The sequence below is a fragment of the Pristiophorus japonicus genome, chromosome 30 (assembly GCF_044704955.1).
Source record: "Pristiophorus japonicus isolate sPriJap1 chromosome 30, sPriJap1.hap1, whole genome shotgun sequence".
Classification (NCBI taxonomy): domain Eukaryota; kingdom Metazoa; phylum Chordata; class Chondrichthyes; family Pristiophoridae; genus Pristiophorus; species Pristiophorus japonicus.
The window spans coordinates 6292228-6362895 of NC_092006.1; the positions used below are offsets into that span (position 1 = coordinate 6292228).

The 70668-nt window shown below is 51.8% G+C and overlaps 2 protein-coding genes, 1 long non-coding RNA gene and 1 other non-coding gene across 4 annotated transcripts; 1 reads left to right on the forward strand and 3 right to left on the reverse strand.

The window, feature by feature from the left end:
• Window positions 1-8578: 8578 nt before the first annotated feature.
• On the reverse strand, window positions 8579-27718 carry cct3 (chaperonin containing TCP1, subunit 3 (gamma)). Its single transcript, XM_070868575.1, has 14 exons — window positions 27613-27718; window positions 27451-27512; window positions 26005-26055; window positions 24396-24458; window positions 22427-22523; window positions 20762-20879; window positions 19224-19410; window positions 17452-17601; window positions 14986-15118; window positions 13653-13734; window positions 12343-12523; window positions 11086-11331; window positions 10111-10242; window positions 8579-8909 (listed from the first exon to the last, which is right to left on the reverse strand). The coding sequence occupies exons 1-14, from the start codon at window positions 27638-27640 to the stop codon at window positions 8811-8813; spliced, it is 1629 nt and encodes a 542-aa protein (XP_070724676.1). The 5' UTR covers window positions 27641-27718; the 3' UTR covers window positions 8579-8810.
• A 12133-nt stretch (window positions 27719-39851) lies between these two features.
• On the reverse strand, window positions 39852-46640 carry LOC139240250 (uncharacterized). The gene is made up of 3 exons (XR_011588699.1): window positions 46574-46640; window positions 45384-45462; window positions 39852-40198 (listed from the first exon to the last, which is right to left on the reverse strand). It is a non-coding gene; the product is annotated as an uncharacterized lncRNA (long non-coding RNA).
• Window positions 46641-46959: 319 nt separating this feature from the next.
• Window positions 46960-59558, forward strand: ssr2 (signal sequence receptor, beta). Its single transcript, XM_070868576.1, has 6 exons — window positions 46960-47020; window positions 49869-50026; window positions 52034-52132; window positions 53286-53394; window positions 55844-55921; window positions 57735-59558. Exons 1-6 carry the CDS (start codon window positions 46973-46975, stop codon window positions 57843-57845), a joined length of 603 nt encoding a protein of 200 aa, XP_070724677.1. The 5' UTR covers window positions 46960-46972; the 3' UTR covers window positions 57846-59558.
• A 5808-nt stretch (window positions 59559-65366) lies between these two features.
• trnag-ucc (transfer RNA glycine (anticodon UCC)) lies at window positions 65367-65438 on the reverse strand. The gene has a single exon. It is a non-coding gene; the product is annotated as a tRNA-Gly (tRNA).
• Between the last annotated feature and the right edge of the window lie 5230 nt (window positions 65439-70668).

Consider the following 70668-nt stretch of genomic DNA (forward strand, 5'->3'; position numbering starts at 1 on the left):
GTGGAGGCCACGTCACTGAATATATTTAAGAGGCAGATAGATAGATTTCTAGACACAAAAGGCATCAAGGGGTATGGGGAGAGAGCGGGAATATGGTGTTGAGAGAGAGGATCAGCCATGATCATATTGAATGGCGGAGCAGGCTCGAGGGGCCGAATGGCCGACGACTCCTCCTCCTATATTCTATGTTTCTATGTTGCAGGGTAAAAATCCTGGAACCTCCTCCCTAACAGCACCACACGGACTGCAGCGGTTCAAGAAGGCGGCTCACCACCACCTTCTCAAGGGGCGATTACAGGATGGGCAATAAATGCCGGCCTTGCCAGTGTTGGCCCACATCTGCTGAAATAATGTTTTTTTTAAATAGCTCCTTGTCAAAGACGCACTCACATCACCGTTATGCATGTATGACCTGGGTTAGGTGATCTCAGTCATAGGAAGGGCTTACAATTGGCCGCACTGCTCCTGGAAAGTGTGCATACGTGTTGGTGTGAGGAGAGGATCAGGTTTAGCTGTGATGCCCCCCCACCCCCCACAGTCGAATAGCCCAGCGCCACTCACTTTCATGAGTCACGCGGGAAGAATGGCCGCTCGGCCACGATACCAGAGAGCAGGCACTGCCGGTGCAACTGTATCAGAGAACCAGCGAGGCCAGGGACAAACTGGTGAGAGGCAAGATTCTGGAGTGCAGAGCTGTCACTGGGCTCATCACAGAGCACCTCCGGCTCAGAAACAGGCCGTTTGGCCCCAACTGGCCCACGCTGGTGTTTATGGTCCACCCGAGCCTCCTCCCACTCCTACATCATCTCACCCAACAACATATCCTTCTATTCACTTCTCCCTCATGTGTTTATCCAGCTTCCCCTTAAATGCATCGAAACTATTCGCCTCAACCCCTCCCTGTGGCAGCGAGTTCCACATTCTCACCGCTCTCTGGGTAAACAAGTTTCTCCTGACTTCCCCATTGGGTTTATCAGTGACTGTCGTATACTGACCACCCTAAACCTCTCTACGTCTACCCTGTCATAATCTTTGAAGACCTGAGGTCACCCCTCAGTCTTTACTCAGCTAGAGAAAAGAGCCCCGGCTTGTTCAACCTTTCCTGATAGTTATAACCTCTCAGTTCTGGTATCAACTTTGTCCCTAACTCGCACCGAGTCCCGCTCACCCATCGCCCCCTGTGCTCGCTGCCCCCGTGTCCTAACTCGCACCGAGTCCCGCTCACCCATCGCCCCCTGTGCTCGCTGCCCCCGTGTCCTAACTCGCACCGAGTCCCGCTCACCCATCACCCTCTGTGCTCGCTGCCCCCGGGTCCTAACTCGCACCGAGTCCCGCTCACCCATCACCCCCTGTGCTCGCTGACCTACATTGGCTCCCGGTCAGGCAACGCCTCGATTTCAAAATTCTCATCTCGTTTACAAATCCCTCCATGGCCCTCGCCCCCTCCCTATCCCTGTAATCTCCTCCAGCTCCTGCACCCCTCCCTATCTCTGTAACCTCCTCCAGCCCCTACACCCCTCCCTATCTCTGTAACCTCCTCCAGCTGCTGCACCCCTCCCTATCTCTGTAACCTCCTCCAGCCCCTACACCCCTCCCTATCTCTGTAACCTCCTCCAACTCCTACACCACTCCCACTCTCTAACCTCCTCCAGCCCTACATCCCTCCCTATCTCTGTTACCTCCTCCAGCCCCTACACCCCTCCCTATCTCTGTAACCTCCTCCAGCTCCTACACCCCTCCCCCTCTCTAACCTCCTCCAGCCCTACATCCCTCCCTATCTCTGTAACCTCCTCCAGCCCCTACACCCCTCCCTATCTCTGTAACCTCCTCCAGCCCCTATATCCCTCCCTATCTCTGTAACCCCCTCCAGCCCCGACCTATCTCTGTAACCCCCTCCAGCCCCTCCCTATCTCTGTAACCTCCTCCAGCTCCTACACCCCTCCCTCTCTCTAACCTCCTCCAGCCCCTACATCCCTCCCTATCTCTGTAACCCTCTCCAGCCCCGACCTATCTCTGTAACCTCCTCCAGCCCCTACACCACCCACCCCGAAAGATCTCTGCGCTCCTCTAATTCTGCCCTCCTGAGCATCCCTGATTATAATCGCTCCATCATCTGTGGCCGTGCCTTCTGTTGCCTGGGCCCCAAGCTCTGGAACTCCCTCCCTAAACCTCTCCACCTCTCTCTCCTCCTTCAGGACGCTCCTTAAAACCTACCTCTTTGACCAAGCCTTCGGTCACCTGCCCCAATTTCTCCTCGCGTGGCTCGGTGTCAAATCTTTGCCTCACAATACTCATGTGAAATGTGTTGGGACATCCATATTAAAGGGGAATTGGACACACACTTTAAATAAAAACAGGGTCATTAAAGGGCATGGGGGAGTGACCAAGGAAGAGTGGGATTAGACAAGTTGGCCCGTGGCCGAAAATCAGAGGTGCAGATTGGTAGATAGGCTGAATGGTTCAGCATTTCTGATTGTGCCAAAATAGGCCAGAAAATGCAGTATTGTACAGCGCGTGATCGGTCGTATATCACAACCTTTGTGACAACAGCAAATGAATGCAATTAGCAGCAGGACCTCACGATTTGCACTGAAGTACCAGCAGTTCCAACACATTAAGTTGGGGGACTCCCAATTCTCCTCCTCTGCCAACTGGCACAGATGCACCCAGTCTCAAGTGCCTTCTGGCCTGCACACAAAGGGGGGGGGCGACTGAAGCGGCCATTCTGCACCGAGTCAGTCTCCTCCTGCTGCTGCCCCGTCGAGCCTCACCTTATCTGACACCTCCAACCCAGGAGGAACCCTTCCGGAGAGGATGGGGGGGGGGAAATGGGCGAGAGTTTGTTGTTTTTATTCATTCGCGGGATGTGGGCGTCGCTGGCAAGGCCCAGCATTGATTGCCCGTCCCTTGAGAAGGTGGTGGTGAGCCGCCTTCTTGAACCGCTGCAGTCCGTGTGGTGAAGGTGCTCCCACAGTGCTGTTAGGGTCGCGGGTTTGGGAGGTGCTGCCGAAGAAGCCTTGGCGAGTTGCCGCAGTGCATCTTGTAGACGGTGCACACTGCAGCCACGGTGCGCCGGTGGTGGAGGGAGTGAGTGTTGAAGGTGATGGGTAGCGTGCCGATCAAGCGGGGCTGCTTTGTCCTAGAAACATAGAAAATAGGTGCAGGAGTAGGCCATTCGACCCTTCGAGCCTGCACCGCCATTCAATGAGTTCATGGCTGAACATGCAACTTCAGTACCCCCTTCCTGCTTTCTCGCCATACCCCTTGATCCCCCTAGTAGTAAGGACTTCATCTAACTCCCTTTTGAATATATTTAGTGAATTGGCCTCAACAACTTCCTGTGGTAGAGAATTCCACAGGTTCACCACTCTCTGGGTGAAGAAGTTTCTCCTCATCTCGGTCCTAAATGGCTTACCTCTTATCCTTAGACTGTGACCCCTGGTTCTGGACTTCCCCAACATTGGGAACATTCTTCCTGCATCTAACCTGTCTAAACCCGTCAGAATTTTAAACGTTTCTATGAGATCCCCTCTCATTCTTCTGAACTCCAGTGAATACAAGCCCAGTTGATCCAGTCTTTCTTGATATGTCAGTCCCGCCATCCCGGGAATCTTTGCTGCACTCCCTCAATAGCAAAAACATCCTTCCTCAAGTTAGGAGACCAAAACTGGACACAATACTCCAGGTGTGGCCTCACCAAGGCCCTGTACAATTGCAGTAAGACCACCATGCCCCTGTACTCAAATCCCCTAGCTATGAAGGCCAACATGCCATTTGCTTTCTTAACCGCCTGCTGTACCTGCATGCCAACCTTCAATGACTGATGTACCATGACACCCAGAATGTAGAATTTACCAATATCTCGCAAAGATTCCAGGTACCTTTCCCCTGCAGAGGAGAAGAATCCCTTTCTGGACTTTTAAAATGGAAGGAAAACTTTGGGACACAAATGAATTTTAAAGGGGCAGACGAGGCCTGCAGGGGATAAAAGGGGATGCATTCATGGAGACCCCCCCCCCCAGTGTTTGGACTCATAGGAAAGGGAATTTAATTTGGAACTATCTACCAGAAAGTTTGAAATCCTAAAGTGCACATGGAAGAAACTCCAAACTTTAATCGAATTTGGGATTTTTTAAAAAGGTGTATGTTGGGTCTGCAAGAAAAGGGGTGGGGTCAATATCTAAAGGGCCAGTTAGGACATTGCAACTAATCAAATTGTCTGGGAACTGTATACCCTCGAAACTTGCCCCTTGAACACATTAGCATTTAAACAATTAACGATGGAAGAAACATTTATCACCCGGAGGACCCAAATGTCACATACATATTCCAACACCTTTTCAACAGGCATAGAAATATCTGGCTCAGGCCAGACTAGCACAATGGAGAGCTCACCAACTTCGAAAAGCCTATTAACGCCAGATTAAAACCACTTAATCAAGTTTCAGTTAGCTGGCTGAAAAATCGAAACAAAGAACTGAGCTAGATTTGATGGAAGATAAGGAAGCCTGTTTTAGTATAATTGAAGTCTGTTCTGGCAGTTAGGTGTGCTTCAAGAGACACTATTAAGTCAGCAGTCTCGTTGCATAAGTTCTACACCAGCCTCGAAAAGTGGGACCCCGAAACATCGACGAAAGGAATCTCTAAAACCCAGAAGGACAGCACCACAACAGCAAACAGGCTGTCAAAACCACTATTGGAAAGTTGTGGGCCATCGCGACCAACCCAACAGTCAACCGGAACCAACCCGACAAAACCGAAGAAAAACCGAAGATTTTTCCACTCTACAAGCTGGTCCTACGCTACCAAGGGGTACAGACTACAGAACGTGGACAACTAAGGCGAACCCTGGAGTTGGAACTGTCAAAAAGGGGATTGGTGAGCATAGCCCCTGAACCCCCCCAGAGCTATAACTTCGTTAGTTAGGGGAATTGGGAGGAGGGAGGCTGGGATAACTTGTGTAAATGTATCTGCATTCTCCTTTTTACCCCATTTAGAGTTTAAGCCGTATTATTTTCCCCACAGGCTGTAATTTGACGATTTATTCAATGTATTGTAGCCCTCAGTGTGTATTGGTCTGTGTGTGTTATTAAAGGTGTGCCTTTTACTTCTTTTTAAACACAATAAAGCCATACCTGCTTCCTACCTTGAAACCGATTGTCTGTCCAAGTCTGTCACAGTCCCTTCATAATTCCAGTGTCTAGAACCAAGGGTGTGAGAGCGATTCGGAACCGCTCATATAAGGTCAGAAGGGAAAGCTGACCCCCTGCAAACCACCCCTTACAGGTCTCGTTGCACCTTCCCTTTTCCTAATCTGTCACCATTCAGATAATAGTCTGTCTCTCTGTTTTTACCACCAAAGTGGATAACCTCACATTTATCCACATTATACTTCATCTGCCATGCATTTGCCCACTCACCTAACCTATCCAAGTCACTCTGCAGCCTCATAGCATCCTCCTCGCAGCTCACACTGCCATCCAACTTAGTGTCATCTGCAAATTTGGAGATACATTTAATCCCCTCGTCTAAATCATTAATGTACAGTGTAAACAGCTGGGGCCCCAGCACAGAACCTTGTGGTACTCCACTTGTCACTGCCTGCCATTCTGAAAAGTACCCATTTACTCCTACTCTTTGCTTCCTGTCTGACAACCAGTTCTCAATCCACATCAGCACACTACCCCCAATCCCATGTACTTTAACTTTGCACATTAATCTCTTGTGTGGGACCTTGTCGAAAGCCTTCTGAAAGTCCAAATACACATCAACTGGTTCTCCCTTGTCCACTCTACTGGAAACATCCTCAAAAAATTCCAGATTTGTCAAGCATGATTTTCCTTTCACAAATCCATGCTAACTTGGACCTATTATGTCACCTCTTTCCAAATGCGCTATGATATCCTTAATAATTGATTCCATCAATTTCCCCACTACTGATGTCAGGCTGACCGGTCTATAATTCAGTTTTCTCTCTCCCTCCTTTTTTAAAAAGTGGGGTTACATTGGCTACCCTCCACTCCATAGGAACTGATCCAGAGTCTATGGAATGTTGGAAAATGCATCCGCTATTTCCAAGACTACCTCCTTAAGTATTCTGGGATGCAGACCATCAGGCCCTGGGGATTTATCAGCCTTCAATCCCATCAATTTCCCCAACACAATTTCCAGACTAATAAAGATTTCCCTCAGTTCCTCCTTCTTACTAGACCCTGTGACCCCTTTTATATCCGGAAGGTTGTTTGTGTCCTCCTTAGTGAATACCGAACCAAAGTACTTGTTCAATTGGTCTGCCATTTCTTTGTTCCCAGTTATGACTTCCCCTGATTCTGACTGCAGGGGATCTACGTTTGTCTTTACTAACCTTTTTCTCTTTACATATCTATAGAAGCTTTTGCAGTCCATTTTAATGTTCCCTGCAAGCTTCCTCTCGTATTTTCCCTGCCCTAATCAAACCCTTTGTCCTCCTTTGCTGAGTTCTAAATTCATCCCAGTCCCCAGGTTCGCTGCTATTTCTGGCCAATTTATATGCCACTTCCTTGGCTTTAATACTATCCCTGATTTCCCTTGATCAGGGACGGTTGAGCCACCTTCCCTTTTTTATTTTTACGCCAGACAGGAATGTACAATTGTTGTAGTTCATCCATGTGATCTCTAAATGTCTGCCATTGTCCATCCACTGTCAACCTCTTAAGTATCATTCGTCAATCTATCCTAGCCAATTCACGCCTCATACCTTCAAAGTTACCCTTCTTTAAGTTCTGGACCATGGTCTCTGAATTAACCGTTTCATCCTAATGTAGAATTCCACCATATTATGGTCACTCTTCCCCAAGGGGCCTCGCACAACGAGATTGCTAATTAATCCTCTCTCATTACACAACACCCAGTCTAAGATGGCCACCCCCCCTAGTTGGTTCCTCGACATATTGGTCTAGAAAACCATCCCTTATGCACTCCAGAAAATCCTCCTCCACCGTATTTCCAGTTTGTTTAGCCCAATCTATATGCATATTAAAAAGTCACCCATGATAACTGCTGCACCCCTAATTTCTTGTTCGATGCCCTCCCTAACATCACTACTACTGTTTGGAGGTCTGTACACAACTCCCACGAGCGTTTTCTGCCCCTTGGTATCCCGTAGCTCCACCCATACTGATTCCACATCATCCAAGCTAATGTCTTTCCTTACAATTGCATTAATTTCCTCTTTAACCAGCAATGCCACCCCACCTCCTTTTCCTTTCTGTCTATCCTGCCTAAATGTTGAGTTCCCAGCCTTGGTCACCCTGGAGCCATGTCTCCGTGATGCCAACCACATCGTATCTGTTAACTGCTATCTGCGCCGTTAATTCGTCCACCTTATTCCCAATGCTCCTCGCATTGAGGCAGAGCCTTCAGGCTTGCCTTTTTAACACACTTTGCCTCTTTAGAATTTTGCTGCGAAGTAGCCCTTTTTGTTTTTTGCCTTGGGTTTCTCTGCCCTCCACTTTTACTCATCTCCTTTCTGTCTTTTGCTTCTGTCTCCATTTTGTTTCCCTGTGTCTCCCTACATTGGTTCCCATCCCCCTGCCATATTAGTTTAACTCCTCCCCAACAGCACCAGCAAACACTCGCCCTAGGACATTGGTTCCGGTCCTGCCCAGGTGCAGACCGTCGGGTTTGTACTGGTCCCACCTCCCCCAGAACCAGTTGTAATGCCCCAGGAATTTGAATCCCTCCCTGCTGCACCACTGCTCAAGCCATGTATTCATCTGAGCTATCCTGCGATTCCTACTCTGACTAGCACATGGCACTGGTAGCAATCCCAAGATTACTACTTTTGAGGTCCTACTTTTTAAATTTAGCTCCTAGCTCCTTAGTCTTGTAGGACCTTATCCCGTTTTTTTTTAAACCTGTATCGTTAGTACCAATGTGCACCCCACGACAACTGCCTGTTCGTCCTCCCTTTTCATAATGTCCTGCACCCGCTCAGAGACATCCTTGACCCTTGCACCAGGGAGGCAACATACCATCCTGGAGTCTCGGTTGCGGCCGCAGAAACGCCTATCTATTCCCCTTACAATTGAATCCCCTATCACTATAGCTCTCCCAATCTTTTTCCTGCCCTCCTGTGCAGCAGAGCCAGCCACGGTGCCATGAACTTGGCTGCTGCTGCTCCCCCCTGATGAGTTATCCCCTCAACAGTACTCAAAGCAGTGTATCTGTTTTGCAGGGGGATGACCGCAGGGGACCCCTGCACTACCTTCCTTGCACTGTTCTTCCTGTTGGTCTTCCATTCCCTATCTGGCTGTGGACTCTCTACCTGCGGTAAGACCAACTCACTAAACGTGCTATTCACGTCACTCTCAGCATCATGGATGCTCCAGAGTGAATCCACCCTCAGCTCCAATTCCGCAATGCGGTCCGTCAGGAGCTGGAGGCGGATACACTTCCCGCACACGTAGATTTCCCACATAGTACAGGAGGAGCATAACATGTGTCCGAGCTCTCCAGCCATGATGGTGTCTAGCTTCTTGAGTGTTGTTGGAGCTGCAACTCATCCAGGCAGGCGTTAAAAAGAAACAGAAAGCAAGGCTAATTGGAGTAATCTTTATTGAATGCCGACACTCAAAACTAAAAGAATGGAAGTTGCAGTCGGTGGTAGTTGAGCCATGGAAATATCCGAATAGGTAACTAATCTTATCTGCACCCCCTCACCACCTTCTACAGACCCAGTCAAACTTTTGCGGCCGTTCCCCATCTTTAAACAATAAATACTGGGGGGGGGGTCCTGTCGCGAGCGGCGGTGCTGTGCTCGGTGTCACGGGTTAGTTGTACGACGCGTCACCTTCGCCTCCGTGGCTGTCATCCTTCTTGCTTTTGTGGCCGGACACGATATCATCAATGCGCAGCAGCAAGATGGCGGTCTGCAGGGGGAAGAGGGAAAACAAGGCACGGGGGTGAGGGAAACGATCTTTGTCCGCGGCTCTCGGGACTCCCCGCGCCTCCTGTCCCGGGATCATTCGATAGCGGTGGGATACAACCCCCACAGCCCGTTTAAGAACAGGTTGGTCTCGGCCCAATCCTGCCCTCACCAGGCACTCTCACCGCTCGGGTGGAGTTACCCGCGAGCGGCCAGTTGTACTGACCTGCCCCCCCCCCCCACCCCAGGACACTGAGACCAAGCGTGGCACCCTCTAATGCGGCCTTGACCCGAGACCAGATGAGGAGCTGCACAGTTTGGAGGACAGAGTCTCGGAGCCTCGCCATCCAAGCGGCTCACGCTGCATCAGGTTAACCAACAGCTGCAGAAGGACACACAGGGGCCTCCGCAAGGCTGCATGCTCAGAGCGGAGGCCCCTCCGTTTTAAACGGGCACGGGGCAGAGGGGGAGACGCGGGTTTTACTCGGAATGAAAACTGGGTGCACGTGAACAGCAATCTCCACCGCCCACCCCCCAGATAATGCTGGTCGTGATCCAGGCATGTCACTTATTCCTCACCTGCACCCACTATCCCGGATTTTACTGAACAGTAATCTCTCCTCAGTTGAAAGCATTTGGCTTCAAGGTTTGCAGGAGGTAAGACACTAAGAGAGCAGGACCTGCAGCACAGCAGACAAACTGCCAGAGGACCATTTGGGGCACGGTGTGGAGCTGTGGACTCCGTTTAATCCCGTTAATTATACCGCTAACTGCCGATACAAACAGATCGCAGTGTTCCAATTTACCCAACCAGCAACGAGGTGACAGCACGAAGAAAAGCCTGTTGCAAACCTCCAGGTCCATGAAATTCGAACAGGACAAAGCAGAGGGAGAAATAAACAAATGGGACGGGGCTGTCTGCATTTCACGGGCACTAGTCGGGACATCCTTGCAACCAAAATCTACAGTCCCACCGGGGATACAAGTGCTGTTCGCAATAACACATTCTTCCTGGGGTGTACGGATATATTCACATGCACAGCTAGAACAATATAAATGCTAAAACTGGCTCTTAGTTTATGGAGCGCGATAAAACGCAGTCAATAAGCTGCAGTAACTGGATAACAAACCTGCACCGTTTCACTCCAGGTATCACACCCTCTCCCGCCCAGCCACCCCCAGCTCAGCTCTCTGGCGACACTCACCTCCACTGCCGTTTTAAACGTCTGCGACTTTACAGCCAGGGGCTCCCAGACCCCGAGTTCCTTCATGTCGGCCAAGGCTCCGGTCTCCCCATTCACTCCCCAGGTCTGGCAGCCTTCCTGCGTGTGCTTTGCCTGTGAAGACGACACGTTTGCCAGTTTAGATGGTACAACAGGCTCGGAACAATAGGTAGACATTCTGGCGCCATCGGTCAAATGAGAAGGGTACAGCTCCTGTACAGTGCGGGCAGCAGGAAGGGATGGGAAAGTTGGGAAATATCTTCGTGTCGATAATTGTGCCAGTATTTCCAAAACTGCAGGGAGGCCGTTAACAGCAGTCACTGTTACCCGTTTACAATTATGAATGTTTTGGAAAGCGGGGCAGAGAATTATTTTCCAGCACACACACACACCGAGGGAAGCGTCTTTAGGGTAGAACTGGCACCAAGAGGGCGTTTCTGTTGATAGAAAACTGGAATTGACAGCAAACTCTAACCCGGAAGCCGAGCCAGGCATGTCTGCGGTACAGGTCACTGGTAGATTAACACCACTAGTCACCGGGGCCAGGATTCTTCCCATTTGGCTCCCAATAACCCCGTGGGGCAGGAGGGAACAAAAGCAGCGATAGGGGGGTTCCAGCAGCAGATGGGCTGTGCAGGGGCGGAGATGGCCTTTGACAAAGGGGAGGACGGGGATCGAGAGCTCAACTTAAGGGTCAAACAAGACGCGGAGTTTGCCAACAGTCTGGTTCAGCATGGGACACTGGCCAGGGAGAGCGACAAATTTCCATGGGTAGTAACCAGCAGTGGGCACCCTCACTGATGTTGCCTCCATGCCTCGGGGTCCCAAGGCCCACAGCACTGCCTGCGGGCGGCAGTGGCGGAGATCAGCTCACGCAGCCGACACCCGTAACCGAACCTTCCGAGACGCAAAGGCTGGTGCCACACAGCCTCCCACGGTCAAAAGCGAAGGTCTTACCCTGAGGGAGGTGAGCAAACGGATGGTGCTGGCCCCGCAGTTCTGGATTAGCGTCCTGGGGATCACCTCCAGGGCGTGCGCCACCGCACGGTAGGGCCACTGCTCCACTCCGGTCATGGTCTTGGATTTCTCGGTCAGGGCGTGGGCGATGGCCATCTCAATCGCCCCACCGCCAGGCACCAGGCGTGGGTCCAGGAGCACGTTGCGAGTCACCTGCATGGCGTCCTGCAGGTTCCGCTCCACCTCCTGAAACACACAACCAAACGCTGGAACTACAAACAGCACCAAACTACAGGATCGGCTGATCCACACCGACTCCCGGGCCGGCAACATCTCATTATAAATACCCCTCCCTATCTCTGTAACCACCTCCAGCCCCTACACCCCTCCCTATCTCTGTAACCTCCAGCCCCTACACCCCTCCCTATCTCTGTAACCTCCAGCCCCTACACCCCTCCCTATCTCTAACCTCCAGCCCCTACACCCCTCCCTATCTCTAATCTCCTCCAGCCCCTACACCCCTCCCTATCTCTAACCTCCTCCAGCCCCTACACCCCTCCCTATCTCTGTAACCCCCTCCCTATCTCTTATCTCCTCCAGCCCGCTGAGATCTCTGAATCCCCTCCAACTCCAGCCCCTTCTGCATTCCCCTCCCCCAACTGGCCTGGTTTCCAGGACTGATCAGCGCAAGGAGTACAGACGTAGATTTCTGATGAACCACCGGACTCTTGGATATTTGGACTTGCACATGGTGAAAAAACTGGGGCAATTGGGAGTGTTTAACACGAACCAGACAGTCCCAAAATCTGACAGCTCAGCAAGTATTACATGGAAACAAGCCTTTCGGCCCAGCCCGAACCTCATGTCGGGAGTAAGGGGAGCGGGAAGGGAAGTGGATCAGAGTCCATGATCGTATTAAATGGCGGAGCAGGCTCGAGGGGCCTTATGTCCACACCGCTAATGCTCCATCAGTTTTTTTTTGGGGGGGGGGGGGGGGGGGGTGTGGCCCATTCAATATCTGTGCAGCTTAAAGGGAACATGGTCCTCCACCTACCTTAAACTATTTGAAAAAAAAGGACATGATCTCTGCTTCAATCACTAACTGTTGTCAGTCCACAACCTCACAACTCTCCCCGCTGTCCTAAATCGCTTGTACCTGCCCAATCACTGAAACCAGCCTGTTTCGATCCTGCCGGTCTCAGCCCGTGAATCTACAACACCCCTGGGAGGTGAGCCTCGTGTCGCGGTCCTGCTTACCGCCAGTATCTCTTTGCTCGCCCCGCGGAGGAGAATGGTGCAGGCTTTGGGCTCCTTGCATTCGGTGACAAAAGTAAAATATTCGTCGCCGATCTTCTTGATCTCGAACATGCCTGCACCGGTGCCGATATCTTCCTCGCGCAGCTCGTCTGTCCGGCTGGCAATGCGAGCACCACAGGCCCTGCCGAAACACACAGTAGGTGGACATGTCGTGACCAGAACCAGGGGCCATCAATATCAGACAGTCACTAATAAACCCAACGGGGAATTCAGGAGAAACTTCTTTACCCAGAGAGCAGTGAGAACGTGGAACTCGCTGCCACAGGGAGGGGTTGAGGCGAATAGTATCGATGTATTTAAGGGAAGGCTGGGTAAACAACTTGTATTTATATCGTGTCTTTAATATTGTAAAACATTCCAAGGTGCTGCACAGGAGCGTTACAAGTCAAAAATAAATGTGACACCGAGCCACATAAGCAGAAATTAGTGCGTGACCAAAATCTGGGTCAAAGGTCGGTTTTAAGGAGCGTCTTGAAGGAGGAGGGGCGGAGAGGTTTAGGGAGGGAGTTCCAGAGCTTGGGGCCCAGGCAGCTGAAGGCACGGCCACCGATGGTGGAGCGATGGAAATCGGGGGATGCTCAGGAGGGCAGAATTAGAGGAGCGCAGAGATCTCGGGGGAATAGTGGGGCTGGAGGAGGTTACAGAGATAAGGAGGGGGTGAGGGCCATGGAGGGATTTATAAACAAGGATGAGAATTTTTTTTTTTTAATAAATCGAGGTGTTACTTAACTGGGAGCCAATGTAGGTCAGCGAGCACAGGGGGTGATGGGTGAGCGGGACTCGGTGCGCGTTAGGACACGGGGGCAACGAGCACAGGGGGTGATGGGTGAGCAGGACTCGAGAGAGAGAGAGAGTTAGGACACGGGGCAGTCGAGTTTTGGATCACCTCTACTTTACGTCGGGTAGAATGTGGGAGGTCAGCCAGGAGCGCGTTGGAATAGTCAAGTCTGGAGGTAACTAAGGCACACACGAGGGCTTCAGCAGCGGATGAGCTGAGGCAAGGGTGGAGACAGGCGATGTTACAGAGGTGGAAACCCCAAACTATGTACATTTGAGGCAGACATGGCTACACCCGATATACTCGGTGCCGGAGGTTACCGAGCCAAGTGGTGTGCAAAACATTAATATTCTCACATTTTGCCAGACAGGACTGGCAAGCTCCAGAATCTCTAGACCTCACGATTTACTGTAAAATCTCTCTAGAGAGAGCATGCCACCCCCTTCTCCCAGTCGAAGCACGCTCACTGTACCTGGCAATTCGGTTGCTGTCACTCTTGCGGATGCGTCGGATGGCGGAAATATTCGCCTTCATGAGGTAGTGAAGGGCCAGGTCTGTGGGGGAAGAGGACGACAAATATCAAGTTGTGTTGGCGTGCCTGGAAATAATTCCATTCTGCAAATACACGCCAGCGAGCCTGCCCCGGAGCCCAGAAGGAGTTTTCTTATCGAAAGACTGAGCTGGTGATTAATAATTTCAAACAGTGAGCCCGTAAGTCGTCAGATTCCTATCCTCCAGCATTAGCGAGCAGACACTGGCCCTGGTTACGATGGCAGCTCAGAAATGGTCGATTACAGGTCGATTCTTTTACATTTAGGTGGGCAAGACTCGGGACACTGGCAATTGCAGGCGCTCCAGTCGGTGTAAAATTGTCTCACGAGCTGGGCTATCTGGGAGCATTTTCATTTGAATTCGTGCTGCAATCGAGAGCTCTGCATCGAAACGGGAGCCGTGCTTAAAAACCGGGTGAAAGATCTTGACGTTGCTTGCTGCCCTCTGCAACGAGACCAACTCAACCTCACCAAAACCCTTCACTCACCGGTGACGAGACAGGTAGGTGGGCCAGTTTGAAGTGACTGATGCAGCCGCCCACCCCGAAACTGGGCCCCAAAACACCGACACAGCCCAGAGACGCACGAGACGGACAGAAAGGATGGCAGGGAAGGGTGGAAATGGCTCTGGGCTTTAATGTTCAATGCTTAGGAGATACACAGAGGGAACTCTCGTGGGAGGAGCTTCAGCTTGGCTCAGTTAGTCGCACTCGTGTCTCGGGGCCAGTTGGGGTTGGTCCTCACACCAGGGCTGCAGGTTACATTCCAATGCAGCACCGAGGGAGTGCCACATTACATCTTCCTTCAGATCAGACATTAGGGCCAGCCAGCCCATTAAAGATATTAAGGGGAAGCGATAGGGTAGAGAGATAAGCTATTTCTGCTGGTTGGAGAGTCTGGGACTAGGGGGTACAGTCTAAAAATTAGAGCCAGGCCTTTCAGGAGTGAAATTAGGAAACACTTCTACACACAAAGGGTGGTAGAGGTTTAGAACTCTCTTCCACAAATGCTGGATCAATTGTTAATTTTAAATCGGAGATCGATAGATTTGTTAACTGAAAGGTATCGAGGGATATGGGACACAGATCAGCCATAATCTCACTGATGGCGGAACAGGCTCGAGGGGCTGAATAGGAACCGAACAGGAGCCAAAGCTGTTCGGCGAAGATGCTGGGGACTGGTACTCTGCAGAGCGCCTCCACCTCGCGATCTATTTAACCCGACAGGTTGCACTCTCGGGAGCGTGCGCAGTACCGGAGATGCCCTTCTCGGTGAACAGGACGTCCGGCTTGAGGCGAATGACGTCCTCGCAGATTTGCTGAATGTAATCCTCCTCCATCTGCAGGATGCGGGTGAAGTCCTCCTCACGAGTGATCTCGATGTCAGTCTGTAACACAACGCAGGCTCATTACCCAGCGCGCCGGCAACAGTAACCAACCAACAATCGCAAACAACTTGCGCTTTCGGATATCGAGAATACGAGACACACGGAGTCACTGGCAGATATGCGTTTTATAACAGGTGAGGGTTTCCCCAATAGTTTTGAGAGTCAACACACCGAGCTACACATCAGATGACACCATCATCCACTCATCTCCAAGTTACCCGACTGCAGCAGGTTTAGGGGATAAAATGTTAGACAGAGCTCCCCGATTACTATTCAGGGACACCCAGTTTTATTCATGCACAGAATCAGGACTGGCTGCGATGTCTCAGGTGAATGAACAGCCAACGCCCACTGTCTAGGTTCACGCACAAAGGAATCGCACTTGGGTAAGGTACTAGAGAGAGCGCTCGTGGGGGGCGGGTGATAACACGGGACAGGAAGTACACATCATCGAAACAAGTGATCACTAAAGTTAAACAGGGATATACTTGCCATAGAGGGAGTGCAGCGAAGGTTCACCAGACTGATTCCTGGGATGGCAGGACTGTCGTATGAGGAGAGATTGGGTCGACTGGGCCTGTATTCACTGGAGTTTAGAAGAATGACAGGGGATCTCATTGAAACGTATAAAATTCTGACAGGGTTGGACAGACTGGATGCGGGGAGGAGGTTTCCGGGAAGTTTAGAACAAGGGATCACAGTCTCAGGATATGGGGTAGGCAGTGACTAGTGGGGTGCCGCAGGGTTCAGTGCTGGGACCCCAGCTCTTTACAATATACATTAATGATTTGGATGATGGAATGGAGTGTAATATCTCTAAGTTTGCAGATGACACTAAGCTGGGTGGCGGTGTGAGCCGTGAGGAGGACGCCAAGAGGCTGCAGGGTGACTTGGACAGGTTAGGTGAGTGGGCAAATGCATGGCAGATGCAGTATAATGTGGATAAATGTGAGGTTATGCACTTTGGGGGCAAAAACACGAAGGCAGATTATCTGAATCGTGACAGATTAGGAAAAGGGGATGTGCAACGAGACCTGGGTGTCATGGTTCATCAGTCACTGAAAGTTGGCATGCAGATACAACAGGCGGTGAAGGCGGTAAATGGTATGTTGGCCTTCATAGCGAGAGGATTTGAGTATAGGAGCAGGGAGGTCTTACTGCAGTTGTACAGGGCCTTGGTGAGGCCTCACCTGGAATATTCAGTTTTGGTCTCCTAATCTGAGGAAGGATGTTCTTGCTATTGAGGGAGTGCAGCGAAGGTTCACCAGACTGATTCCCGGGATGGCAGGACTGACATATGAAGAGACTGGATCGACTAGGCCTGCATTCACTGGCGTTTAGAAGAATGAGAGGGGATCTCATAGAAACATATAAAATTCTGACGGGACTGGACAGGTTAGATGCAGGAAGAATGTTCCCGATGTTGGGGAAGTCTAGAACCAGGGGACATAGTCTTAGGATAAGGGGTAAGCCACTTAGGACCGAGATGAGGAGAAACTTCTTCACCCAGAGAATTGTGAACCTGTGGAATTCCCTACTGCAGAGAGTTGTTGAGGCCAGTTCATTGGATATATTCAAGAGGGAGTTAGATGTGGCCCTTACGGCTAAAGGGATCAAGGGGTATGGAGAGAAAGCAGGAAAGGGGTACTGAGAGAATGATCAGCCATGATCATATTGAATGGCGGTGCAGGCTCAAAGGGTCGAATGGCCTACTCCTGCACCTATTTTCTATGTTTCGATTTAGGACCGAGATGAGGAGAAATGTTTTCACTCCGAGGGAGGTGAACCTGTGGAATTCTCTACCACAGAAGGCTGTGGAGGCCAAGTCACTGAATATATTTAAGAGGGAGATAGATAGATTTCTAGACACAAAAGGCATCAAGGGGTATGGGGGGAAAGCAGGAATATGGTGTTGAGATAGAGAATCAGCCATGATCATATTGAATGGCGGTGCAGGCTCGAAGGGCTGAATGGCCGACTCCTGCTCCTATTTTCTATGTGCGGAGAGTGGCCCACAATCCCCGGCCGGGCTGAGATGACTGGGTAATTTCCCCCGTCAAGCATGCCTGAAGTAGTGATTGGGGTTGACTTGACGCACATAAAATGTATTACAGAACTTACCCTCCACTCACTGCACTGTGCGGGAGAAATAAGCCAGCTTTTACCGAGAGACTTGGCTGCAGTAGGAGTTCGGTTTGCTGCAACGCGGTATTTCCTGCCCCGGCTCCATCAGTGGTGCCAATACTCACTGCGAAATACATTCTCTCCCTTCCCCCTACATACAGGGCAGTGAAACGTCAAGCCGGGGCAGATGAAGATGCAAAGCCACGTACCTGGCTCTCCCCTTTCTTGTACTCCAACGAGCAGTCCAGCAACATGATGCGGGGGTTCTTGACTTGCCTGCGCATGCGCGGGTGGGTGACATCCTTGTTAAGCATCACCCCGCGCAGCACGCACGAGTCGTGAATGAAACCGCCGGGAATCTGTCGACGCGGAGAGAAAGGGGGATTAGGCCAAACAGCGCAAACAATATCCCGACGACCCGCGTGCACTCACTCACCGCTCGGGAATCGCGATCCACGCAATAAACGCCAGCGAATTTTCAGAGCTGTTAACAAGATTGTGCTTTGCTCAAAATATCACAGATCAAAATAGCAACCTAATTTAACGATCCCCAATGTAAGGACTCTTCACCACCTCATTACACAGCTGAGCCATAAAGACCAGGAAGACTCGACTTCAATTTACAATCGGTGCAGAGCAATTTGGTATCTGCCAGACTGATGCCGAAACCAGATCTCGTACCTCCAGCCCAAAGGAGGAGAAAACCCAGACACAATCACTGCAGTGTGGCTTTCAGACCAGGCGCTCCCCAGATCCAATCGCAGCCACAGCAGCGGAGGTGAAAAAGACTTCCAGCCAGGGTGACTGCTCCTGATTGTGGTGCCTCCACCACGACCAGAAAGTGCACGAGTAGCTGGGACTTAGCAATCGGATCACTCTCCTCCCCCTGCCGCCCCCCCTCGCTTCCTCCAACTGTTGAATAGTCCGCTGCCATTCCCAGTCCCGATTCACACATGAACACCCAAAGGGTAGCTGACTTACATTGGCTCCCAGTTAAGCAACGCGTCAATTTCAAAATTCTCATCCTTGTTTTCAAACCCCTCCATGGACCTCGCCCCCTCCCTATCTCTGTAACCTCCTCCAGCCCCTACACCCCTCCCCATCTCTGTAACCCCCTCCAGCCCTCCCTATCTCTGTAACCTCCTCCAGCCCCTGCATCCCTCCCCATCTCTGTAACCTCCTCCAGCCCCTGCATCCCTCCCTATCTCTAACCACCTCCAGCCCCTACACCCCTCCCTATCTCTAACCTCCTCCAGCCCCTACACCCCTCCCTATCTCTGTAACCTCCTCCAGCCCCTACACCCCTCCCTATCTCTGTAACCCCCTCCAGCCCTCCCTATCTCTGTAACCTCCTCCAGCCCCTGCATCCCTCCCTATCTCTGTAACCTCCTCCAGCCCCTACACCCCTCCCTATCTCTAACCTCCTCCAGCCCCTACACCCCTCCCTATCTCTAACCTCCTTCAGCCCCTACACCCCTCCCCATCTCTGTAACCCCCTCCAGCACCTACACCCCTCCCTATCTCTAACCTCCTCCAGAGATGTCTGCACTCTTGAGCATCTCTGATTATAATCGCTCCACCATTGCCGGCCGTGCCTTCAGCTGCCTGGGCCCCAAGCTCTGGAACTCCCTCCCTAAACCTCTCTCCTCCTTCAAGATGCTCCTAAAAACCGACCTCTTTGACCTGCCTTAATTTCTACTTATGTGGCTTGGTGTCAAATTTTGTCTTATAATAATCCTGTGAAGTTCCTTGGGGCATTAAAGGCGCTATATAAAGACAAGTTGTTTAGGTACATGTGGAGGTGGAGTCAAGCAGAGCCCCCCTTTTACTAAAATCGAGGAGCCTGCACCTCGATCCTGCACAGCTGCTCGGCTGGTGTTGCCTTGGACATTGGGAGGAGATTTGTGCGGGGGTGGGGGGGGCAGAAGAAACTCCGAACGGCAGATTGTCCGGCCGCCCCGGAGGCCCCCTCGTCACTTGCCTTCTCCACCTTGGCGTACTTCTTGATGTCAATCTCCCTGCGGCCGTTTTCTTCGAATTCCACAGTCCTGACAGCATCGAGCGCGATGTTGCAGGCCAGGTCGACCTGCAGGTTGTTCACCTTGGTGTTGATGGCGCTCTTGATCATCTTCAGCATCATTTCACGGTCGTTGACATCAACGGGAGTACTGCAGAGAAAGGGGGCAACAACACGTCAGCCTTGCGGGCAACGCATTCTCTGGCACTTGGCGAACGTCACAGAATAAAAACAGGATTGCAGAATACAAAATGTTCTACAGTACCTTTCACAACCACCGGGCATCCCAAAGTGAATGAAGCCAATGAAGTACTTTTTTAACAAAGTGTGGTCACTGTTGTAATGTGGGAAACGTGGCGCACAGCAAGCTCCCACACAGCGCAACGTGATAATGAGCCACATTATCGGTTCTGGTTATGTTGATTGAGGGATAAATATTGGCCCAGGACACCGGGGAGAACTCTCCCTGCTCTTCTTCCAATAGTGACCGTGGGATCTTCTAACATCAACCCGAGGGGGCAGACGGGGACTCGGTTTAACGTCTTATCTGAAAGACGGCACTTCCGACAGTGCGGTGCTCCCTCAGTACTGCCCCTCCGACAGTGCGGCGCTCCCTCAGTACCGCCCCTCCGACAGTGCGGCGCTCCCTCAGTACCGCCCCTCCGACAGTGCGGCGCTCCCTCAGTACCGCCCCTCCGACAGTGCGGCGCTCCCTCAGTACTGCCCCTCCGACAGTGCGGCGCTCCCTCAGTACTGCCCCTCCGACAGTGAGGCGCTCCCTCAGTACTGCCCCTCCGACAGTGCGGCGCTCCCTCAGTACTGCCCCTCCGACAGTGCGGCGCTCCCTCAGTACTGCAGGTGCAGTGTCAGTCTGGATTTTTGTGCTGCAGTGTGGGGAGTGGTACCTGACCCCAAACCTTCTCACTCAGGCGAAGGTGTTACCCACTGAGCCACAGATAACCAGGTTAGCCTCATCATCAGGCGGAAAACACTTTTCATTAAGGACATGTGCACCACGAGTGTCAAAAGATTTAAAGTTCCAGAACGTATGTGTGTTCTGGAACAAGGCAACCCAGCATATTGCATGAAGTGCAGCACTGAGGGAGCACTGCATTGTTGGAGGTGCCATCTTTTGGATGAGATGTGAATAGGAAGGCGGGGCCTTGTTTTAGGTAGATCCCATGGCATTATTTGAAGAGGAGCAGAGGAATTTACCCAGTGCCCCATGGGGCCAATATCTGAGCTTCAGCCAACATCACTAAAAGGTGATCTGGGCACTTATCTCACCGCTATGTCAGAATTTGCACGTCAATTGGCGGCGGTGTTTCCCACATTACAATCGTGACTACACTTGAAAAAGTACTTCATTGGCTGTAAACTGCTTGGTGATGTCCCGGGGCCGTGAAGGCGCTATATAAATGCAAGTTCTTTCTTTGATTATAGTCGCTAGTTCGGTCTCATGTCGACACCAGGTGCGTGGAGAAGAACCAGAGGCTGCGTACCTGATCTCCTTGAGGGTGGCAATCATGTCGTCGAGTGCCTGGTGGTAAGCGCCAATGATGATGGACGGGTGCATCTGTTGCTCGAGGTACTGCTCTGCTACAGACAGCATCTCTCCAGCTAAAAGAAAGCGAGTTAGCTGAAGAAATTACACAAGCACCCCCTCTTCCACTGACGTGCAAATAAACGAGGTTTAAAGTTGACGTAATGTCCCACTGACACCAACTATCCCTCGTGCAGTTTGCATTACGAGTGGGGCATGATGGGTTGCACGGTCTAATGGACGGGGCTAGACCAGGTGGTCTATTTCCAGCTTTCTGCTCTCGATCAGTCAGCACTAAAGCTGCACCAACCATCAGAATGCCGCACCGGACACCAGATTACAACTGCAGGGAGAGGTTTAGCAGTCGAGACACACACCGAGAGTTAAATTTAGCAATGGCTAAACCTTTAGCAATGCAGCCAAGCAAATAAAGATAGAATTTCCCAAAATGCTGTACAGCTAGGCATTATATTTTATCGAGAGTGTGGAAATGTACTTTTAAAGTTGCATACACTGTTACATGTATCCTTTTGCAATGAAACAAAATGGAGTCCCGATCCTCCCAGAACCTTCTGCAGCAAACAGTCTGTTTCTGCATAAACATGCGAACCTTGACTGAAACTGCTGATAGCTGATTAATTCAGAAAAGCAGGAGCCGTCTGTATGGGTGAGGGAACCTTGAACAAACCCACCCGGCCAGAGGCATAGCTACCAGATAACAGAAAGACTGTCCTGTTGAGACAAGTACCACCCATTGTGCTCCCCTGTATTATCAATAGTCTGTTGCTATGCCAGACCTTAGAAGGGTTAGATAAAGGTTGCAAAGATATGTAAAAACTCAGACAAGGATGTGGTAATAATTAACTGATTGGAAAGGCAGAACCAATACACACAGGATGGAACCATAACTTGTTTGTTCTACTGTATAAATATATTGTGAATCTGTACCACAGTGAGAGTCTCTGCTTAGCCTTTGACTGAGTGGGACTCTCCCTTGCTGCAAGTAAAACATAACATCTACCGGAGCCGATTGTTTCAGACTAATTGAGAGTCGAGCTTTCGACAAGAGGGGTGGATGGGGTATGTTCAAATATCATGAAGCACGAGGGTTCAGGCACCCTGATCGGACCTCTAGCTACAAGCTTGGAGGGGACACTCACCAGGGATATAACTGACAGACCCCTCCCACCACCAGAATGTAAAATGCATAGAATTGTCACTGTGCACAACAATCGCACCCATTCCCCACCCGGACAGCGAGTAGGAGCAGACTATTTCACCACGGGAGAGCACTGCAAGTCTGACCCTGCAATTTATAGCGAAAGTCAGATAGCGACTGGCTGGCTTGTCCCCCCGGGTCCCTGGTCGGAGACAGCAAGGGAGGGCCGGGCGTGCGAACTGCGCTGAGATCACAGAATGCACCACGGATCTGAGACTCCGCTATTCTGATCCTTACTGGCTCTTTCCACACATGGGATTCAGGCGTTTTTGGGGCACAGGTTTGTAACGCACCAGCACCTATGAGCACACACTCGGAATTTCAATGTCACCAGCGGTGGGGAGCAATCTCAAAGGGGGCTGGCGCACCCCCCAGGGCAGAGCAATCAACTGCAATCTTACATACCGAGAATGATGACGGAGGTGGTCCCGTCTCCAACTTCTTCGTCCTGGGTACGGCTGATCTCAATCATGGACTTGGCTGCCGGGTGCTGCACCTGGATCTGAGACAGTCAACGGAATCCGTGAGTGGTGGGGGGGCAGAATCATCGGCCGTAATTAGTATGCGGACGGAGCGACTGCGAAGTCGGTCAGGATTACTAACAAGTCAGGGGTGCGATCGGTCAGGGAGTCCAGCCCGTTTACCCCTCGGACACCGGTTAAACCCAGGTCAGACTGATGGAATTGATGCCTGCAACAGCCTTAAGCTTGGGGATCCGCCACCCAGTTTCTGGCTCTCGCCAGCACGAAACTGGCCCCAATTCAGCCGCCGCGTGGCTGCTGTGGGAAGTGGAAAGATAGAGTTGTTCAGTGCGGAGAGAGTGTTTTGCAGAATTGGGATCGAAGGCGCGCGGTCAGGGCGGAGTAGGGAAAAGCTCAACTCTGCGACACTTGACCCGGGAGAGGATGTCCAAATGAGGGAAGTGTTTGACTCCCTAGCACTGCCACATTGAAGTGTATAAAGTTTGTACGGGTAAACCAAATATATATATAACACACACACACACACACAAAATTTTTTTTTTTTTTTTTTTAAATTCTAGAATCAAGTGCATTAAATTTGCCCTCTCCTGCCAGGTAATTCCCAGGCTAGCAACCCATGACAGGAGTTGCAGTGGAGCAGTTCAGGGCTGTGAAGAAACATAGAAACTAGGAGCAGGAGTAGGCCATTCGACCCCTCGAGCCTGCACCACCATTCAATATGATCATGGCTGATTCTCTATCTCAACACCATATTCCCGCTCTCTCCCCATACCCCTTGATGCCTTTTGTGTCTAGAAATCTATCTGTCTCCCTCTTAAATATATTCAGTGACTTGGCCTCCACAGCCTTCTGTGGTAGAGAATTCCACAGGTTCACCTCCCTCGGAGTGAAAACATTTCTCCTCATCTCGGTCCGAAATTTCCTACCCCGTATCCTGAGACTGTGATCCCTCGTTCTAGACTTCCCAGCCCCGGGGGAAACATCCTCCCCGCATCCAGTCTGTCCAACCCCGTCAGAATTTTATACCTTTCAATGAGATCCCCTGTCATTCTTCTAAACTCCAGTGAATACAGGCCCAGTCGACCCAATCTCTCCTCATACGACAGTCCTGCCATCCCAGGAATCAGTCTGGTGAACCTTCGCTGCACTCCCTCTATGGCAAGTATATCCTTTCTTAGGTAAGGAGACCAAAACGGCACACAGTACTCCAGGGAAGCACAGACAAGCACCAATGCCCCACCAGTTGTCAGACAGGCTGCACTAGTGGTGTGGGCCCACTCCAGTTACATTGCCTGCCGTGCACTGCTGCAGATTCAAACTCAATGGACAGGCCCCTGCTGCTGCCAGACCGTCCATGTGAGGGAGCTACTGAGCAAACCTGCCCAAAAGCCCATTTCAACAACGGAAGGCAGCGTCCTTGGATCTGCGTGACCATAAACGGGACAATGAATAATGCTGTGTGTGTGTGTAGGGGATCGAGTGAGCAGCTGCCCATCGGAATCCAGGGCGAGCACGGACAGATTCCACTTAGTAATATAGTATTAGGCAGTCCCTCGTATCGAGGCTGACCCACTCCCACACCAAAAACCTGCTGAGACACCAGGGAGTTCACACTGGGGAGAGACCGTTCACCTGCTCCGAGTGTGGGAAGGGATTCACTCGGTCATCCCACCTGCTAAAACACCAGCGAGTTCACAAGTGACTGCAGGGGTTGGATTCTGCTGTTATTCACATCCCGACTGAATCGTGTTCATTCTGTTAGTTGCTGTTTGTTTCTGCCGGTGTTAGCAACCCTTCAGCTAGGCTGGTGTTTAATATTTCAAACAACAAGTGTGTCGATATTTGATGTCTCCAAGGAGACTAATTGACGTCCTGTTACCGATTCCACTTACCTCACGCAGAATGGCATTGCCGTCGTTGGTCATTACGATGCCACCCATGGGATCCAGCAACATCTGCAGGGCAGGAAATCACACATCAACGCTGTACAGTGCACTCAACTCCTGCCATCACCTGCAACGGTGCCTCCTCCAATTTAATGACCCCCCCTCCAAAGGAAGAAACTCGTGCCAGGGCATGAGTTCGAGCGCAGCAGCTCTTAATGCCATCACACGGGACTCCAAAAAGGAGTTGCTCGAGAACGGAGGTCCCGAAAGCAGAGCCCAATCTAGTCCTCACCAGGGCTCGGGAGGAGGCCGAGAATAGCTCGGGTCTGGGCCGAGTTACCGGATCTGAGTCAGGGCAGCTGTGCAGCCCCACTGCTGTTCTAGTGGGTGACTCTGCACAGACCAGGGCCTAAACCTGGGACCTTCCTTATCTGGACTGCGCAGGGTCTCGCCACATGATACAATTGGACCAGTTTGTAGACGGGAGGGGGAATTTGTAACCTTAGCAGAGTACAGTGCACAAGTGAATTTCCACAATATCAAGCCCAATTACAGAGCAGATATAAACAACCTGTATTTATATAGCGACTAAACATAGTAAAACATCCTAAGGCGCTTCACAGGAGTTTTATGACAAAACAAATACATTTGCCGCACAAGGAGAAATTAGCACAGGTGACCAAAAGCGGGGTCAAAGAGGTCGGTTTTAAGGAGCGTCTTGAAGGAGGAGAGAGAGGCGGAGAGGTTTAGACAAGGAGTTCCAGAGCATGTGGCCCAGGCAGCTGAAGGCACGGCAACCGATGGTGGAGCGATTATAATCAGGGATGCTCAGGGGGGCAGAATTTGAGGAGCGCAGACATCGCATGGGGTTGTGGAGCTGGAGGTTACAGAGATCGGGGGGGAGGCCATGGAGAGATTTGTAAACAAGGACAAGAATAAAGACTGCAATGCATAAATTAAATTGGAAATCACTTCAAACTGACTTTGCTAACCCTTTTAAAAGAAAAAGACTTGCATTCATATAGCGTTTTTCATGACAAGCGGACGCCTCAAAAGCGCTTTACAGACAATGAAATACTTTAAGTGTCATCACTGTTGTAATGTGGGAAACGCGGCAGCCAACTTGTGCACAGATAGCTCCCACAAACAGCAATGTGATAACGACCAGATAATTTGATTGAGGGAGAAATATTGTTCCTATAACACCGAGGAGAACTCCCCATTAGTTTAAAAGGAGTTACGAGTAAGAGAAATTTGGGCTGCACTTACTCACCCAAGATTAATGGAATAAGATATCAGGGCAAGTCAATGAAGTGCTCATTGTCATGAGTTCTCCCTGGTGTCATAGGAACAATATTTATCCCTCAATCAACATCACTAAAACAGATTATCTGTTCATTATCCCATTGGTGTGTGTGGGAGCTTGCTGTGCGCAAATTGAGCTGCCGCGTTTCCCCACATTACAACAGTGACCACACTCCAAAAGTACTTCATTGGCTGTAAAGCGCTTTGCGACATCCAGTGGGCGTGAAAGGTGCTATATAAATGCAAGTCTTTCTTTCTAGTGTCACTAGTTGCTGCAACACATCCAATACAACTTCAATACTTCCTGTACCTTCATCATAGCTCTTGGTCCCAGGCATGTTCGAATAACGTCTGCGATCGTCTGAAAAAGTGAAACACAGAAGGGATCAGGCGCCGCTGAATATGGGTAACTGCAAATCGGGACATATTTTTGTAGCTGTTTTATTCTCTGCTGGGGGTATAGTGCCATGCCCACTAGTTGGTCCTTTTCCTAGGTGGCCATTATTCACATGTCAGCCTCGTGGGTGAGCACTGCAGGCGCAGATGGTGGGCGGAGGGGTGATTACATCCAAGACCAGCCATGCATGTCCTTACTTGATATGCATTCCCAACATGGTGCTGATCCCCATTCTATCCCAAAATGGCACCAACCCCCATTCTATCCCAAAATGGCACCAACCCCCATTCTATCCCAAAATGGCAGAAGTCCATTCTACCCCCAAAATGGTACCGAGGCCCATTCTACCCCAAAATGGCACTGAGGCCCATTGAACCCCAAAATGGCACTGAGGCCCATTGAACCCCAAAATGGCACCGAGGCCCATTCTTCCCCAAAATGGCACCAAGGCCCATTCTCCCCCAAAATGGCACCGAGGCCCATTGAACCCCAAAATGGCACTGAGGCCCATTCTCCCCCAAAATGGCACTGAGGCCCATTGAACCCCAAAATGGTACCGAGGCCCATTGAATCCCAAAATGGTACCGAGGCCCATTGAACCCCAAAATGGTACCGAGGCCCATGCTCCCCCAAAATGGCACCGAGGCCCATTGAACCCCAAAATGGCACCGAGGCCCATTGAACCCCAAAATGGCACCGAGGCCCATTGAACCCCAAAATGGCACTGAGGCCCATTCTCCCCCAAAATGGCACCGAGGCCCATTGAACCCCAAAATGGCACTGAGGCCCATTCTCCCCCAAAATGGCACCGAGGCCCATTGAACCCCAAAATGGCACTGAGACCCATTCTCCCCCAAAATGGCACCGAGGCCCATTCTCCCCCAAAAATGGCACCGAGGCCCATTCTCCCCCAAAAATGGCACCGAGGCCCATTCTCCCCCAAAAATGGTACCGAGGCCCATTCTCCCCCAAAATGGCACTGAGGCCCATTGAACCCCAAAATGGCACTGAGGCCCATTCTCCCCCAAAATGGCACCGAGGCCCATTGAACCCCAAAATGGCACCGAGGCCCATTGAACCCCACAATAACCAGGCCCCTCCCTGCTCCCGGGGGCCCCACCCCTTAGAGACGATGGGGGAAGGGGGGGGGAGGGGAAGAGAGACGGGCCCTGAGGCTGTGGAGCTGAGGCCTGACTTAGGGGCTGGGGCCTGGGGCCTGGGGCGAAGGCCTGACTTAGGGGCTGGGGCCTGACTCGGGGCCTGGGGCTGAGGCCTGACTTGGTGCCTGGGGCCTGACTCGGGGCTCGGGGCCTGGGGCCTGGGGCTGGCCTGACTCCGGGGCCGGGCTGGGGGCCGCACCTTGGCCGCGCTGATGTTGCCCTGCTGCACCTTGCGGCCGGACTCCCGCTTGACGTTCTGACCTGCGGAGACACAACACACAGCGCGGGTTAGCATCGACAATATCAAGGCCCCGAAGCCCCGCCGCTCGATTAATCTCCAGCCGCCCCCCCAACAACTCACTCAGCACCAGCACTTGCCGCCCCAGCATCGTCGCCCTCTTTTTCTTCTTTGCTGGAAGCTTCTGCAAACCCCCGCTCCCCGCGGCTTGAGGGACAGCCGCCCTTAGCCAATCGCCCGCCGCGCCGCGCACCCACGGCCAATCAACTTCGCGGCCGCCTCTCGCCTTCCGCCAATCAGCGCCCCTAGGAGGCGGACCCTCACCGCTCACCCTCTCTTTATCCCGTCCCACGTGGGGAGGGGGGGGGCTCACCGCGTAATGGACAGCCGCCCTCAGCCAATCGGCTCCTCCACCACCGGCACTTTGACCAATCAGATTGCTCGCACTCTCTCTCTCTTCCCCCCGCCCCGGAAGGGGAGACGGGTCTACAGCTCCGGTCACGTGGGGTGGCAGCCGCAGCCGGCCTCGTGCGCCGACCGTTGATTGAGATGGGGGGGGGGGGGGAGGGTGGAGAGGCGTGTTTCCCGGCAACCCTCGCGGTCGGGCCGCTGGCCGCAAGGCGTTCTGGGAGTTGTAGTTCAATGGACGATTTGTAGTTCAATGGGGAATTTGTAGTTCAATGGGGCATTTGTAGTTCAATGGGGCATTTTCAGTAGCTTCAAGTTGTTGAGGCCAGTTCACTAAATATATTCAAGAAGGAGTTAGATGTGGCCCTCACGTCTAAAGGGATCAAGGGGTATGGAGAGAAAGCAGGAATGGGGTACTGAAGTTGCATGATCAGCCATGATCTTATTGAATGGTGGTGCAGGCTCGAAGGGCCGAATGGCCTGCTCCTGCACCTATTTTCTATGTTTCTATGGACTGCAGCGGTTCAAGAAGGCGGCTCACCACAACCTTCTCATCGGCACTATTTTGAAGAAGCAGGGGAGTTCTCCCCGGTGTCCTGGGGCCAATATTTCACCATCATAGGCAGTCCCTCGAAGCGAGGATGACTTGCTCCCACGCCAAAAAGGGAAGAGTTCACAGGTGTTTCAATGAAGGACCTAATATTCCGGGTCCCAAACTACATCCAGAAGGGTGGAAGATGGCTGTGGGTGGATTCTTTTAACGTGGGGTGGCCGTTGCACACCAGCCACCACACGGGCTTGACAGAGCGAGGTCTTGGTCCAGTGGCAAGGGTTAACCAGGACGACTGGAGACCAGCTCTGCTGCACGGACCCAGTGCACAGGCATATCGCACAGTGTGGGCTGGGCCCGTGCTGCCCCTGGGCCCTCAGCTCTTCTGGGCCCCGAACTCTCGCCTCTCCTGGGCCCCGGTCACTTCCCTCTACGGACGCTCGCCGCTCCTTCGCCCCTCCTGCTGTGCCTGCCCGCACTGCGACCAGCGGCCTGGCTTCGTGGCAGTTGCCCTCCTGCAGCAGCACGCGCTGCTCCCTGCAGTGGTATACCCACCGCACGCTGCTCCCTCCAATGGCCCCGGCCCGCTGATGGTCTTCCACGCTGGGTCTTGCCGATTTCCAGACCATCAGCAGGCCGGGGCCATTGGAAGGAGCAGCGCGCAGCGGCCCGGCCCAGAAATCAGCCAATATTTATCCCTTAATCAACACAACAACCAAAAAAACAGATGATCCGGGTCATTATCTCATTGCTGTCTGTGGGAGCTTGCTGTGCGCAAATCGAGCTGCCGCGTTTCCCACAATACAACAGTGGCTGCACTTCATTGGCTATAAAGCACTTTTGGGTGGGACGTCCGGTGGTCGTGAAAAGCGCTATTTAAATCCAAGTCTTTCTCCCTCAAATATTGGCTAAGAATGAATCCCAAGAATTAAGATGAACAGATTCGTGAACTATAGGGATTATGGGGATCAGGCAAGATAAGTGGAGTTGAGGCCAATGATCTTATTAAATGGCGGAGCAGGCGTGCAGGGCCATTTAGCCTATTCCTGCTTCTCTTTCTTATGTTCTATTTCCTCTGTTATATCAAATCTCCAAGGGTGATATTATACATTGTGTTGGCAGACTATTCAACTGCAGGGGCATTGCAATCAGGCCCAATTCTGTCTTCAATGTTCATGAACAAGGTCCAATGAATAATCTGTCTGATTTCCCCCTCTCCCGCAAAACCAATTGCAACAAATCCCCAAGGGTGATATTATACATTGTGTTGACAGACTATTCAACTGCAGGGGCATTGCAATCAGGCCCAATTCTGTCTTCAATGTTCATGAACAAGGGCCAATGAATAATCTGTCTGATTTCCCCCTCTCCCGCAAAACCAATTGCAATACACCTGTTACCATCACACGAGCTGAAATCCATTAACACATAATCTACAGGTCAAACCTCCTGCTCTGCCTTAGCCAGCTGAGTCAGGAACGTGGTGCTTTAAACTTACTTATAAAATGGCACACGCCTTTTAGGCTACAATCAGGAACGGGGCAGTAAATTGGGCCCCACGTGCCCTCTCCGGTGGACATAAAAGATCCCACGGCACCGTTCGAAGAGCAGGGGAGTTCTCCCTGGTGTCAACATTTATCCCTGAACCAACACCTAAACCAGATGATCTGGTCGTGATCACATTGCTGTGTGTGGGAGCTTGTTGTGCACAAATTGTCTGCCGCGTTTCCTACATTGCAACAGTGACACTTCAAAAAAGTACTTCATTGGCTGTGAAGCACTTTGGGACGTCATCATCAGCATCGGCAGTCCCTCGAAGCGAGGATGACTTGCTTCCACGCCAAAAAGGGATGAGTTCACAGGTGTTTCAATGAAGGACCTAATATTCCGGGTCCCGAGCTACATCCTGAAGGATGGAAGATGCCTGTGGGTGGATTTTTTTAACGTGGGGTGGCCTGTTGCACATCAGCCACCACACGGGGCTTGAGAGAGCTGGGTCTTGGTCCAGTGGCAAGGGTTAACCAGGACGACTGGAGACCAGCTCTGCTGCACGGACCTAGTGCGCGCACACATCGCACAGTGTGGGCTGGGCCCGTGCTGCCCCTGGGCCCTCGCCTCTCCTGGGCCCCGGTCACTGCCCTCTACGGACTCTCGCCGCTCCTGCGCCCCTCCTGCTGTGCCTGCCCGCACTGCGACCAGCGACCTGGCTTTGTGTCTGTCGCCCTCCTGCAGCAACACGCGCTGCTCCCTGCAGTGGCCCCGCCCTCCTGATGCTCTTGCAGGCCAGGACTGCGTCGATCTCCGGGCCGTACTGAGGCCGTGAAAGGCGCTAGATAAATGCAAGTCTTTCTTTAACGCTGGAACTGCACATTGGCAGGAAACACAGGAACTACAAAAGGAGGATTCAATCGATTTATTGGAATAATTTTCCATTATTCCTATTCCACACCATCCTGCCTCTTTGGACATTTTCAGGAAGCAAACCTCCTCCCTCCCCTCCCTCACCACCCCACCAAAAAGTTTCAACATGATCCGGACAGGATGCGTTTAATAACCAGGTTTCTGTGCAAGAATTGGGTGTTTTGTTGGAGAAGGGTGAGGTTTTACATCCACGTGTACCCGAAACACGTCCCTCGCTTCGGGAGCAGACGACAAATCTCCTCCAGTTCTCTGGGCCCCTGTGCCCCGTGGGTAGTCCCACAGCAGCAAACGTTTATAGAAGCAGGGATGGGGCAAATCGGGGAACTGTAGTGGCGGAGCCGGACACTCCCCGGAGGCATTTGGAAGCACGGCCTAAACCGGTGGTGATCTATTAGCCGACTGGATGAGGTAAGACAATAGCAGCACTTCAGGGGGTCAGGGAAAGAGAGACGTGGGGGTGAGATGACACGACAAAGTGAGGCAGCGAGGAAGATACCATCAAGAGCACTCCAGACGAGGTGCCACTGATCACCCGAACCCTGCAGGCTACAATGTACAGTTCCAGTCGGGACGTGTAACAGCGAGTCAAACTCTGGGCGGGGGGAATAAAAGTGACAGGCCTTGGGGGAATGAGGGATAAATCCTATCCAGTGATGTCCCAAAATACTGCATCGGTTTCTCTGTAATAAATACTTCTGTCATAGTCTTCGGACTTAACTTTATCTGGTGCTGTCTAAGCGACAATGCAAAAACCTCCTGTTATTTACTCGGCTAAGGAAAGAATAAAAATCACGACCGCAGGGTCACTGAATCGTAGAAATTTACAGCACGGAAGGAGGCCATTTCGTGTCCGCGCCGGCTGACCAAGAGCCACCCAGCCTAATCCCACTCTCGGTCCGTAGCCCTGTCGGTTACGGCACTTCAAGCTGCACATCCAGGTACTGTTTAAATGTGGTGAGGGTTTCTGCCTCTACCACCCTTTCAGGCAGCGAGTTCCACCCCAGACCCCCACCACCCTCTGGGTGAAGACATTTCCCCTCAAATCCCCTCTAAACCTCCCCCCAATGACTTTCAATCTCTGCCCCCTGGTTGTTGACCCCTCTGCCCAGGGGACACAGGTCCGTCCTATCCACTCTATCCAGGCCCCTCATCATTTTACACACCTCAATCAGGTCTCCCCCTCAGCCTCCTCTGTTCCAAAGAAAACAAACTCCAGCCTCTCCAATCTTTCCTCGTGGTTAAACTGCTCCAGTCCCGGCAACATCCTGGTCATGACACACGGCACGAGCTGGACTGAGAGGCGAGGATGCTTCGGTGAAAACGCGCCCCGATTTCAGGCCACGTTAAGCGCCAACCCAGTGGGCAGAAACAGCAGGAGGTCTTTCATTACGGCAACTCGAGTCAGGATTTTATTTCGTGCCATCCTCCGCCAAACGAGCACCGGAAAATCACGGCATTTTGTGTTTTCAAAAAAAAGCTGTCTGGAGATGAAGGGGGTTGACTTATAAAGAAAGGTTGAGCAGGTTGGGCCTCTACTCATTGGAGGTTAGAAGAATGAGAGGTGATCTTATCGAAATGTATAAGATTCTGAGGGGGCTGGACAGGGTAGATGCAGAGAGGATGTTTCCCCCTCGTGGGGGAATCTAGAACTAGGGAGCACATAGTTTCTGAATGAGGGATCGCCCATTTAAAACAGAGATAGAAACATAGAAAATAGGTGCAGGAGCAGGCCATTCGGCCATTCGGCCCTTCGAGCCTGCACCGCCATTCAATGAGTTCATGGCTGAACATGAAACTTCAGTACCCCATTCCTGCTTTCTCGCCATACCCCTTGATCCCCCGAGTAGTAAGGACTACATCTAACTCCTTTTTGAATATATTTAGTGAATTGGCCTCAACAACTTTCTGTGGTAGAGAATTCCACAGGTTCACCACTCTCTGGGTGAAGACGTTTCTCCTCATCTCGGTCCTAAATGGCTTACCCCTTATCCTTAGGCTGTGACCCCTGGTTCTGGACTTCCCCAACATTGGGAACATTCTTCCTGCATCTAACCTGTCTAAACCCGTCAGAATTTTAAACGTTTCTATGAGGTCCCCTCTCATTCTTCTGAACTCCAGTGAATACAAGCCCAGTTGATCCAGTCTTTCTTGATAGGTCAGTCCCACCATCCCGGGAATCAGTCTGGTGAACCTTCGCTGCACTCCCTCAATAGCAAGAATGTCTTTCCTCAAGTTAGGAGACCAAAACTGTACACAATACTCCAGGTGTGGCCTCACCAAGGCCCTGTACAACTGCAGTAAGACCTCCCTGCCCCTGTACTCAAATCCCCTCGCTATGAAGGCCAACATGCCATTTGCTTTCTTAACCGCCTGCTGTACCTGCATGCCAACCTTCAATGACTGATGTACCATGACACCCAGGTCTCGTTGCACCTTCCCTTTTCCTAATCTGTCACCATTCAGATAATAGTCTGTCTCTCTGTTTTTACCACCAAAGTGGATAACCTCACATTTATCCACATTATACTTCATCTGCCATGCATTTGCCCACTCACCTAACCTATCCAAGTCACTCTGCAGCCTCATAGCATCCTCCTCGTAGCTCACACTGCCACCCAACTTAGTGTCATCTGCAAATTTGGAGATACTACATTTAATCCCCTCATCTAAATCATTAATGTACAATGTAAACAGTTGGGGCCCCAGCACAAAACCTTGCGGTACCCCACTAGTCACTGCCTGCCATTCTGAAAAGTACCATTTATTCCTACTCTTTGCTTCCTATCTGCCAACCAGTTCTCAATCCACGTCAGCACACTACCCCCAATCCCATGTGCTATAACTTTGCACATTAATCTCTTGCGTGGGACCTTGTCAAAAGCCTTCTGAAAATCCAAATACACCACATCAACTGGTTCTCCCTTGTCCACTCTACTGGAAATATCCTCAAAAAATTCCAGAAGATTTGTCAAGCATGATTTCCCTTTCACAAATCCATGCTGACTTGGACCTATCATGTCACCTCTTTCCAAATGTGCTGCTATGACATCCTTAATAATTGATTCCATCATTTTACCCACTGCCGATGTCAGGCTGGCCGGTCTATAATTCACTTTTTTCTCTCCCTCCTTTTTTAAAAAGTGGGGTTACATTGTGATGTGCGACAACGTGCGCACCGTGTGACGTGTGACAATGTGCGTGGTGTGTGATAATGTACACGCGTATGATGTGTTACAATATACACGTGTGATGTGTTACAATATACACAGACGTGTGATGTGCTACAATATACACAGACGTGTGATGTGCTAAAATATACATGTATGTGATGTGTTGCAATATACACACGTGTGCTGTGTTACAATATACACACCGTGTCGTGTGTTACGATATTCATGTGTGATGTGTTACAATATACACGCGTGATGTGTTACAGTATACATGCGTGTGCTGTGTTACAATATACATGCTGTGTGATGTGTTACAATATACACACGTGTGGTGTTATAATATACATGCTGTGTGATATGTTACAGTATACACACATGTGCTGTTACAATATTCACGTGTGATGTGTTACAATATACACGCATGTGATGTGTTGCAATATACATACGCGTGTGTGATGTGTTACAATATACACAGGTCGTGTGATGTGTTACAATATACACACGCTGTGTGATGTGTTACAGTATATACACGAGGAGGAATTTCTTCTGGTGAATCTGTGGAATTCTCTGCCCCAGGGAGCTGTGGAGGCTGGGTCATTGAGTATATTTAAGGTGGAGATAGACAGATTTTTGAGCGATAAGGGAGTGAAGGGTTATGGGGAGCGGGCAGGGAAGTGGAGCTGAGTCCATGATCGGATCAGCCGTGATCGTATTGAATGGCGGAGCAGGCTCGAGGGGCCGAATGGCCGGCTCCTGCTCCTATTTCTTATGTTCGGTCAGGATCTGGAAGAGGAACAACAGGGTCGTTGCAGTCCACACCATCGAGGCAACTTTTGTCTTCCACTTGCTGACGAATGCACCGCCCGCAGCCAAAGCAACGGCCCGCGACCTCGAGCGCTCAGATGTGGGCAAACAGCTACGACCAATCGCGGTAAATTATAACGAAAGGGTTGCGGAAGTGCTGCAATCAAACAAGGCAGCACCTGCGCTCGATGGTTTCCCACACAAGAGATTGGTGGCAAAATTAAAGCACATGGTATTGGGGGTAATGTACTGACGTGGATAGAGAACTGGTTGGCAGACAGGAAGCAGAGAGTCGGGATAAACGGGTCCTTTTCAGAATGGCAGGCAGTGACTAGTGGGGTGCCGCAGGGCTCAGTGCTGGGACCCCAGCTCTTTACAATATACATTAATGATTTAGACGAAGGAATTGAGTGTAATATCTCCAAGTTTGCAGATGACACTAAGTTGGGTGGCGGTGTGAGCTGTGAGGGGGATGCTAAGAGGCTGCAGGGTGACTTGGACAGGTTAGGTGAGTGGGCAAATGCATGGCAGATGCAGTATAATGTGGATAAATGTGAGGTTATCCACTTTGGGGGCAAAAACACGAAAGCAGATTATCTTCTGAATGGCGGCAGACTAGGAAAAGGGGAGGTGCAACGAGACCTGGGTGTCATGGTACATCAGTCATTGAAAGTTGGTATGCAGGTACAGCAGGCGGTGAAGGCGGCAAATGGCATGTTGGTCTTCATAACTAGGGGATTTGAGTATAGGAGCAGGGAGGTCTTACTGCAGTTGTACAGGGCCTTGGTGAGGCCCCACCTGGAATATTGTGTTCAGTTTTGGTCTCCTAATCTGAGGAAGGACATTCTTGCTATTGAGGGAGTGCAGCGAAGGTTCACCAGACTGATTCCAGGGATGGCTGGACTGACATATGAGGAGAGTCTGGATCAACTGGGCCTTTATTTCACTGGAGTTTAAAAGTATGAGAGGGGATCTCATAGAAACATATAAAATTCTGACGGGACTGGACAGGTTAGATGCGGGAAGAATGTTCCCGATGTTGGGGAAGTCCAGAACCAGGGGACACAGTCTTAGGATAAGGGGCAGGCCATTTAGGACCGAGATGAAGAGAAACTTCTTCACCCAGAGAGTTGTTAACCTGTGGAATTCCCTCCCGCAGAGAGTTGTTGAGGCCAGTTCACTGGATATATTCAAGAGGGAGTTAGATATGACCCTTACAGCTAAAGGGATCAAGGGGTATGGAGAGAAAGCAGGAATGGGGTACTGAAGTTGCATGATCAGCCATGATCTTATTGAATGGTGGAGCAGGCTCGAAGGGCCGAATGGCCTGCTCCTGCACCTATTTTCTATGTTTTGCAATTTCTCTGCGATGAAAAGAAAAATGGTTACGTTAATATTCGCCTTGCGTTGATTCCCTGCTCTCCCCTGCCCTGCCCTGCCACCTCCGTCTCCTTCACAGTTCCTTCTCTGTCCGCTTGTCCTCTCCCATTGCGACTAGCGAGCTTGTCGACTCCTTCTTCGAGTAGTTCAGGAAATCGCTGACTTCACGGCCTCCCTGACCAACTAAAGGACACAGAGTAAGAATCACAAAAGTTAACATGCAGGTACAGCAAGCAATTAAGAGAGCAAATGGTATGTCGGCCTTTATTACAGGAGGATTTGAGTACAGGAGTAAAGACGTCTTACTGCAATTATACAGGGCCCTGGTGAGACCGCACCTGGAGTATTGTGCACAGTTTGGGTCTCCTTACCCAGGGAAGGATATACTTGCCATTGAGGGAGTGCAGCGAAGGTGATTCCATCAACCAGACTGATTCCTGGGATGGGGGGATTGTCCTACAAGGCCGATATTCTCTGGAGTTTAGAAGAATGAGAGGTGATCTCATTGAAACGTACAAAGTTCTTACAGGGTAGATGCAGGGAGGATGTATCCCCCGGGCTGGGGAGTCTAGAACCAGGGGGGTCACACAGTCTCAGGATAAGGGCTCGGCCATTCAGGACTGAGATGAGGAGGAATTTCTTCACTCAGAGGGTGGTGAATCTTTGCAATTCTCTGCCCCCAGAGGGCTGTGGAGGCTCAGTCACTGAGTATATTCAAGGCCGAGATCGATAGATTTTTGAATATTAAGGGAATCGAGGGATTGGGCGGAGAAAGTGGAGTTGAGGTCGAAGATCAGCCGCGATCTCATTGAATGGCGGAGCAGGCTCGAGGGGCCGAATGGCCTCCTCCTGCTCCTAGTTCTTATGAATCCAAAGTACCGACAACTTAGTGTGGGTTCAGTTCCCACAAACAGGTGCAGTGCTCAATAAAGAATTTGCATTTATATAGTGCCTTTCACGACCTGAGGATGTCCCAAATGCAGCACTTTATGACGTGTAGTCATGGTTGTAACATCCTCCAGCCCCGAGATCTCTGCCCTCCTCCAATTCTGCCCTCTTGCCCATCCCCCGATTTCCATCGCTCCACCATCGGTGGCCGTGCCTTCAGCTGCCCGAGGCCCCAAGCTCTGGAACTCCCTCCCTAAACCTCTCCGTCCCTCTCTCCTCTCCTTTAAGACGCTCCTTAAAACCGACCTCTTTGACCCAGCTTTTGGTCGCCTGTCCCCAATATCTCCTTATGTGGCTCGGGGGTCACATTTTGTCTGATCATTGCTTCCGTGAAGCGCCTCGGGATGTTTTACTACATTAAAGGCGCTATATAAATGCAAGTCTTTCGAACTGCACCATCTACAGCTGGGACTGAGCTCAATCCCCAGACAGCAGTGGCACTTTCCCCTAGGCGAGAGAAAATTCCTCTTCACCTATTTCCCCCCCCCCAACAAATAACGTCAAGCACTGTAGCTCATACTTCCTCGGAGATTGTTTTCTTCCAGCAGGACCGTCGGGAACCTGCAAACAAACGATCGCAAAGATAAATCTACCGAGCGTCTTCTAAACATTCTCTTTAGTGTTGAAGTCGCCATTCCTTCTGCAGCGCGACAGAGACCAGGTTTGCTCACTCACGTATAGTACTGTAACAGGAGGCCATTCAGCCCCTCGAGCCTGTTCCCACAGGTCATCGCCCCCCCCCCCGTGCTCGCTGACCGACATTGGCTCCCGGTTAAGCAACGCCTCGATTTCAAAATTCTCATCCTCGTTTTCAAACCCCTCCACGGCCCTCGCCCCCTCCCTCCGTTAACATAAGAAATCGGAGCAGGAGTCGGCCATTCGGCCCCTCGAGCCTGCTCTGCCATTTAATACGATCATGGCCGATCCGATCTTGGCCACAACTGCACTTCCCCGCCCACTCCCCATAACCCTTTACTCTCGGCTGCAGAGAACTGTATCTATCCTCCCCAATCATACTGTACCCTGCCACTACAACTTGAATGGCCCCCTGTACCACGGTGCTGTGGTCAGTTTGCTCAGCCTCCCTGCAGTCCCTGCTCTCGTCCACACAGGGAGCAAGAGCCTCGAACCTGTTGGACAAGAGCAAGGGCCGAGGCTCCTCCATCACTACCTCCCGAGTCCCCATACCTGCCTCGCTCGTAGTCACAGCCTCCTGTCCCACACCACGGACCAAACTTGAATGAATTCATCTCAGGGTTGTGATTGCCTCCTGGAACACAGCGTCCAGGTAACTCTGCCCCCTCCCTGATGTGTCGCAGTGTCTGCAGCTCGGACCCCAGCTCATCAATACACGGAGCCCAAGTTCCTCGAGCTGCAGACACTTTTAGTGACGTTGGTTGAGGGATAAATATCGACCCCAGGACACCGGGGAGAACTCCCCCTGCTCTTCTTCCGATCGTGGCCCCGGGATCTTTTACATCCACCCGAGAGGGCAGACGGGGCCTCGGTTTAATGTCCCCTCCGAAAGAGAGCACCTCCGACAGTGCGGCACTCCCTCAGTACTGACCCTCCGGCAGCGCAGTACGGCGCTCCCTCAGTACTGCCCCTCCAACAGTGCGGCACTCCCTCAGTACTGCCCCTCCGACGCTCCCTCAGTACTGCCCCTCCGACAGCGCAGTACGGCGCTCCCTCAGTACTGCCCCTCCAACAGTGCGGCACTCCCTCAGTACTGCCCCTCCGACGCTCCCTCAGTACTGCCCCTCCGACAGCGCAGTACGGCGCTCCCTCAGTACTGCCCCTCCAACAGTGCGGCACTCCCTCAGTACTGCCCCTCCAACAGCGCTCCCCCAGTACTGCCCCTCCGACAGTACGGCGCTCCCTCAGTACTGCCCCTCCGACAGCGCAGTACGGCGCTCCCTCAGTACTGCCCCTCCGACAGTACGACGCTCCCTCAGCACTGCCCCTCCGACAGTACGGCGCTCCCTCAGTACTGCCCCTCCGACAGCGAAGTACGGCGCTCCCTCAGTACTGCCCCTCTGACAGCGCAGTACGGCGCTCCCTCAGTATCACCCCTCCGACAGTACGGCGCTCCCTCAGTACCGCCCCTCCGACAGTACAGCGCTCCCTCGGTACCGCCAATCCGACAGTGCAGTGCTCCCTCAATAGCGCCCCTCCGAAAGTGCAGTGCTCCCTCAGTACCACCCCTCCGACAGTGCGGGGCTCCCTCAGTACTGCCCTTCCGACAGTGCGGGGCTCCCTCAGTACCGCCCCTCCGACAGTGCAGTGCTCCCTCAGTACCGCCCCTCCGACAGTGCGGCGCTCCCTCAGTACCGCCCCTCCGACAGTGCAGAGCTCCCTCAGTACCGCCCCTCCGACAGTGCGGCGCTCCCTCAGTACCGCCCCTCCGACAGTGCGGCGCTCCCTCAGTACCGCCCCTCCGACAGTGCGGCGCTCCCTCAGTACCGCCCCTCCGACAGTGCGGCGCTCCCTCAGTATCGCCCCTCCGACAGTGCGGCTCTCCCTCAGTACTGGCACTGGGAGTGACAGCCTAGATTTCTGTGCTCAAGTCCCTGGAGTGGGGCTTGAACCCACGACCTTCTGACTCAGAGGCGAGTGCGTTACCCAATGAGCCACGGCCGACACGCTAGCTCAATATTATATACGACATATAATGCCAACTATTTAATAATCTATATGTGCCTTTAATTATAGTTCCTACGAGCAATGGGGGCCCATTCTGCCAACACCATCACTGAGGCCCTGGTGCACCAACAGAGCACAATGACCCACCTCGAAGTCAGCACGCGATTCGCTGAGTGTTTGCAACCACACCCAGAGCCCCACGGTACTTCCCCGTAGTGCCATGTGGCAAAGCTTTGCGTAAATAAAACGTTGCATCTTGAACGATGTCGCTCGCTGCTGCCAGCGGTGCCCGGAGAGGCTCTCACCCTCGCACATCGTAATCGGAAGGCCCGTCATTGGCTGGAGCATCCACCTTGGCGATCACGATATGAGGATCGCTCGTCAGCTGGAACACAAAGCGGTTCGATGATTGGCTTTGCGCAAGATCAGAACTAGGAGCAGGAGTCGGCCATTCGGCCCCTTGAGCCTGCTCCGCCATTCAATGAGGTCACGGGCTGACCTTCGACCTCAACCCCACTTTCCCGCCCGATCCCTCGATTCTCTGAAAATCAAAAAAATCTACCGATCTCCGCCTTGAATATACTCAACGGCTGAGTCTCCACAGCCCTCTGGGGCAGAGAATCCCAAAGATTCACCCCCCTCTGAGTGAAGAAATCCCTCCTCATCTCAGTCCTCAATGGCCGAGCCCTTATCCTGAGACTGTGTGACCCCCTGGTTCTAGACTCCCCAGCCCGGGGGGAAACACCCTCCCTGCATCTACCCTGTCAAGCCCCCTCAGAATCTTGTGTTTCAATGAGATCACCTCTCCAGAGAGTATCGGCCCATTCTACACAATCTCTCATTAGGACAATGCCCCCCCATCCCAGGAATCAATCCAGTGAAGGTTTGTTGCACCGCCTCTAAGGGTAATATATTCTTCCTCAGGTGAGGAGACCAAATTTTGCACACAGTTTACCTTGCGATGTACAAAAAGGCCAAGTCTGCTTTCCAAGTTTCCAGCATTAAGTTTCCAGGTTGCATTTATTCACCTGTTAAGCCCACAGGTGAGCTGGCAAAAAAAAAGTTACGAGAAAGTCAAAGCGGGAAAGTTTTAAAGAAAAGACTTGCATTTAAATAGCGCCTTTCACAACCACCGGATGTCTCAAAGCGCTTTACAGCCAATGAAGTACTTTTTCTGGAGTGCGGTCGCTGTTGTATTGTGGGAAACGCAACAGCCAATTTGCGCACAGCAAGCTCCCACACACAGCAATGTGATAATGACCCGGATCATCTGTTTTAGTGATGTTGGTTGAGGGATAAATATTGGCCCCAGGACACCGGGGAGAACTCCCCCTGCTCTTCTTCCAATAGTGGCCCCGGGATCTTTTACATCCACCCGAGAGGGCAGACGGGGCCTCGGTTTAACGTCTCATCCGAAAGACGGCCCCTCCGACAGTGCGGCGCTCCCTCAGTACTGCCCCTCCGACAGTGCGGCGCTCCCTCAGTACTGCCCCTCCGACACTCCCTCAGTACTGCCCCTCCGACAGTGCGGCGCTCCCTCAGTACTGCCCTTCCGACAGTACGGCGCTCCCTCAGCACTGCCCCTCTGACAGTGCGGCGCTCCCTCAGCACTGCCCCTCCGACAGTGCGGCGCTCCCTCAGTACTGCCCTTCCAACAGTGCGGCGCTCCCTCAGTACCGCCCCTCCGACAGTGCGGCGCTCCCTCAGTACTGCCCCTCCGACAGTGCGGTGCTCCCTCAGTACCGCCCCTCCGACAGTGCGGCGCTCCCTCAGTACCGCCCCTCCGACAGTGCGGTGCTCCCTCAGTACCGCCCCTCCGACAGTGCAGCGCTCCCTCAGCACCGCCCCTCCGACAGTGCGGCGCTCCCTCAGCACCGCCCCTCCGACAGTGCGGCGCTCCCTCAGCACCGCCCCTCCGACAGTGCGGCGCTCCCTCCGCGCGTCAGCCTGGATTTTTGTGCTCAAGTCTCTGGAGCGGGGACTCGAACTCACGACCTTCTGACTCGGAGGCGAGTGTGCCAGTCACCGTGCCACGGCTAATCTTCGGTTTGTGCCCGAGGTGTCCGATCTCGGCCAGGGCAAGTGCGCCCGGCCTCACGGGGGCCCGATTGGTCTCCTGTGCATCACGGAGTGGTCTCCCAGGAGGAGACGGCGCCTTCGAGAGAAAGGGGGGGGGGGGGGGGGGGGAACCAACGAGCGAACGGAGAAAACAAGGCCGACACTCGCCATCTCTCCCAGCTGCCTGTACGTGGGCTCCAGGTTCTTGCAATGGCTGCACCACGGGGCGTAGAACACAATCAGGGCATCTTTCGAGGCGTCGTTCAGTATGTCGAAGTTCTCAGCTACAACCGCCTGGACAAAAGAGGGGGGGGAAACTCCAATAGAGCTCACTCCTGCAGTCATAGCACAATCTCACAGCACAGGAGGCCATTCGGCCCATCTTGCCTGTGCCGGCCCTTAGATAGAGTGATCCAATTAGTCCCACTCCCATCGGCTCTTTCCAAGCAGCATTTTCCTTTCACAGATAGATAGATTTTTAAGCAATAAGGGAATTCAGGGTTACGGGGAGCGGGCGGGTAAGTGGAGCTGAGTCCACGGCCAGATCAGCCGTGGATCTTGTTGAATGGCGGAGCAGGCTCGAGGGGCTAGATGGCCTACTCCTGGTCCTAATTCTTATGAAAGTACAGGTCTGTCCAGCGGCAGCGTTGAGAACCCGGAGTTCCAGAATCCGCACCAATCGGTGGCAGGGTCGTTCGGAATCCGTAAAATGGTCCGGAATCCGCCCGATGACCCTGCCGACCTCGGGAGGGCCCCGGAGCTGCCCGGCCTTGGGCCTCGCCGCCGCTCGCCTCGCCCCACCCCCCCCCCCCCCTTACCTCGGGGCCTCCTCGTTGGCCGAGGGCCCCCTCTCCCCCCACCCACATCCTCCGCGGAGGCCGACTTTCCGAAACCCAGGAAATACCCGAAGCTGGGCTCGTGTGTTTCCGGATTCCGGACCGGGCTCGAATTTTAGGCGCTGCACCTGTACCTCTCCAGTCCGGGACCTTTGGTCCGGCAATACCCCCTGGTCCGGCATCGACCCGCGCTGTGTCCTGGGGCTGGCTGCTCCTCCTCCCCCCCCCTCTCTCCCCGCTGCCTCCGGTGTTCCCTCCGAGGTCAGGTCGGGGCGGAGAGGGAGCGAGGCGGCTGACTGAGGCACCGAAGCTGGGCCTGAGAAATGCTGCGCAGTCAGTTTCTGCGTCGCGCATGCGCAGAACACAGCTGAGTGTTTTCCCCCCACACCTCCAGCACGAGTTAAAGTTTCCATTGTTGGGGACAAAGGGACTATGGCCAGGCATTCCGCGCTGACTGTCCCTTTGACTGCTCTTAAGTACCCTATTAGTGGGTGTCAATGGCCCCATCCCGGGCCGCATTGTCCGCTGTGATGGCGTGAATGTCCGTTCGGCCTGCCATTGTCTCTGTTGAGGTCCTACTCTGGGGTCTATTGGTGCCTGGGGAGTGTCGGACTGGCCCTGCCTGCCTGCGGGGCTCTGAGTCGCGTTGATGATGTGGACTGCCTGATCCATCGCCGTGTTGGGAGGCAGAATTGCGGGCGTATATTATTTTCGTCTCTTCCTCCCCAGCCATGAAAGTTTGAGCTATCAACGTCGCCGCTTCCAAGGTCAAATCCTTGTTCTCGATTAATTTGCGGAAGATTCCCACGTGACCGATACCCTCGATAAAGAAGTCCCTTAGCATCTCCCCCCTGCAGGCGTCTGTGAACTTACAGAGGCTGGCCAAACGCCGGAGGTCCGCTACGAAGTCCGGTATGCTCTGTCCTTCACGACGTCGGTGGGTGTAGAATCTGTGTCGGGCCATGTGTATGCTGCTCGCCGGTTTGAGGTGCTCCCCGATCAATTTGCTAAGTTCTTCAAAGGTTTTGTCCGCCGGCTTTTCGGGTGCTAGTAAGTCCTTCATGAGCGCGTAAGTCTTTGGTCCGCAGCCGGTCAGGAGATGAGCCCTTCGCTTGTCGGCCGCTGCATCCCCCAGCCAGTCTTTGGTAACGAAACTTTGCTGAAGCCTCTCGACAAAATCGTCCCAGTCTTCCCCAACACAGTACTGTTCCTCTGTGCTACCGGTGGCCATTCTCGTGGGTCGTGAATTCCCGTTTCTCGTCGCCAATGTAAAGTCCTTACTCTACAGCATGAAACCACACGAGGCACATTCCGGGGACAAGGTCACTCCACGACCGTAACTCTTTATTTCAGGACTCCAGAAGTGATGACCCTGCGTGGGACCTCCCTTTATATACCTGAGTGATCAGGTAAGGATTGTCTCCCACAAGCTCACCCCCTGTGGTCAAGGTGTGCATCTAGATTGAGTGCATACAGCAATACAGTGGTGTTACATTGTGGTTACAAATATGACAGGATTCGCCCATCAATGGTGCAACCTCCCGTTCCTGAAATCGACAGGCTCAAATAATTCCAACGGTATCCAGCATGGACAAAACCAGGTCTCCCAAAGGTTGTGTCAGTTGTGACTCAGTGGGCAGCGCACTCGCTCCTCCGAATCACAAGGGGGCAGTACTGAGGGAGCGCCGCGCTGTCGGAGGGGCAGCGCTGAGGGAGCGCCGCGCTGTCGGAGGGGCAGCGCTGAGGGAGCACCGCACTGTCGGAGGGGCAGTACTGAGGGAGCGCCGCACTGTCGGAGGGGCAGTACTGAGGGAGCGCCGCGCTGTTGGAGGGGCAGCACTGAGGGAGCGCCGCGCTGTCGGAGGGGCAGCGCTGAGGGAGCACCGCACTGTCGGAGGGGCAGCGCTGAGGGAGCGCCGCGCTGTCGGAGGGGCAGCGCTGAGGGAATGCCGCGCTGTCGGAGGGGCGGTACTGAGGGAGTGCTGCACTATCGGAGGGGCAGTACTGAGGGAGTGCTGCACTATCGGAGGGGCAGTACTAAGGGAGTGCTGCACTGTCGGAGGAGCGGCATTGAGGGAGTGCTGCACTGTCGGTAAGGGAGTGCTGCACTGTCGGAGAGGCGGTACTGAGGGAGCTCCGCACTGTCGGAGGGGCGGCGATGAGGGAGCACCGCACTGTCAGAGGTGCCAACTTTCGGATGAGACATTAAACCGAGGCCTGTCTGCTTTCTTAGGTGGACCTAAAAGATCCCACAGCACTGTTTTGAAGAGCAGGTGAATTCCCCCTAGTCTCATGGGGCCAATATTAATCCCTCAGCCAACATTACTAAAAAAAAAGATAATCTGGTCACTATCTCATTGCAGTTTGTGGGAGCTTGCTGTGCACAAACTGGCTGCTGCGTTTCCTACATTGCAACACTTCAAAAGTACTTTATCGGTTGTAAAGCGCTTTGGGACATCCGGAGATGGTGAACGGTGCTATATTTAATGTGGGTCTTTCTAAAATTTGCAGGAATATTTTCTCAGAAAGCCATAATTAAGCCTTAAATGCACTACTGCCCTCTACTGCCTGTGACTATCAGCTGCAAAAGCAAAGCCTTTTTAACCCAAAGAATTCCACCGGCCTGAATTCACGGTTGGCTACCATCGAAGCACCAGCTCCCACAGGCGTACTCACCGTGATAAGGGTGGCAGAGCCGAGAAGCTGGGCTGCTGCCTTCTCAAAGTCAGACGCAAGGCATTTGCAGCGTCCGCACCTGGAGGAGGGAGCAAAACTAAATGAGCAACCAACTCTCGAAACTTTGCAATTTAATTTTTAAAGTTAAAAACAAGGTGATGAGATCGCATTCAATTCTTGCGGATGAGACGTTAAACCGAGGTCCCCGTCTGCCCTCTCAGGCGGATGTAAAAGATCCCACGGCCACTATTTCGAAAAAGAGCAGGGGGAGTTCTCCCCGGTGTCCTGGGGCCAATATTTATCCCTCAGCCAACATCACTAAAAAATAATCATCTGGGTCATTATCACATTGCTGTTTGTGGGAGCTTGCTGTGTGCAAATTGCTGCGTTTCCTACTATGCAACAGTGATTGCACTTTGTTAAAAAAGAACTTCATTGGCTGTAAAGTCGTCCGGTGGTCATGAAAGGCGCTATAGAAATGTACGTCTTTCTTTTGCAAGGGACGACACAGCTGAGCTGAATGAAGGAGCTTAAATCGGCAAGAAATGTCTGTCGTGGGAGTCCTCGCGTCCAGCAGCCCAACCCTGCCCGCATAGGGGGCCCGCGAATCAACGCGCTATTTGACTACAGGGTGCGTCACAGCCAAACTCAATCCTGCTCTCCCGCAGCGACTCTGCGTTTCGCCGGGGGTAGGGTGGGCTGGGTCATAGCACAGCAACGGGGGTGCAGCAACCCCTGATTGATCCCATCCCTCTCTCCCTAATCCAAGGGCACTGAGGTCAAATCCAGCAGAACCAGTCAAACCCACTCCCCGAGAATGCAATCAGCCAAACTCATTTGAGGGGGGAGGAAAAGAGGGGGCAAACCTCTGGCACAAACCAATGGGGAGCAGCAGCCCTTAACTGATCCCACCCCCACCCTCCAACCCAATGGCACTGAGGCCAAATCCAGCAGAACCAGTCAAACGCAATCCCCCCACCCCCTTTAGAACGCAATCAGCCTAACTTGTGGTGCAATGGGGGAGGGGGAATTCTTGACATTAACCAATGGCAGAGCAGCAGCCCCTAACTGATCCCACCCCCTCAACCCAATGGCACTGAGGCCAAATCCAGCAGAAGCAGTCAAACCCATGCCAGCCTAACTCATTGACGGGGAGGTGCGGGGGGGGGGGATAAGCTTCTGGCACAAACCAATGGGGGAGCAGCAGCCCATCCCACTGCACGCCAAGAGACGTAGTTCTCCTTCCCTTCACCGCCATGGCAGCCATCAAGCAGCGAACTACATTTCCCAGGAGGGCATTGCGCCCGCTTGTGCACAGCGGCGCCTAGCCCCCATTCCCCCATTCCCCGCCCAATGCACCCTGGGACTTGTAGTTTTCTATTTTTTTCTCCCGTCACTGAGAGAAAACAGGTATTTTTTTATTTTATTTTAGCCCCTGCCTCCGATTAAAAAGAAGGTGGCTGATTGTTTTTTGAATACAAGAAATATGTTTAAACCCCCTCACATTTTTTTCGTTTTGTTCGCCGGCCGTTTCGGGATTGGTCAGAGGCAAGGGAACGCACGGGTGACGTCACGGCGTAAGGCGGCGCATGCGCCGTTTCCCCTTTTCCCCACCAACTGGCGGCGGGCTCGAGAGGGTAGGTGCGCTGGCGGCGTGTTTCCATCTAATTCCCTTTTAAAATGTTTTTTTTTTTAAACGGGATTCTCTGCCGTCCTGTGTACGGGAGGGAGGGGGAAGGTCTCTGGGCCCTCACTCGGGCTTTAGAGGTTAATAAAAGTCAAATAAAACCCAGTTAAGGCGATGGACACGTCAGCACTGGGGCAACGGGAGGGAGGAGGGGGGGTCAGAGGTCAGGAGTGAAAGGGCGCCGTGGCCCCCTTGACATCCCAGAATTAGTGCAATTTTGCACATTAAAGGGGAAAGCAGCTCAATTCAACGCTGCAATCTTACAAAGAGGGGCTGCATTGCACACACACACACACACACACACCTGAGCTGAAAGTACAATGTGGATAAATGTGAGGTTATCCACTTTGGTGGCAAAAACACGAAGGCAGACTATTGTCTGAATGGGGACAGATTAGGAAAAGGAGAGGTGCAACGAGACCTGGGTGTCATGGTACACCAGTCGTTGAAAGTTGGCATGCAGGTACAGCAGGCGGTGAAGAAGGCAAATGGCATGTTGGCCTTCATAGCGGGAGGATTTGAGTACAGGAGCAGGGAGGTCTTACTGCAGTTGTACAGGGCCTTGGCGAGGCCACACCTGGAATATTGTGTTCAGTTTTGGTCTCCTAATCTGAGGAAGGACATTCTTGTTATTGAGGGAGTGCAGCGAAGGTTCACCAGACTGATTCCCGGGATGGCAGGACTGACATATGAAGAAAGACTGGATCGACCAGGCTTATATTCACTGGAATTTAGAAGAATGAGAGGGGATCTCATAGAAACATATAAAATTCTGATGGGACTGGACAGGTTAGATGCAGGAAGAATGTTCCCGATGTTGGGGAAGTCCAGAACCAGGGGACACAGTCTAAGGATAAGGGGTAAGCCATTTAGGACCGAGATAAGGAGAAAGCCATTTAGGACTGAGATGAGGAGAAACTTCTTCACTCAGAGAATTGTGAACCTGTGGAATTCTCTACCACAGAAAGTTGTTGAGGCCAGTTTGTTGGATATATTCAAAAGAGAGTTAGATGTGGCCCTTACGGCTAAAGGGATCAAGGGGTATGGAGAGAAAGCAGGAATGGGGTACTGAAGTTGCATGATCAGCCATGATCATAATGAATGGTGGTGCAGGCTCGAAGGGCCGAATGGCCTGCTCCTGCACCTATTTTCTATGTTTTTATGAACAAGGGTTGAGCAGGTTGGGGTTCAACAAACCATTGGAGTTTAGAAGAATGAGAGGTGATCTTATCGAAACGTATAAGATTCAGAGGGGGCTTGACAGGGTAGATGCAGAGAGGATGTTTCCCCTCGTGGGGGAATCTAGAACTAGGGGGCATAGTTTCAGAATAAGGGGTCGCTCATTTAAAACTGAGATGAGGAGGAATTTCTTCTCTCAGAAAGACTTGCATTTATATAGCCAAATCGCCTGCTGCTGCTCCTTATGTTCTTATGTTTCCAGCTACCGAGATCATTAATCATCATAGACAGCCCCTCAGAATCGAGGAAGACTTGCTTCTACTCTTAAAATGAGTCCTTAGGTGGCTGAACAGTCCAATACGAGAACCACAGTCCCTGTCACAGGTGGGACACACAGTGGTTGAGGGAAGGGGAGGGTGGGACTGGTTTGCCGCACGCTCCTTCCGCTGCCTGCGCTTGGTTTCTGCACGCTCTCGACGACGAGACTCGAGGTGCTCAGCGCCCTCCCGGATGCACTTCCTCCACTTAGGGCGGACTGGTCTTTGGCCATGGACTCCCAGGTGTCGGTGGGGATGTTGCACTTTATCAGGGAGTCTTTGAGGGTGTCCCTTGTAACGTTACCTCTGCCCGCCTTTGGCTCGTTTGCCATGAAGGAGTTCCGAGTAGAGCGCTTGCTTTGGAAGTCTCGTGTCAGGCATGCGGACAATGTGGCCCCACCCAGCGGAGCTGATCGAGTGTGGTCAGTGCTTCGATGCTGGGGATGTTGGCCTGGTCGAGGACGCTAACGTTGGTGCGTCTGTCCTCTCAGGGGATTTGCAGGATCTTGCGGAGACATCGTTGGGTGGTATTTCTCCAGCGACTTAAGGTGTCTACTGTACATGGTCCATGTCTCTGGACATTAATAAACTTGCAGAATTGGCAAATGAAGTTTAAATGTGGGGTGTTACATTTTGGGAGGAAGGATAGGGAGGCCACTTATTCCCTGGAGGGTGTGAGTCTGGGTGGGGTAGAGGAACAAAGGGATCTCAGATACAAATACACACATCGCTAAAAGTTGTGACACGGGTTAGCAAGGCCATAGAAAAAGCAAACCAAGAACTAGGGTTTATTCCTAGAGGGATAGAATTGAAAAGTAAGGAAGTTATGCTGAACTTGTATCGATCTATATTAACGATTTGGAAGAAGGGACTGAGTGTAACATGTAAGATTATGAGGGGGCTTGACAAGGTGGATACAGAGAGGATGTTTCCACTGATGGAGGAGACTAGAACTAGGGGGCATAGTCTTAGAATAAGGGGCCGCCCATTTAAAACTGAGATGAAGAGAAATTTCTTCTCTCTGAGGGTTGTAAATCTGTGGAATTCGCTGCCTCAGAGAGCTGTGGAAGCTGGGACATTGAATAAATTTAAGACAGAGATAGACAGTTTCTTAACCGATAAGGGATTAAGCGGTTATGGGGAGCGGGCAGGGAAGTGGAGCTGAGTCCATGATCGGATCAGCCACGATCGTATTAAATGGCGGAGCAGGCTCGAGGGGCCGAATGGCCGACTCCTGCTCCTATTTCTTATGAACCTTGGTTAGACCACACTGTGATTCTGTGTTTGTTTGCCTCCCCACAGATGAGGTTGCTGCTGATCAGTTTGTGTGTTGTGCTCGTTGCTGCTGTCGGCAGTGATGAAGGAGCACGCCTCTTGGCCTCCAAATCCCTGTTAAACAAATATGCAGTGGAGGGTCGGGACCTGACACTGCAGTACAACATCTACAACGTCGGATCCAGGTAGGAAGTATGATCCTGCCGTGCCTTGCACTGTCATGTCAGCCGTGGCTCAGTGCGCAGCTCTCTCTCTCTCGCCTCTGAGTCAGAAGCTTGTGGGTTTGAGTCCCACTCCAGGGACTCAAAAATCTGCACCGCACTGTCGGAGGAGCAGTACTGAGGGAGCGCCGCACTGTCGGAGGGGCGGTACTGAGGGAGCGCCGTACTGCACTGTCGGAGGGGCAGTACTGAGGGAGTGCCGCACTGTCGGAGGGGCAGTACTGAGGGAGTGCCGCACTGTCGGAGGGGCGGTACTGAGGGAGCGCCGCACTGTCGGAGGTGCTGTCTTTTGGATGAGACGTTAAACCGAGGCCCCGTCTGCCCCCCTAGGGTGAACGTAAAATATCCCATGGCCACTATTTCGATGAAGAGCAGGGGTAGTTCTCTTCGGTGTCCTGAGGCCAATATTTATCGCTCAACCAACATCACTAAAACAGATTATCTGGTTATCATCACATTCTGGGATCGTAGAAATTTACAGCACGGAAGAAGGCCATTCAGCCCATCGTGTCCGCGCCGGCCAATAAAGAGCCACCCAGCCTAATCCCACTTTCCTGCTCTCGGTCCGTAGCCCTGTGGGTTACAGCACTTCAAGTGTACATCCAGGTACTTGTTAAATGTGGTGAGGGTTTCTGTCTCTACCACCCTTTCAGGCAGTGAGTTCCACCCCAGACCCCCACCTCCCTCTGGGTGAAGAAATTTCCCCTCAAATCCTGTCTAAACACCCCCCCAATTACTTTCAATCTGTTCCCCCTGGTTATTGACCTTTTTGCTAAGGGAAGCCGCTCCTTCCTATCCACTCTATCCAGGCCCCTCATCATTTTATACACCTCAATCAGGTCTCCCCTCAGCAGCCTCTATTCCAAAGAAAACAACCCCAGCCTATCCAATCTTTCCTCATCGCTAAAATTCTCCAGTCCTGGCAACATCCTGGTGAATCTCATCTGCACCCTCTCTAGTGCAACATCCTGGTAAATCTCCTCTGTACCCTCTCTAGTGCAACATCCTGGTAAATCTCCTCTGTACCCTCTCCAGTGCAACATCCTGGTAAATCTCCTCTGTACCCTCTCCAGTGCAACATCCTGGTAAATCTCCTCTGTACCCTCTCTAGTGCAACATCCTGGTAAATCTCCTCTGCACCCTCTCCAGTGCAACATCCTGGTAAATCTCCTCTGTACCCTCTCCAGTGCAACATCCTGGTAAATCTCCTCTGTACCCTCTCCAGTGCAACATCCTGGTAAATCTCCTCTGTACCCTCTCTAGTGCAACATCCTGGTAAATCTCCTCTGCACCCTCTCCAGTGCAACATCCTGGTAAATCTCCTCTGTACCCTCTCTAGTGCAACATCCTGGTAAATCTCCTCTGCACCCTCTCCAGTGCAACATCTTGGTAAATCTCCTCTGTACCCTCTCTAGAGCAACATCCTGGTAAATCTCCTCTGTGCACTCTCCAGTGCAACATCCTGGTAAATCTCCTCTGCACCCTCTCCAGTGCAACATCCTGGTAAATCTCCTCTGTACCCTCTCCAGTGCAACATCCTGGTAAATCTCCTCTGTACCCTCTCTAGTGCAACATCCTGGTAAATCTCCTCTGTAGCCTCTCCAGTGCAACATCCTGGTAAATCTCCTCTGCACCCTCTCCAGTGCAACATCCTGGTAAATCTCCTCTGCACCCTCTCCAGTGCAACATCCTGGTAAATCTTCTCTGTACCCTCTCTTAATTTGTGCCTAAATTGGCTACATTTCAAAAATACTTCATTGGCTGTGCGGCGCTTTGAGGCATCCTGAGGACATGTAAGTTGCTATAGAAATGCAGGACCTTCCATCACTGCCTGGGTTTGCATGTTAAGGCCGGAGACTTAGCGGAAGGGCTGGGCGGAGGGAGTGGGAGCAGGTGGGCTTCGGAGTTCTGCATTTGTTTATCTTCACCCCTTTTGATGTAACAATCTCCATCGTGTCTTGTTCCCGTCAGCGCTGCCCTCGATGTGGAGCTGAGCGATGACTCCTTCCCGCCAGAGGACTTTGGGATCATGTCTGGAATGTTGACTGTGAAATGGGACCGCATTGCTCCGTATCCTTTCCACGGCTGCAGTGGGTTTAAGATTTATTAGTAAATATATACCTCGTAAACTCATCCCAGCCCTTGCAGGTTCATTACCAGGTATCTGTGGCTGACACAGAAGCTATAATCCCACTGGGTGGCTCCCTGGTGAGTGAGACTTCGAGTCTGCAAGTGTGGTGTGTCTCAGTGGGCAGCACTCTCGCCTCTGAGTCAGAAGGTTGTGGGTTCAAGTCCTACTCCAGAGACTTGAGCACAAAAATCTAGGCTGACAATCCCAGTACATGTACTGAGGGAGCGCCGCGCTGAGGGAGCGCAGTGGTGAGGGAGCGCTTTACTGTCGGAGGGGCGGTACTGAGGGAGCGCCGCACTGTCGGAAGTGCGGTACTGAGGGAGCGCCGCACTGTCGGAGGGGCGGTACTGAGGGAGCGCCGCACTGTCGGAGGGGAGGTACTGAGGGAGAGCCGCACTGTCGGAGGGGCAGTGCTGAGGGAGCGCCGCACTGTCGGAGGGGCAGTGCTGAGGGAGCGTCGCGCTGAGGGAGCGCCGCACTGTCGGAGGGGCGGTACTGAGGGAGCGCCGCACTGTCGGAGGGGCAGTGCTGAGGGAGCGCCGCACTGTCGGAGGGGCAGTACTGAGGGAGCGCCGCACTGTCGGAGGGGCCGTGCTGAGGGAGCGCCGCACTGTCGGAGGGGCAGTACTGAGGGAGTGCCGCACTGTCGGAGTTGCCGTCTTTCGGATGAGACGTTAAACCGAGGCCCCGCCTGCCCTCTCAGGTGGACGTAAAAGATCCCACGGCCACTATTGGAAGAAGAGCAGGGGGAGTTCTACCCGGTGTCCTGGGGCCAATATTTATTATCACTCAAAAAAAAATCACCAAAAACAGATGATCTGGGTAATTATCACATCGCTGTGTGTGGGAGCTTGCTGTGCGCAAATTGAGCTGCCGCGTTTCCCACAATACAACAGCGACCACACTGCAAACGTACTTCATTGGCTGTAAAGCGCTTTGGGACGTCCTGGGGGTCGTGAAAGGCGCTATATAAATGCAAGTCTTTTGCAGAAAATTGAAGCTGACTTTTAAACAAAAAAAAAATTAAAAGCTATCGAACAGAACTCGGCGTGTGTGTGCGTGTCTCTGTTTCCTTAACCTGCTACTATCCAGAGCCAGTAATGTCACCCACACAGTGGTTCTGCGGCCACTCAAAGCAGGGTACTTCAACTTCACCTCTGCAACGATCTCCTACCTCGCACAGGAGGGCAGTCAGGTGTTGGTGAGTGACGGAAAGTTGCGCTAAAACTTTGTAAATCACTCAGTCGGGCTGCAGCCAGAGTACCGTGTCCAATTCTGGGGGGCCCCACTTCAGCAAGAGCAGCCAAGGCCCTGGAGAGAGGGTGCAGCGGAGATGTAAGAGGATGGTACAAGCGATGATGGACCAGAGAAGCTGAGAGTGTTCTCCTGGGAGAGCAGGGAAGATTTAATTAGAGATGCTCAAAAATCATCAGGGGTTTTTGCTGGAGTAGATCAAGGAGCAACTGTTTCCACTTGAGCTGTGTTGAAAATCCTGGAGAGTTGTATGTTAGACATCTTGGGGAGTTGAGGGCTAGTAATCGAACTTCTTTGTATCTCCAAGTAACATAGAAAATAGGTGCAGGAGCAGGCCATTCGGCCATTCGAGCCCGCACCACCATTCAATATGATCATGGCTGATCATGCAACTTCAGTACCCCATTCCTGCTTTCTCTCCATACCCCTTGATCCCTTTAGCTATAAGGGCCACATCTAACTCCCTTTTAAATATATCCAACGAACTGGCCTCAACAACTTTCTGTGGTAGAGAATTCCACAGGTTAACAACTCTCTGAGTGAAAACGTTTTTCCTCATCTCGGTCCTAAATGGCTTACCCCTTATCCTTAGACTGTGACCCCTGGTTCTGGACGTCCCCAACATCGGGAACATTCTTCCTGCATCTAACCTGTCCAGTCCCGTCAGAATTTTATATGTTTCTATGAGGTCCCCTCTCATTCTTCTAAATTCCAGTGAATATAAGCCTAGTCGATCCAGTCTTTCTTCATATGTCAGTCCTGCCATCCCGGGAATCAGTCTGGTGAACCTTCGCTGCACTCCCTCAATAGCAAGAATGTCCTTCCTCAGATTAGGAGACCAAAACTGCACACAATATTCCAGGTGTGGTCTCACCAAGACCCTGTACAACTGCAGTAAGACCTCCCTGCTCCTATATTCAAATCCTCTCGCTATGAAGGCCAACATGCCATTTGCCTTCTTAACCGCCTGCTGTACCTGCATGCCAACTTTCAATGACTGACGTACCATGACACCCAGGTCTCGTTGCACCTCCCCTTTTCCTAATCTGTCACCATTCAGATAATATTCTGCCTCCTCATTTTTGCCCCCAAAGTGGATAACCTCACATTTATCCACATTATACTGCATCTGCCATGCATTTGCCCACTCACCTAACCTGTCCAAGTCACCCTGCAACCTCTTAGCTTCCCCCTCACAGCTCACACCGCCACCCAGCTTAGTGTCAAATGCAAACTTGGAGATATTACACTCAATTCCTTCGTCTAAATCATTAATGTATATCGTAAATAGCTGGGGTCCCAGCACTGAGCCCTGCGGTACCCCACTGGTCACTGCTGCCATTCTGAAAAGGACCCTTTTGTTCCTACTTTCCAATCTAAACAGGAGGACTTCGAAGAGTCGTGAGAGGAAAGCCTGGGCTTGGCTTACACTTTCAATGTCCTGGTATTGTCCTACTAAATCGTGTTCTATCTGTTAGTTGTTTCTGCTGATAACCCTTCAACTAGGCTGGAGTTTAATATTCTGATATTTCAAATAACACTGCGTCGATATTTTATATCTCTAAGATAAGAGGAGACTAATTGATGTCCTGTTACCGACTGCCCCATTTTTGATCGTGGTGGAGGAGCGGTGAGAGATCGGGGCCCAGGAGAGGCGAGGGCCCAGGGGCAGCACGGGCCCAGCCCACACTGTGCGATATGTGGGCGCACTGGGCCCGTGCAGCAGAGCTGGTCTCCAGTCGTCCTGGTTAACCCTTGCCCCTGGACCAAGACCTCGCTCTGTCAAGCCCGTGTGGTGGCTGGTGTGCAACGGTCACCCCACGTTAAAAAAATGCACCCACAGGCACCTTCCACCCTTCAGGATGTAGCTCGGGACCCGGAATATTAGGTCCTTCATTGAAACACCTGTCAACTCATCCCTTTTTGGCGTGGGAGCAAGTCATCCTCGCTTCGAGGGACTGCCTCTGATGATAATCAAGACAGAGATCGATAGATTTTTGGATATTAAGGGAATCGAGGGATATGGGGATCGGGCGGGAAAGTGGAGTTGAGGTCGAAGATCAGCCGGGATATTGAATGGTGGAGCGGGCTCGAGGGGCCGAATGGCCGACTCCTGCCCCTAATTCTGATATGTTCTCGTGTGATATGGGCAAAATGTGGCGTATAAAGGAGCATGGACTGTAACAGTCCTTCAGAGAGCTCGAAAGATACAGAAATGGAAAAGCTGCTCTCTCTGCATAGTTGGGTCGATTACTTCGCTGTACATCAGTGAAGTCTGTTCCCATTACCCTGCCGTCGAGTGTCTCGTGCTTCCCGGACCGTGTTGTGAAGCAGAAGAGGAAGTGGGTTGATTGCCGATAACCAGGTTAATCGCCTTCTCGTCTCTCCATCTCCAGGTGGGTTACACCAGCGCCCCTGGGCAGGGCGGGATCCTGGCACAGCGAGAGTTCGATCGCCGCTTCTCGCCTCATTACGTGAGTATCCGACGTCTGTGGTTGCCTGAGGCAAATCGGGCTCACTACATTCCGCTCTCACTGACGCAGTCGACCCTTTCATTTAACAGTTGAGCTCAGTGGGTGTCGCACTCGCCTCGGGAGTCGGCAGGTCGGGGGTTCGAGTCCCACTCCAGGGAACTGAGCACATAATCCAGGCCGACACTCCCAGTGCAGGGCTGAGGGAATGTCGGAGGGGCGGTACTGAGGGAGCGCCGCACTGTCGGAGGGGCAGTACTGAGGGAGCGCCGCACTGTCGGAGGGGCAGTACTGAGGGAGCGCCGCACTGTCGGAGGGGCAGTACTGAGGGAACACCGCACTGTCGGAGGGGCAGTACTGAGGGAGCGCCGTACTGCGCTGTTGGAGGGGCAGCATTGAGGGAGTGCCGCACTGTCGGAGGGGCGGTACTAAGGGAGCGGCGCACTGTCGGAGGGGCGGTACTGAGGGAGCGGCGCACTGTCGGAGGGGCGGTACTGAGGGAGCGGCGCACTGTCGGAGGGGCAGTACTGAGGGAGCGCCGCACTGTCGGAGGGGCAGTACTGAGGGAGCGCCGCACTGTTGGAGGGGCGGTACTGAGGGAACGCCGCACTGTCGGAGGGGCGGTACTGAGGGAGCGCCGCACTGTTGGAGGGGCGGTACTGAGGGAGCGCCGCACTGTTGGAGGGGCGGTACTGAGGGAACGCCGCACTGTTGGAGGGGCGGTACTGAGGGAGCGCCGCACTGTTGGAGGGGCGGTACTGAGGGAGCGGCGCACTGTCGGAGGGGCGGTACTGAGGGAGTGCCACACTGTCGGAGGGGCGGTACTAAGGGAGCGGCGCACTGTCGGAGGGGCAGTACTGAGGGAGCGCCGCACTGTCGGAGGGGCGGTACTGAGGGAGTGCCGCACTGTCGGAGGTGCCGTCTTTCTGATGCGACATTAAACCGAGGCCCCGTCTGCTCCCTCGGGTGGATGTACACTATCCCACGGCCACTATTTCGAGAGAGAGTTCTCCCCGGTGTCCAATATTTATCCCTCAATCAACATAATGATCAGATCATCTGTTCTTGTTATTACATTGCTGTGTGCAGGATTTTGCTGTGCACTTTTAATGCAGGTTTTAAAAAAATATTGATAGATGTTGGTACCCAATGCATTAAAAATAGACAGCACTGGTGCGGAATTATTTCTGCAAAGGCTGCCTCGTTTCCCACATTACAACACTTCAAAAAAAGAACCTCATTGGCTGCAAAGCGCTTTGGGAAGTCCGGTGGTTGTGAAAGGCGCGATAGAATTTCACATAACAGTGTGTCGATATTTGATGTCGCCAAGATAAGAGGAGACTAACTGATGCCCTGTTACCGACTGCTCCATTTTTGATCGGGGCTCAGGAGCATCGTGATCGGGGCCCAGGGGCAGCACGGGGGCCCAGCCCACACACTGTGCGATATGTGGGCGCACTGGGTCCGTGCAGTAGAGCTGATCTCCAGTCGTCCTGGTTAACCCTTGCCACTGGACCAAGACCTCGCTCTGTCGAGCCCCGTGTGGTGGCTGGTGTACAACGGTCACCCCCCACGTTAAAAAAAATCCACCCACAGGCATCTTCCACCCTTCAGGATGTAGTTCGGGATCTGGAATATTAGGCCCTTCATTGAAACACATGTGAACTCATCCCTTTTTGGTGTGGGAGCAAGTTATCCTCGCTTCGAGGGACTGCCTAATACTATACTGTACTGCTCGTATGTTCGATCATTTTTTTTGCTCGTAAGATTCTGTGATTTTAAACGTGACTTTTATTTCCCCCAAATTTCTCTGCAGTTAGATTGGGCGGCCTTTGGCGTCATGACCCTGCCTTCGATTGGCATTCCCCTGCTCCTCTGGTACTCCAGCAAGAGGAAATACGACATGGCCAAATCAAAGAAGAACTGAACTCTGAACGCAGTCGCCGGCAGTCCCTCTTGTACACTGGGGCCGTGATGGTTCCGATCCACCAAACACCTGGCCTTTTGGGCATCTTGCAAACAAACGTAATAAAATATAAAGAATTACTCGTTCTTGGCGAGGATATCGTTCCCCCCCCACCCGCTCGTTTCATCTCCGACTCTTTTACAGCCGCGATATCGGCCTGCCTGCGCTTTGTCTTAAGGAGAATGTTCACCGGAATGTATTTTCCCGCAAGGTTCACAGAACCGGGAAGCTGAAGCAGAGAGAGAGAGAGAACGCATCTGTAATGGGAATTTCCCATGTAAACGTGTCACGCTGCAATTGCAGCCTCCCGCCAGCGGGGTGGCGCTGTGGCGCCTTTGGTTTTGTGTCTCCCAGCCCCTTGGCCATCACGGCAGAGATACTCCCACTGCTCCCAAACCCGCTTTGCTTTCCCCCCCCGCCCCCCCCAAAGTTTCCTGAGTTTTGCCGTCAAATTCAAATGGTTTAAAACGTTTATTTCAAAATTTCTCGGGCTGTGGGGCCTTTGGTGTTGCGTGGCCCTGGCTTCCATTGGCATTTCCCCCTGCTGTGGGCGGCCAGAAGCAAAGGACTTGACCAAAGTCCGCACGCGTAGCATTACCCTACCCTTCTCTTGATGCACGCCCGCGCTGACAGTCCCGCTGTGCCTCTCCAGCTTTATACGTCCATTTCTGCCCTTTGCGCATCGGTCCTGAGAAGGATGTGTCCCACGGGAAACGTTAACCTTTCTCTTGAGATGCTAAGTGACCCCACTGTGCAATGCATTTGCTTCCTGGGTTCTTTGCTGAAGAACTCATAGCAACACATTTGCTATTGCAAACTAATTGGTTTCTTAACGATCGGTTTGACAATCACAACACTACACCTTTTCCGGTTCATCCACCGGGCTCTCAACTGCATACCTCGTCCCCCGAACCTAAGTGGCCGGGGTTTTATTGAGCCTTGTGAACATAAGCCACTCCCAACGCAACAGGTCCACCAACCGGTGAGCACATTCACGAGTGCGTACATTGCACGATCCTCCTGTTCCTTTTGTCCCTCGTCGAAATAAAAAAGGACCTGCATTTCTATAGCGCCTTTCGCGACCTCAGGCTGTCCCAATTACAGCCGGTAAAGTACTTTCGAAGTGTAGTCGCTGTCGTAATGTGTTAGCCGTGGCCCAGTGGGTAGCACCACCTCTCGCCTCGGTGAGTCAGAAGGCGCGTGAGCACGCGCACAGGCGCTTACGTTACACCCACGGTGCATTTCAAGGTTAATATTTTCCTTTAGCAATTTCCAACGGCTGCAGTGCGTCTCCTCGTCCTTTTCCCGTCTGTTGTTGGGGGGGGTGATATTCACTCGTTTGTTCCTATCACCGAGAGGCCGTATCAGTGGGCTGTTTCAGCCCCACTTTTCTCGGGCTGCCGTTCTCGTCCCGGTTTAAAATCGAACGCGATTCCCACGTGAAGGGGCGGCCAGCAAAGGTTATCTTTTTAGCTGCTGGCGCTACAAACACTTCCAGGGGCGGATGCTCGAGTTAAATTCTCCAGACTGTATTGTGTCACTTTGCGGTCCGGATGCTTGTACCCAGGTGTTAATTTTGTAAACCATTGCCACCCCATTAGTGCAGCAGGATTATATGTACGTTTAACTTGGGAGGTTACTTTTAATAAAAAACACCATAAAAACTAAATAAAACTGCCTTGGAATCCTCTTTGCAACAAGACCTTGCACGTCGCACAATTCCTTCATTTACTTGATCATTTGGCTTGGTAAGAACATAAGAATTAGGAGCAGGAGTCGGCCATTCGGCCCCTCGAGCCTGCTCTGCCATTCAATGAGATCTCGGCTGATCTTCCTCAACTCCACTTTCCCGCCCGATTCCCCGAGCGTCCAAAAATCTATCGATCCCAGCCTTGAATATACTCAACGAGTGAGCCTCCACAGCCCTCTGGGGCAGAGAATTCCAAAGATTCACCACCCTCTGAGTGAAGAAATTCTTCCTCATCTCAGTCCTAAATGGCCGAGCCCTTATCCTGAGACTGTGTGACCCCCCTGGTTCTAGACTCCCTAGCCCGGGGGGAAACATCCTCCCTGCAACTACCCTGTCAATCCCCCTCAGAATCTTACATGTTTCAATGAGATCACCTCTCGTTCTTCTAAACTCCAGAGAGTATAGGCCCACTCTGCACAACCCTCACAGGACAGCCCTCTCATCCCAGGAATCAGTCCGGTAAATCTTCACTGCACCTTCAACAGGCTTAACCTGTATAACAAACTCCTGGGTCTTCCCACGGAAAGTCGGGAAGAAGCAAGTTACCCTCGGGAGTGCGTTCGCGATGCTGGCAATGTAAGTATGGGCACCTGGAGCTTGTGATGTACCACCGAGCCACGTAAGGAGTTTTTGGGATAGCTGACAGAAAGCTGGGCCAACGAGGGAGGTTTTAAGGAGCGTCTTAAAAGGAGGAGAGAGAGGTGGAGAGGTTAAGGGAGGGAGTTCCAGAGCTTGGGGCCCAGGCAGCTGAAGGCACGGCCGCCGATGGTGGAGCGATGAATTGGCACATGGGGTATAATGTGGGAAAATGTGAGATTATCCACTTGGGCAGAAAAAATAGAAAAGCAAATTATAATTTAAATGGAGAAAGATTGCAAAGTGCTGCAGTACAGCGGGACCTGGGGGTACTTGTGCATGAAACACAAAAGGATAGTATGCAGGTACAGCAAGTGATCAGGAAGGCCAATGGAATCTTGACCTTTATTGCAAAGGGGATGGAGTATAAAAGCAGAGAAGTCTTGCTACAGCTGTACAGGGTATTGGTGAGGCCACACCTGGAATACTGCGTGCAGATTTTGTCATGTGTTCAACTATCATTGTAACCCATGTGTAAGCTGACCTAAGTTGTACACCTTGAGAACATTGACCACAAGGGGGTGAATTTGTGGGAGACACTCCTAACCTGGACCTACAGGTATAAAAGGGGAAGCTCCACCCACCTTCATCACTTGAGGTCTTGGTAATACAGGTAACTGGTCACAGAGTGACCTTCTCTCAAGTATGGGCCTCGTGTGCATTTATACTGTATAGTAAGGACATACCAGTTTTGGTCTCCGTATTTAAGGAGGGATATACTTGCATTGGAAGCTGTTCAGAGAAGGTTCACTCAGTTGATTCCTGAGATGAAGGGGTTGTCTTATGAACAAAGGTTGGGCCTGTACTTATTGGAGTTCAGAAGAATGAGAGGTGATCTTATCGAAACATATAAGATTATGAGGGGGCTCGACAAGGTGGATGCAGAGAGGATGTTTCCATTGATAGGGGAAACTAAAACTAGGGGACATAGTCTTAGAATAAGAGGCCAGCCATTTAAAACTGAGATGAGGAGGAATTTCTTCTCTCAGAGGGTTGTAAATCTGTGGAATTCGCTGCCTCAGAGAGCTGTGGAGGCTGGGTCATTGAATATATTTAAGGCGGAGATAGACAGATTTCTGAGTGATAAAGTTAAGGGGAGATTTAATCGAGGTGTTCAAAATCATGATAGAGGAAATAAGGAAAAACTGTTTCCTGGGGCAGGATGTTCGGTAACCAGAGGGACACAGATTTATGATCAATGGCAAAAGAACCAGAGGGGGAGTCAAAAATGTTATTTACTCAGCAAATTATGACCTTATCTGCACAACTAGAAAGCGATTCGATAATAACTTTCAAACGGGAAATTGGGTGAATACTGGAAGGGGAAACATTTGCCGGGCTGTGGGGAAAGAGCAGGGGGGAGTGGGACTGATTGGATCGCTCTGTCACAGAGCCAGCACAGGCTCGATGGGCCCAATGGCCTCCTGTGCCGTAAGATTCTATGATACGAAAGTCTATGTCTAATAATAGATAAAATTAATGTCAATTACCTCTGGGATGAGGTACTGAATGCAGGAGTGCACCTCAGAATCAGTCAATGCCTTGAGCATAAGAGAAGAAAATTGGCAAAAATAGATTATTACCGAACCTTGGTTAGACCTCACTTAGAGCACTGTTTAAAGTTCTGGTCGCCACATTATGAAAAGGATATAGAGGCACCGGAGAGGGTGCAGAGAAGATGTACAAGGATTATACCATTTAGGACCGAGATGAGGAGAAACTTCTTCACTCAGAAAATTGTGAACCTGTGCAATTCTCTACCGCAGAAAGTTGTTGAGGCCAGTTCGTTAGATATATTCAAAAGGGAGTTAGATGTGGCCCTTCCGGCTAAAGGGATCAAGGGGTTTGGAGAGAAAGCAGGAATGGGGTACTGAGGTTGCATGATCAGCCATGATCATATTGAATGGTGGTGCAGGCTCAAAGGGCCGAATGGCCTACTCCTGCACCTATTTTCTATGTTTCTTATGTTTCTATGCGAGGGTATACCTATCAGGAAAGGATGAACAGGCTGTAGTATATCCTATTTAATCCTATGTATAAATTGATTCTTCAATATTTCTATTTAAAAATATATATATTTCTTAGCTGTGACAATTTTTGCAACGATGCTGGGTCGTTTCCAGCACCTTCCTACATCTGTCTGGGTTAAAAAGGAATGTGTAGCCAAATTCCTCCAAAACTTTGCAAACTGCAGCACTTCTGTGATTCCCCTGTCAATCACTCGGGTTCTGCCCACTGATTGGCCAATACCCCTGTCACTCCAGGAAAACATAGAAACATAGAAAATAGGTGCAGGAGCAGGCCATTCGGCCCTTCGAGCCTGCACCACCGTTCAATGTGAACATGGCTGATCATGCAACTTCAGTACCCCATTCCTGCTTTCTCTCCATACCCCTTGATCCCTTTAGCCGTAAGAAACATAGAAACATCGAAACATAGAAAATAGGTGCAGGAGCAGGCCATTCGGCCCTTCTAGCCTGCACCGCCATTCAATGAGTTCATGGCTGAACATGCAACTTCAGTACCCCATTCCTGCTTTCTCGCCATGCCCCTTGATCCCCCTAGTAGTAAGGACTACATCTAACTCCTTTTTGAATATATTTAGTGAATTGGCCTCAACAACTTTCTGTGGTAGAGAATTCCACAGGTTCACCACTCTCTGGGTGAAGAAATTCCTCCTCATCTCGGTCCTAAATGGCTTACCCCTTATCCTTAGACTGTGACCCCTGGCTCTGGACTTCCCCAACATTGGGAACATTCTTCCTGCATCTAACCTGTCTAACCCCGTCAGAATTTTAAACGTTTCTATGAGGTCCCCTCTCATTCTTCTGAACTCCAGTGAATACAAGCCCAGTTGATCCAGTCTTTCTTGATAGGTCAGTCCCGCCATCCCGGGAATCAGTCTGGTGAACCTTCGCTGCACTCCCTCAATAGCAAGAATGTCCTTCCTCAGGTTAGGAGACCAAAACTGTACACAATACTCCAGGTGTGGCCTCACCAAGGCCCTGTACAATTGTAGCAACACCTCCCTGCCCCTGTACTCAAATCCCCTCGCTATGAAGGCCAACATGCTATTTGCTTTCTTAACCGCCTGCTGTACCTGCATGCCAACCTTCAATGACTGATGTACCATGACACCCAGGTCTCTTTGCACCTCCCCTTTTCCTAATCTGTCACCATTCAGATAATAGTCTGTCTCTCTGTTTTTACCACCAAAGTGGATAACCTCACATTTATCCACATTATACTTCATCTGCCATGCATTTGCCCACTCACCTAACCTATCCAAGTCACTCATAGCATCCTCCTCGCAGCTCACACTGCCACCCAACTTAGTGTCATCCGCAAATTTGGAGATATTACATTTAATCCCCTCGTCTAAATCATTAATGTACAGTGTAAACAGCTGGGGCCCCAGCACAGAACCTTGCGGTACCCCACTAGTCACTGCCTGCCATTCTGAAAAGTCCCCATTTACTCCTACTCTTTGCTTCCTGTTTGACAACCAGTTCTCAATCCACGTCAGCACACTACCCCCAATCCCATGTGCTTTAACTTTGCACATTAATCTCTTGTGTGGGACCTTGTCGAAAGCCTTCTGAAAGTCCAAATATACAACATCAACTGGTTCTCCCTTGTCTACTGGAAATATCCTCAAAAAATTCCAGAAGATTTGTCAAGCATGATTTCCCTTTCACAAATCCATGCTGACTTGGACCTATCATATTACCTCTTTCCAAATGCACTGTTATGACATCCTTAATAATTGATTCCATCATTTTACCCACTACCGATGTCAGGCTGACCGGTCTATAATTCCCTGTTTTCTCTCTCCCTCCTTTTTTAAAAAGTGGGGTGACATTGGCTACCATCCACTCCATAGGAACTGATCCAGAGTCAATGGAATGTTGGAAAATGACTGTCAATGCATCCACTATTTCCAAGGCCACCTGCTTAAGTACTCTGGGATGCAGTCCATCAGGCCCTGGGGATTTATCGGCCTTCAATCTCATCAATTTCCCCAACACAGTTTCCCGACTAATAAGGATTTCCCTCAGTTCCTCCTCCTTACTAGACCCTCCGACCCCTTTTATATCCGGAAGGTTGTTTGTGTCCTCCTCAGTGAATACCGAACCAAAGTACTTGTTCAATTGGTCCGCCATTTCTTTGTTCCCCGTTATGACTTCCCCTGATTCTGACTGCAGGGGACCTACGCTTGTCTTTACTAACCTTTTTCTCTTTACATATCTATAGAAACTTTTGCAATCCGTCTTAATGTTCCCTGCAAGCTTCTTCTCGTACTCCATTTTCCCTGCCCTAATCAAACCCTTTGTCCTCCTCTGCTGAATTCTAAATTTCCCCCAGTCCCCGGGTTCGCTGCTATTTCTGGCCAATTTGTATGCCACTTCCTTGGCTTTAATACTATCCCTGATTTCCCTTGATAGCCACGGTTGAGCCACCTTCCCTTTTTTAGGGCCACATCTAACTCCCTTTTGAATATATCCAACGAACTGGCCTCAACAATTTTCTGTGGTAGAGAATTCCACAGGTTCACCACTCTCTGGGTGAAGAAGTTTCTCCTCATCTCGGTCCTAAATGGCTTATCCCTTATCCTTAGACTGTGACCCCTGGTTCTGGACTTCCCCAACATCGGGAACATTCTTCCTGCACCTAACCTGTCCAATCCTGTCAGAATTTTATGTGTTTCTATGAGATCCCCCTCTCATTCTTTTAAATTCCAGTGAGTATAAGTCGAGTCGATCCAGTCTTTCTTCATATGTCAGTCTTGCTATCCCGGGAATCAGTCTGGTGAACCTTCGCTGCACTTCCTCAATAGCAAGAATGTCCTTCCTCAGATTAGGAGACCAAAACTGAACACAATATTCCAGGTGTGGTCTCACCAAGGCCCTGTACAAGTGCAGAAAAAAATAATTTATATTAAATTTACCGACAAGAAGAAATATAAAGCTAATTAGAGGGAAGGGAAATGTGAAACCAGTTTATAATTAAATTATTTATTTTATAAAATGCATTTGCAGGTTAAAAAAAAATTGAGTTTATAAAAAAATATATATAACTTATAAATAAAAAATAATTGCGATGGCCGGGAATCGAACCCGGGTCAACTGCTTGGAAGGCAGCTATGCTTACCACTATACCACCATCGCCGTGTTGAAGCAGGCCGTCAGCGGTTTATACAAAGGGTAATCACATGATCCTATTGCAGTATTTTAAGGTTACCTTTTGTATCCATTTATACATTCGCTGCGACTTTGGGATTTCAGGTCAACATTCCATTACCATTGCATTTTTCTGATTGCATGCAATTTATCATGGCAAATTATTAATTGTTTTTTTTTGTTGCAGAGGCCAGTTTATTAACTTTTTAAAACTTTTTAAGAACTTAAAAAAAAACTGGACTGGGGATTAGAATCATATGAAGACTGGGCTTATATTCACTGGAGTTTAGAAGAATGAGAGGGGATCTTATTGAAATGTATAAGGTAACGAGGGGGCGCGACAAGGTGGATGCAGAGAGGATGTTTCCACTCATCTGGGAGACTAGAACTAGAGGGCATCGTCTCGGAATAAGGGGCCGCCCATTTAAAACTGAGATGAGGAGGAATTTCTTCTCCCTGAGGGTTGTAAATCTGTGGAATTCTCTGCCTCAGAGAGCTGTGGAAGCCGGGACATTGAATATATTTAAGACAGAGGTAGACAGTTTCTTAACCGATAAGGGGATAAGGGGGCGGGCAGGGAAGTGGAGCTGAGTCCATGATCGGATCAGCCATGATCTTATTAAATGGCGGAGCAGGCTCGAGGGGCCGTATGGCATACTCCTGCTCCTATTTCTTATGTTCTTATGTTCTTAATTCCCTTTTGAAAGCCACAGTGGTGGAGGCAGACTCGAGCGTGGCGTTTAAAAGGGAGATGGCCGTGGGATTTTTTACATTCGCCTGAGAGGGCAGACGGCGCCTCGGTTTAACGTCTCGTCCCAAAGACGGAGCCTCAAGTTTAATGGAGGGGAGCGAGATGGGAGACCGGCCAGGAGTGCGTTGGAATAGTCGAGCCTAAAGGTAACAAATGCATGGATGAGGGTTTCAGCAGCGGATAAGCAGAGGCAAGGAGCAGAGATGGGAGGTGGAAGTAGGCAGTCTTTGTGAAGGAGAGGATCTGTGGCTGGAAGCTCAGCTCAGAGAGGGCAGGGAAGTGGAGCTGAGGCCAAGATCAAATCAGCCATGATCTTATTGGATGGTGGTGCAGGCTCAAAGGGCCGAATGGCCTACTCCTGCACCTATTTTCTATGTTTCTATGTGAACAATGTGGCCCGCCCAGCGGAGCTGATCAAGTGTGGTCTGTGCTTCGATGCTGGGGATGTTGGCCTGGTCGAGGACGCTAACGTTGGTGCGTCTGCCCTCCCAGGGGATTTGCAGGATCTTGCGGAGACATCGTTGGTGGTATTTCTCCAGCAACTTGAGGTGTCTACTGTACACGGTCCATGTCTCTGAGCCATACAGGAGGGTGGGTATCACTACAGCTGTGTAGACCATGAGCTTGGTGGCAGTTTTGAGGGCCTGGTCTTCAAACACTCTTTTCCTCAGGCGGCCGAAGGCTGCACTGGCACACTGGAGGCGGTGTTTCAGGAAGGCGGTGAAAGGATGGTGTAATGCATGCACCTGTGAGTATGCTCACGGGTCTATTGCCCTCAACTAAAATAGTTATAGAGCTGTTGAGTTGGGAGGGACTTAGCCAGTCACATGATGTTCACAAGACTCAATAAAACCCCAGCCAGTTGGGTTTGGGAGATCCACGATGAGGCAGGTGGTTGTGAGCCTGGTGGATGAACTGGTAATATGTAGTGTGATTGTTAAACCTTTGTTAATAAAGCAACTAGTTCTTAATAGCAATGTGTTATGATGAATTCTTAAGCAAAGATACCCATGAAGTAAATACATTATAGAAGGTAGATGGACCCTGTCATGTATTCAACCAGCATTGTAACCCATGTATAATCTGACCTAAGTTGTACACTGTGAGAACAATGACCACTAGGGGGTGAACTTGTGGGAGACACTCCTAACCTGGACCTTCAGGTATAAAAGGGGAAGCTCCACCCACTCCATCACTCGAGTGCTAAGGAATAAAGGACAGGTCACAGACTGACCTGCTCTCAAGCATGGGCCTCGTGTGCATTTATACTGTATCGTAAGGACGTATCAGAACCTTTGATAAATGACTGATTTGGGGAAGTTGACTGAGGGACAATTGATGGCCAACACCCCATCCTGTTCAAACAGTGCCATGAGCGTTTTTTTAACCTCCACCTGAACAAGCAGTTCAACGTCTCACCCAAAAGACGGCACCTCTGATAGTGCAGTACTCCCTCAGTATCGCACCCAGTATCAGCCTAGATTATGGGTTTAAATGTGGGAGTGGAACGACCTTTCTGATTCAGTGTGCTACCAACTGGTCCAAACTTTGCAGGTTCTACACGCCCTCCAGTACATTATTCAAGAGACCATTTGAGTCGAGACTGCTGACAAGCTATTCGACTGTGGAGAGAACACATTGCTTGTACATCACCTCCCAAACCCGCAACCTCTACCGCCTAGAAGGGCAAGGGCAGCAGGCACATGGGAACACCACCACCTCCACGTTCCCCTCCCAGTCACACATACCATCCCGACTTGGAAATATATCGGCCGTTCCTTCATCGTCTCTGGGCCACAATCCTGGAACTCCCTCCCTAACAGCACTGTGGGAGCACCTTCACCACACGGACTGCAGCGGTTCAAGAAGGCGGCTCACCACCACCTTCTCAAGGGGCAATTAGGGATGGGCAATAAATGCCGGCCTTGCCAGCGATGTCCACATCCCACGAATGAATAAAAAACACTCTCAAGCAAACAGTACAACAACAGTCCCTGTCTCCTGGCTGTTCCTAGCAGCAGTGTCCTGGAGATCAATCTTTAATTCCTACGGACCCCAGGGTAATCCTGGAACACAGGAGCATAGAACAGGAAGCGGCAATTCAGCCCCTCGAGCCTGTTACACAGGAACAGGAGGAGGCCCATTCAGCCCCTCGAGCCTGTTACAGGGGAACATGAGGAGGCGCATTCAGCCCCTCGAGCCTGTTACATTAGGAACAGGAGGAGGCCCATTCAGCCCCTCGAGCCTGTTACACAGGAACAGGAGGAGGCCCATTCAGCCCCTTGAGCCTGTTACAGGGGAACATGAGGAGGCCCATTCAGCCCCTCGAGCCTGTTACACAGGAACAGGAGGAGGCCCATTCAGCCCCTCGAGCCTGTTACAGGGGAACATGAGGAGGCCCATTCAGCCCCTCGAGCCTGTTACAGGGGAACAGGAGGAGGCCCATTCAGCCCCTCGAGCCTGTTACATTAGGAACAGGAGGAGGCCATTCAGCCCCTCGAGCCTGTTACACAGGAACAGGAGGAGGCCCATTCAGCCCCTCGAGCCTGTTACATTAGGAACAGGAGGAGGCCATTCAGCCCCTCGAGCCTGTTACACAGGAACAGGAGGAGGCCCATTCAGCCCCTCGAGCCTGTTACAGGGGAACATGAGGAGGCCCATTCAGCCCCTCGAGCCTGTTACACGGGAACAGGAGGAGGCCCATTCAGCCCCTCGAGCCTGTTACAGGGGAACATGAGGAGGCCCATTCAGCCCCTCGAGCCTGTTACACAGGAACAGGAGGAGGTCCATTCAGCCCCTCGAGCCTGTTACACGGGAACAGGAGGAGGCCCATTCAGCCCCTCGAGTCTGTTACACAAGAACAGGAGGAGGCCCATTCAGCCCCTCGAGCCTGTTACACGGGAACAGGAGGAGGCCCATTCAACCCCTCGAGCCTGTTACACAGGAACAGGAGGCCCATTCAGCCCCTCGAGCCTGTTACAGGGGAACAGGAGGAGGCCCATTCAGCCCCTCGAGCCTGTTACACAGGAACAGGAGGAGGTCCATTCAGCCCCTTGAGCCTGTTACACAGGAACAGGAGGAGGCCCATTCAGCCCCTCGAGCCAGTTACACAGGAACAGGAGGAGGCCCATTCAGCCCCTCGAGCCTGTTACACAGGAACAGGAGGAGGCCCATTCAGCCCCTCGAGCCTGTTACAGGGGAACATGAGGAGGCCCATTCAGCCCCTCGAGCCTGTTACACGGGAACAGGAGGAGGCCCATTCAGCCCCTCGAGCCTGTTACATTAGGAACAGGAGGAGGCCATTGAGCCCCTCGAGCCTGTTACACAGGAACAGGAGGAGGCCCATTCAGCCCCTCGAGCCTGTTACAGGGGAACATGAGGAGGCCCATTCAGCCCCTCGAGCCTGTTACAGAGGAACAGGAGGAGGCCCATTCAGCCCCTCGAGCCTGTTACAGGGGAACATGAGGAGGCCCATTCAGCCCCTCGAGCCTGTTACACAGGAACAGGAGGAGGTCCATTCAGCCCCTCGAGCCTGTTACACGGGAACAGGAGGAGGCCCATTCAGCCCCTCGAGCCTGTTACACAGGAACAGGAGGAGGCCCATTCAGCCCCTCGAGCCTGTTACACGGGAACAGGAGGAGGCCCATTCAACCCCTCGAGCCTGTTACACAGGAACAGGAGGCCCATTCAGCCCCTCGAGCCTGTTACACAGGAACAGGAGGAGGCCCATTCAGCCCCTCGAGCCTGTTACAGGGGAACAGGAGGAGGCCCATTCAGCCCCTCGAGCCTGTTACACAGGAACAGGAGGAGGTCCATTCAGCCCCTTGAGCCTGTTACACAGGAACAGGAGGAGGCCCATTCAGCCCCTCGAGCCAGTTACACAGGAACAGGAGGAGGCCCATTCAGCCCCTCGAGCCTGTTACACAGGAACAGGAGGAGGCCCATTCAGCCCCTCGAGCCTGTTACAGGGGAACAGGAGGAGGCCCATTCAGCCCCTCAAGCCTGTTACATAGAATCAGGAGGAGGCCCATTCAGCCCCTCGAGCCTGTTACAGGGGAACAGGAGGAGGCCTATTCAGCCCCTCGAGCCTGTTACACAGGAACAGGAGGAAGCCCATTCAGCCCCTCGAGCCTGTTACACAGGAACAGGAGCAGGTCCATTCAGCCCCTCGAGCCTGTTACACAGGAACAGGAGGAGGCCCATTCAGCCCCTCGAGCCTGTTACACAGGAACAGGAGGAGGTCCATTCAGCCCCTCGAGCCTGTTACACAGGAACAGGAGGAGGCCCATTCAGCCCCTCGAGCCTGTTACACAGGAACAGGAGGAAGCCCATTCAGCCCCTCGAGCCTGTTTCACAGGAACAGGAGGAGGCCCATTCAGCCCCTCGAGCCTGTTACATAGAATCAGGAGGAGGCCCATTCAGCCCCTCGAGCCTGTTACAGGGGAACAGGAGGAGGCCCATTCAGCC

What these genes read in the sequence shown, in the direction of transcription:
- cct3 (XM_070868575.1), bottom strand. Translation starts at nt 27,640, where the DNA reads ATGCTGGGGCGGCAAGTGCTGGTGCTGA. An exon ending in CACCTCCGTCATCATTCTCG is followed by an intron (nt 20,880 to 22,426) that starts GTATGTAAGATT and finishes GCTTTCTTTTAG; the next exon opens with CTGGAGAGATGCTGTCTGTA. An exon ending in GCCACCCTCAAGGAGATCAG is followed by an intron (nt 19,411 to 20,761) that starts GTACGCAGCCTC and finishes CTTTCTCTGCAG; the next exon opens with TACTCCCGTTGATGTCAACG.
- ssr2 (XM_070868576.1), top strand. Translation starts at nt 46,973, where the DNA reads ATGCGCCGTTTCCCCTTTTCCCCACCAACTGGCGGCGGGCTCGAGAGG. An exon ending in CTGGCGGCGGGCTCGAGAGG is followed by an intron (nt 47,021 to 49,868) that starts GTAGGTGCGCTG and finishes GCCTCCCCACAG; the next exon opens with ATGAGGTTGCTGCTGATCAG. An exon ending in GCCGCTTCTCGCCTCATTAC is followed by an intron (nt 55,922 to 57,734) that starts GTGAGTATCCGA and finishes ATTTCTCTGCAG; the next exon opens with TTAGATTGGGCGGCCTTTGG.